The sequence below is a fragment of the Dipodomys merriami genome, unplaced genomic scaffold, assembly GCF_024711535.1.
Source record: "Dipodomys merriami isolate MVZ:Mamm:240054 unplaced genomic scaffold, mDipMer1.0.p SCAF_7, whole genome shotgun sequence".
In the NCBI taxonomy this organism is placed as follows: domain Eukaryota; kingdom Metazoa; phylum Chordata; class Mammalia; order Rodentia; family Heteromyidae; genus Dipodomys; species Dipodomys merriami.
The window spans coordinates 39,149,197-39,219,784 of NW_027206290.1; the positions used below are offsets into that span (position 1 = coordinate 39,149,197).

General features: G+C 53.8%; 1 protein-coding gene across 2 annotated transcripts; it reads right to left on the reverse strand.

Moving 5' to 3' along the window:
* Positions 1–9,691: 9,691 nt before the first annotated feature.
* On the reverse strand, positions 9,692–46,021 carry Ngf (nerve growth factor). Of its 2 annotated transcripts, none has more exons than XM_070006420.1 (3): positions 46,000–46,021; positions 12,803–12,926; positions 9,692–10,558 (listed from the first exon to the last, which is right to left on the reverse strand). In XM_070006420.1, the coding sequence occupies exon 3, from the start codon at positions 10,544–10,546 to the stop codon at positions 9,821–9,823; it is 726 nt and encodes a 241-aa protein (XP_069862521.1). In that variant the 5' UTR covers positions 10,547–10,558; positions 12,803–12,926; positions 46,000–46,021; the 3' UTR covers positions 9,692–9,820. The 2 variants fall into 2 exon arrangements, with proteins under 2 accessions (XP_069862521.1, XP_069862520.1); XM_070006419.1 differs by lacking the exon at positions 46,000–46,021 and adding an exon at positions 45,440–45,555.
* Positions 46,022–70,588: the final 24,567 nt, after the last annotated feature.

Below are 70,588 nucleotides of genomic sequence, written 5' to 3' on the forward strand. Positions count from 1 at the left end.
ATGGGGGCTCTGGGAAGGGGCAGCGCCACTGTCTGCCTCTCCCTGGGGACCCACCCGTGCCCTCTGACCCCTCAGGGACAGTTTAACACCACTTGTGTATCCCTGGAGGAAGGAGCAGGACCCAGATCTCCAGGAATCTTCCAGATTAGTGACCTGAGGATAGCCTTAAGGCAGCTCGCAGGCTGTCCCTAGCAGGACAAGGGTCCGCCACGCTCGACCTCAGCTCCAGCGGGCCATGACTGTGTGGTAGATGGCTTAGACTAAGGCTGCTTCACAGGAAACCCAGGTACAGAGGATCTGTCAGCTGCCAGGTCTGCTCCCCACGTCCCCAAGTTTGCCACAGGCAATGTGATGTCCTCGCAGGCCTCTGAGCCTGGCAGGGTGGTGAGGAAGAGGAGCTGCGGCTCAGGTGGTAGAGCGCCAAGCCTGAGAGAAAAATCCAAGCAAGAGCCTGAGATCCTGAGCTTAAGCCCCAGGACTGGCACACAAGGTGAGATCAGGGCAGAATTGGTAGGAATTTCCTGGCTGTTGAAGGTGTCCATCTCCTCGGAGCTTGAGGAGTCGAGAGATCTGTGCTTCTCATCTTGCCTCCGTCACTTGAAAGCAGAGCTGCCCCTACTTGTCCTCAACTCCCTCTGCTGCTCCAGGACATCTGCTCTGCTCAGCGGCACCTGGCTGCCGTGGCGTCCCTGTGCCCGTGGAGGAGACAGGCTGAACAACGTGATGCAGCTGAGAAGCCCCACCCGCTCACCTGCTGTGGGCTGAAAGAAATTTGCTAGGATTGCTTTATCAAGTGTTCCACATTGAACCTTCAAAGTGTTTTATTTTACTTAAAAAAAAAAAAAGAACTTCTAGTAAGTATGCAGTGATTTTAAAAAAGGAAAAAGGACCAAAAAAGGGAAAAAGCCCCAAACAATGACAGGAATTGGTCAGCTCTGCAGGCTATGTAATGCTGGCAGGGCGAGGGGGGGATGGCTTCCTTTTCTGGTGGTGACTAGCGCTCCATCTGCAGGGCTGTGGGCTGCGTCCAGCCCTGGGCACTCCGCAGGGAACCCACAGGCGGGGTGACCTCCAGGCCTCCACCACCTGCTGATGTTGGTGAACTGGCCATATGCAAGCACTGGGTTTTGTGAAAGACCCGATGTCCTCTGCCAGGTGACCCCTCCCCAGGGGCAAGGGCCGGGATCTCCCCTCCCCCCCAGGGGCCAGGGTCTTTCACCACCCCCTTTCCCCTCCACTGTCTCCCTTTATAGGCCAGGTGCTCAGCCATGCTTTCCGTGGCTCTGCTCCCAGCAAGGCTTCCTAAGAAACAGAAGCAGGTTTGGGGTAAGGGAGCCCAGATCTGAGACCTTTTGGGGCTTAGTATTTTTGCTCATAAAATAAATTGGATTCAGGAGTTTTTCAGAAATGGTAAAGGAGTTAACACACACACACACACACAGACACACACATACACTCTACACACACACACACACACTGATTGCAGACAAACCTACTCCTGGAATATTGGAGTGGTAAGAAGTTTCTTGCTAAACTGTCATTACAGGGGCAACATGGGAGCTTTCCTAGAAGGCTGGCCACAGTTTACTAATCTATGGCACTTGTGGTGTTATGTATAGGGCTGGGCACTGGTGGCCCACACCTGAAACCCTAGCTACTCAGGAGGCTGAGATCTGAGGATCCAGGTTTGAAGCCAGCTGGTCAGGCAAATGCACAGACTCTGATCTCCAATTAACCAACAATCAAGAATGGAGGTGTGGATCTAGTGGCAGAACGCCAGCCTTGAGTGAAAAAGCTAAGCAAGAGTACAAGAGCTTGAGTTCAAGCCCCAATCCTGGTGTATGTGTCACACACTCCAAAACAACAGGAATTTATATGAGAAAGCCCAACCTTATGTACGTCTCAAGTTGACCAGCCGCCTCCCCACCTCCCCACCTCCCCATCCCCGTCCTCGAATACTGTGGCTGCCTTCGCCCTCGCCCTTCCCATCCCCCATGTGCCTGTGCTGAGCAGGGCTGGTCTCTCTCCACATTGCCCTCTCCACGTCAGGAAGAGCCCACAAGCCTCCAGGCCTGCCCTGGCTGGCTTTGAACCACAATCCTCAAACCTCAGCCTCCTGAGTAGCTAGGATGACAGGCATGAGCCCAGTGCCCGGCTACTCAGAACTTTTAAGCAGAGGTTCTTGGCCACTGCCTGCTCGGTGGAGCTGAGGGAGACTGAATACGAGCTGCGAGGGCACATAGCCCTGACGCCCTGGGTTTTCCTGCATGGGCTGAAGCAAGCCTGGTTGGCCAAACCGCACCCCAGCCCCCCAGCCCTGGTGCGGCCTGTCCCCAGGGCCAGGCTGGTGATGGGAAAGGCTTGGGAGGGGCAGCTAGCAAGGCCCCTGCTGACGTAGCTGTGGGTAGAGCCCCTGGGGACGGTGGCTGATTTCTGTAACCCTCGTCCTCAGGCCCTGCAGCCCTGGGTGGCCCGGGAGGAGCCCCGGGGCCTGGGAGTTGGGGTGAGATGGCTGCACACGCGCGTGCAGCAGAGGAAATGCTCACGCAAATCAAACGCCCTGAACCCGAACGGGATGAGTTTTCTTTGGCTGCTGTTTTGTTTCCTTACATTGAAAATGCAACCTCCAGCCTGCAGGAAATTGGATCTGGGCGACCCCAGCTGCGTGGGAAACTTGCTCACTGCCTCCGTCCTGTCCTCGCCTCAGCTCCCTGTTTGTGGGGTCCTGACGGTGTGGAGACGTGTCACACCCAACATATGGACAGTCCCCAGACAAGCCTAGGCCTTCTATGGCTAGAAATTCTGTTCCCTCCCTCCCTCCCTCCCTCCTTCCCCCCTTCCCTCCCTCCCTCCATCACTGCCTCCCTTTTTCTTTTTTTGGTGTTGATACTGGGCCTGAACTCAAGACCTCATGCTCTCACTTGGCTTCTTTATTCAAGGCTGGTGCTCTGCTACTTGAGCCACAGCTCCACTTCTGGCTTTTTAGTGGTTAATTGGACCCAAGAGTCTCACAGTCTTTCCTGTTCAGGCTGGCCTTGAACCACGATCCTCAGAGTTCAGCCTCTTGGGTAGCTAGGATTATAGGCATGAGCCACAGGTGCCTGGTACTATTAATATTCTTATTCTCAGGGTTCCTGTATATAAGAGAATGCTTTTTGGTTGAAAGAACAGGTGATGAGATGGATAGAAAATTGGAATAAAGGCCACTGCTTCTGGATTGTAAGTCCATAGCCCTGGGATGGAAGGATATGGCCTTTAGGTTCCATGGTGCTAGTTGATATTTCTTACCAATAAAGGAAAACACTGAACAAATGGCAATCTTTCTGAACATTATGACATTTAAGGAATAAGTTGAAAGACACTGGAGGTCCATGTCTTCTCACAAAGGACTTGGTTGTGTTTTCCAGCCACTTTAATTTTCTTTGGCACCTTTAGCTTCTCATTCTGTTCTTCCTTGTGCTTTTAAACATTTCCTCTTAAGGAAAGCAAAGAAATAGACTTTTAACTGCTGAAGAACTATCCTAAGCTTGTGATGGAACCACTCTTCTGTCAGGTCCTTTGTGTGAACACATGATGTTTTGGTTTCTTCAGGGAGGAAACTGAAGCTAGCTGCTTGTTGCTCACTCCTGTAATCTTAGCTACTCAGAAAGTTGAGATATAAGAATCCCAGTATGAATCCAGCCCAGGCAGGAATGTCTATGAGACTCTTATCTTCAATTAACCAGCAAAAAGCCAGAAGTGGAGGTGTGGCTCAAGTGGTAGAGTGTCAATCATAAGTAAAAAAAAAAAAAGCCAAATAAGACCATGAGGCCCTGAGTTCAAGCCTCAGTACTGGCACACACACCAAACAAAGGGACTTGACAAGGTAGCCTATGAAACACTTGCAGACAGAAGCACACATGCATGGAAAAGCTAGATCCCTCATATTTGACATTCCATTGCGAGGAACTCTGGCAGTGGACCAGAATTACCCTGGAGACAGGTCTCCTGACAAGCCAAGTGGGTCTCTCCCATGGTCTCATCTTCCTCCATGCTTCTTGCCTGGCTCTTCTCTGGCCCTGCCAGCCTCTTCCCAGCTTCCAGGGCCTCGGGCTCCCTCTGGTGCCAGGCCCTCTGCTCAAGGACTCTGTCTGTGGAGACTCTGTCCCTTCCTCATGCGGCTGCTCACCTGTGGCACTCGGGGACCCGGCACTCCTATCAGTAGCACGTTTGTGGCTACTGCCCCATTTGTTTGCAGATGACTGCTCTCCCTCATAAGTCTGGAAATCCCGTGTGTGATCATCGTCACCAGTGAATTTCTGGTGGTTCCTTGGATGAAGAAAGGAATGGATCGATGAATGTTGGAGAACCAGATCAAGACTGGAGAAGAAGGAAGGCGGTGCCACTCAAGGAAGTGGACATGGCTTACCAAGCCAGGCTCTGTCCTCCAGGGGAGCATGAGGGCGCGTCCTCTGGGTGCAAGGTGACAGGTGCTGGGCTTCCCAGCTCAGTGAGGCCACAATCGATGGTGCAACACTGAGCAAATGCTTTCCCATTTCTTTGTATGCTTTTCCTTTATTCCCTGCTTTGTTTTTCTTATCTTTATTTATTTTCCCCAGCTGAATGTGCCATCCGATGGGCCTGTAGTCTACAAAAGTGCCGGGTCCCAAGATACTCTGGAGCAAATGCTGAAAGTAGGTGTGAAGAGGGGGAGCGCCAGCCTGGCACGCTCTGCTGTCTTCATCTCTTTACTTGTGCGGTCCTGGTGGGAGGAGGCAGCCAGAAGACAGAGCTAACGCGTCTGTGGGCCAGGCCTGTGCTGGGCTCTGGAACATGATGATGAGTTAGACAACTCCTGGTCTCAAGCTAACATCTATGGTTAGGCTAGGCAATCACAGGCAATCACAGGCAAACATGCTGGGGGTGAGGGGTGGGGACCATCCTGCTTTGATAATAATGAGAAGAGAAAACAAACCAAAAAAATCCAGGGAGTTATAATTCACAGGAGATTCAAAATGCAAATCTAGTGTGTTGTGGCCCCTGAAAAAGTTCTTGCAATTTTAGGCTTCGCTAGCAGAAATATATATCAATATATTATATAATATATAGATAGATATATATTATTCTCTATGGATCAAAGGAGTTGACAGTCCCATTGTAATTGGACATGCCTAGACTATTGTGTATCCTCAGGACACCATACTGGAAGAGAAGATGGACTAATTAGAGTGTGTCCACAGTGGTTGATGGTGGCTGAAACCCTGCCACACACAATGATGCGAGGACTTGCGACATTTAGTCTGGGAAAGCAAAGACTTTGATGGGAGACATAATAGCTGTTTTTAGAGATCTGTCATATAACAAAGGGCCTGGGGCATGGCCCTGGGCTGGTCAGGGACTGGCCTGAGTGAACAGGGAGATCCTGCTAAAGATCCTTCATTGGGCACAAGGAGGAACGTTCTAGATCCAGCTATGGGGCAAAGGAATCAGAATTCTTTCTTCAGGACTCATGTGTGCATGTGTGCGTGTGTGCACGTGCATCTGTGTGTGTGTGTGTGTGTGTGTGTGTGTGTGTGTGTGTGTGTGTGTGTGTGTGTGTGATTGTCCTGGGGCTTGAGCACAGTCCCTTCTGCTCTTACTTGGCTTTTTTGTCCAAGGCTGGTGCTCTCCCATTTGAGCCATATCTCCACTTTCAGGGTTTTTTGCTGGTTAATTGAAGATGAGAGTCTCACAAACTTTCCTTCTCTGGGTTGGCCACGAACCTGGATCCTCAGATCTCAGCCTCAGTTAGGATGACAGGCGGGAGCCACCGGTGCCCGTAGCACTGCTCTTCTGTATCTCCTTTTGTGCTGCTCCCTCTCAGGGCTGGTGCTGATTTGCGGGTTCCTTTTCCGTCCTCACACCTCTCTCGTCCTGCTTGGGGTTCTGCAGAGTGAAGCCCCACAGCAGTGGTGTGGGAGAACAGACCGTCTTGGCCGCCATCACCGTGCGCAGCCCTGTGGAGAGCAGACACTGAATCTTGGTGCACCAGACGAAGGGACAAAAAAACATGGGTAACGTGCTTGAGGTCACCTAGATGTGAAGCTGGCAGTCAGGATTTCACCCAGAATTTCTGCTTTTAAATACCCTCTCCTCCTCATCTCTCTGGCACGCTTGCCTCTCCTCCACTAAAATAAGCACTCATAGACAAAACAAAGCGCCAGATTGGGCAGATATAAGCAAATGGAGTAGGGTTTGGGGACCCCTCCCCCCACCCCGGGAGTTTGGGGCAGAAACGAGCGTGTGGCTTGTTGAATATGTTAAGGACAACTGTGCTCAACGGTTCCCCTGGGAGCCTGCACCTCTTGTCACCTAAACTGTGCAGTGTCTTCATAAAAAGACATGGCAGGGTCCACGGGTGATGGGACGAACCTTCCTTCACCCACTAGAGCACCCGCAGCCGCTTCTCCTCCTGACGCCCTCCCGTCATTCTAGTGGCATCTGGCCATTCCAATTTAATCACGCCCTTACTGCCTTCCATAGCACAAAGCCTTTCACAATGAAGGAAACAACTGAAAAGCATTTTCCTCTTAATAGGTCCTGTGATTCACCAAACCACAGCCCAATAAAGCCACAATTAAAGTCAATGTGGAATAAATCTCTCAATGAATAGAGCTTTGCTTTCTCTTACCACAAGCCGGCCCAGCCCTTGGATGTATGTTGGGCCCTCTTGTCCGCAGACCTCTGCGCTCTTGTCGGCTTCCCCAGCCTCGATTGCACATCCACCACTGCCCAGTGGGAGGTCTTGGCTAAGTCTTGGCTAACCCGGAGAAGAGGGAACATGCGCTGGAATGTCAGGAAAGAGAAGCCCCGCCCTCCCAGAGGAAGTCCTGGCCCTGCCTGTCAGGAGCTCTGGAGGGAACTAGCAAGCTTGACTTGACTCAGAGGGACTTTTACCTACATTTTTGTCTTCTGGCTCTTGTTCTGTGTAGCTTCACATCGTAAACTTTAACATAATCACAACAACGAAACTTCAGTCTCTGAAACAACACACTTTCCAAAAGAATTTATACTTACCACCTGAAGCTGCATAGCTGTGGTCCTAGGTAAACGGAGGTAGAAAGCACTCAGCACGCCTGTGGCGCAAACACAGGACTGCTGTGCACAGATGGCATTTGCTTTGATTTTTATTGCTCTGAGCAACTCTATTCCCAGAACCCAGTGGCCGTCTGGCCCCATAAATGTGAGGTGGTTTAAGTGTGTCACCATCTTTCCCCCAGCTATCTCCTATTAGGCCAATCATACACCCGTTTGTATTGTGTGTATGATCTTTTGCCCCAGATAGTGACATTACTATGTAATAGACTAAAGGGGAGATTATAATTTCAGTAATAATAATCCTGCACCTGGAAAAGAGTGAACTACAGAGAGGAAGAATAGCAGTAGTGTTTATAAATGACATTTTTCAGATATGACAGACAGTAAGTGGAATGTCTGGTGTCGTTTGTGGATCAGAGCCTCCACTCAGGACCATGAGGGGTCTCATGTGGCATTCCAAATGCTCCCAGCATCCTACACTATCTGTATGTCTGTCTGTTAATCTACCTATCTACCTACTTACTTACCTTTCTACCTCCCTACCTACCTACCTACCTATGGCCAGCACTTGGGCTTGAACCCAGGGCTTGGGCTCTGACCCTTGGCTTTTTCAGTCAAGGCTGGTATTCTACCACTGGAGCCACAGCTCCACTTGCATTGGAAGTAAAAGTCTCACAGACATGTCTCCCTGTGATCCTCAGACCTCAGCTTCCTGAGCAGCTGAGATTACAGGGTGAGCCACCAGTGCCTGGCCCAATGACACATCTCTTGAGGATCCAGGCAGTACCCCCAGAGAGCCCTTCAGTATCACCCGGCCAGCACCTTTGCCCAAAGGCGCTGGTTCACCAGTGTCCGGGCCCCTGAGCACCAGAGCCACGGGGCTCACTTGAAAGGTGGGAGTGGGCGTGAGCCCCTCGGCAGGCCTGCGTGGCAGGGCTGGCTCACTGCGGGAGCGCAGGCTAAGGTGCAGCTGGAGGAATGCGAAGCTGGGAGCCGGCTCGAGATCGCTATTACAATCAGAGGACGCACCGGGCCGGAGTTCCGGAGCCCTTTGAAGGGCTGCCAGCACAGACACATGGTTGCAATTACCGCCTGCAGTCTCAGGGCTGTGCACTTTCATTATGTCAAAGTGAAAGGCCTGGTGGGGGGCGGGGGGCGGGGGACGCCAGGCCCCAGACGCGGTTTAGCCATGCCACCAAGGGCAAGCCAAAGTGCCGAGTGACCCCAGCACCGGCTGCTCGGGGGCCCGGACGACAGGCACCCACGCTCAGAGGCACCTCCCTTCTGGTTGGGGGGCCGGGGACCTAGGGCATGGGAAAAGGGGTGCCTCTCCCACTGGCCCCCAGGCTGTGCTCCCAGGACAGGGGGCTCAAGATGCCTCTGAGATGCCCCATGAGTCCCACAGCTCGGGAAGTATCTCCAGGGTGCTAGAAAGCTTCCCGAACCTCTCCTTCTCCAGGCCTGTGGGCACCCAGCACACAGCAGGGCTCGCAGCCCTGAGAGGAGCCGCACATGGGAAGGGCCTGGGGCCCTGAGGCCGGCCTTTGAGTCAAGCAGAGCCCACAGACACGAGCGCTAGAGGCCCCCTTGCCCAGGCCTTTATCTAAGATCTCAGCACAGAATGTTCCAGATGGTGCTTCTTGAACACAAACCTGATTCCAGTTGCTTTGATAGAAAAGCCAGGGCACATTCGATCATGCTTTTACCCTACTTGCACAGTGCTCATGCCAAAGCTCCCTGCTGTTCTACTTTGCCTGCTTTGGATTGGGTTGTGGGTGGAGTGGAACAGAAAGAGGGCAGAGGGAAGACATGAGGCCGCTCCAGTGGCAGTGTGTGTGTGTGTGTGTGTATGCGCACACGCGCGTGTGTGCGTGCGCTCAGGTACTGGGGCTTGAACTCAGGCCTCCCACTCTTACTTGGCTTTTTCCATTAAAGACTGGTGCTCTACCACATAAGCCACAGTGCTACTTTTGCTGACTAACTGGGGATAAGAGTCTCACGGCCCTGGCTGGCTTTGAACTGTAATCCTATAATCCGGTTACTCTTTGCTGGAGGTCAGAGGCCCATGGTTTGAGGCTGGTGCAGGTAAAGGCTTGACATCCTTATGAAAAATAAAGTCAAACAAAAAGGGCCCTGGGTTCAAACGCCACTGCTGGTGGACAGTGGGTGTGTGGCAGTTGTGGGGGCCTCATGTTTTCTTGGGGTAACGTAGTCTTTCTACATGAATCCCTGGGCACGGGGGGAGGGTGGTAAGTGGAGCGGTGGAGTGCCACGGCAATCTCCACACAGAACGAGATCTCCCCTGGCAGCCTGGGAAGTTCCCAAGGCAGACCTAGCCCTTCCGGTCCTCCCGGGGCAGCCTCTTCCACCATACACAGAAGCCCTTGGCCAGCTGGGGCCTCCCTGTGCCCAGCACCGACCTGTCTTCTGGTGATGGCACAGCAGCCTCTGCCTTCTCTCCCTGCGAGAGGCTGATGGGGCTGGGAGAGCCAGGCTGCCGCACAGGAAAGCCGGTGGCCAGGTGAATGGGCTCTGGCAGAGGCCGGTGTCCAAGAGGGCTCGGTCAGGGCTGGGACAGGTCTCCCTGCGGCCCGTCCCCAGGGGAAAGACCATGCACATGCCAGCACACGGGCGGGATGCTTCCAAAATTTAATAAATAATGATTTCTTTTAAAACTGTATAAACTATAAATTACCATGCAGTCCTTATAATTTAAAATAATTTACAGGCTGAGGTAGGGGCCGGGGGGTTGGGGTGGGGGCGATCAGCCCCGGCGGGCGGCCTTGCGGCTGAGGACGCACACGCAGGCCGTGTCGATGCGGATGAAGCGCCAGGCCGCCTGCTTGGCGTCGGTGGTGAGCGCCTTGACGAAGGTGTGCGTGGTGGTGCAGTATGAGTTCCAGTGCTTGGCGTCGATCCCGCGGCAGCCGCCCTCCGCGGGGCTTGGCTCTCTGCATTTGGTCTCAAAAAAGTACTGTTTGAAGACGCTGTTGTTGATGTTCACCTCGCTCAGCACCGCCACCTCTTTGCCCTTGATGTCTGTGGCCGTGGTCTTGTCCCCAACCCACACACTAACGCTGTCGCAGACCGAGAACTCCCCCATGTGGAAGACGGGGTGGCTGGGTGAGCGCCTGCTCCTCTGAGTCCTGTTGAAGGCCGAGCCCTCTGGGAGCGGCAGGTCTGGGTCCCGGGGGTCCCCAGACACGGGCGGGGGCTGGGTGCTGAACAGCACCCGGGGCGACCTCAGTCGCCTTTTCTTAAACAACCTGGGGTCCACAGAGATGTTGCGCGTCTCCCCTGACACCCGGGCAGCTATCGGGGTGGCCGGGGCGCCGTGGGCTCTGCGGAGGGCCGTGTCCAAGGAGTGCTGGAGTCTGGTCCAGTGCGCGCGGGGAACGGCGTCTCCTGCTGGCGCATTGCTGGCTGGGGATGGCTCTGCCCGGACGCCGATCAGACACGCAGTGAGCAGAGCGTAGAACAACATGGGCATTACGCTCCGCGCCTAGAACAAAAAGACACTGGCAATGTTGCAGGAGCGGCACTCGGGGCCGGGTGCGGAGGCTCACGCCTGTCATCCTAGCCAATCAGGAAGCTGAGATCTGAGGATCACGGTTCAAAGCTGGCCTAGGCAGAAAAGTCTGTGAGACTCTTATCTCCCATAAACCACCAAAAAGTTGGAGGTGTGTGGCTCAAGTGATAGGGTACCAGCCAGGAATGAACAAGAACAAGACCAGTGAGAGTGAACTCAAGCCCTAGGACCAGTACACACACACACAAACACACACACACACACACACACACACACACACACACACACACACACACACACACACACACACACACACACACACACACACACACACACACACACACACACACACACACACACACACACACACACACACACACACACACTGGTCTTTCAACTCTGAACAAGGCCGGAAGAGGCTGGTAACATGTCCATCTTCTTTCCTGCTCCTTCCATGTCCTGCAATGACGTTTGCCCTGGCTCTGGCGTGAGTGAACTTTGTTTGGATATCATGTTCAAATCCTGCTGGCAGAAGTAAGCCACTTAATCCTGCCGAGTCTTAGTTTCCTCCCCAACAAAGGCTGGAGGATAAACACTGCTGCTGGGGTGGGTGTGTTCCTGAGGTCTGCGTGTGTCTGTCAGCTCAGCACCCCTGGCGAGGTCTCTGCCTTCCTCTGTTCTGGTGGAGGGGGAGACGAGTGCTCTGCGGCCCTGCCCTCTGCCAGGACGGCTCGGAGCTCGTCTTCCTCCCTTTCACACATGCCTCTCGCGCCCAGGCTCAGCCCAAGTCCCATGGGCTGCACTCCAACAGGTCTGCCTCCTTGCTGATGCGTGTCCACCAGACTCACCCAACTGCCTATCTGGTTGGCACTGACCTGGTTCTCTCTGCTTCTTTCTGGTACTGGGGCTTGAACTCAGGGCCTTGCATGCTCACTTTGTGTTTTCACTCAAGCCTGGTGCTCTACCACTTGAGTCACAGCTCCACTTCTGGCTTTTTACTGGTTAATTGTGGGTAAGAGTCTCATGGACTTTGCTGCCTGGGCTGGCTTTGAACTGTGATCCTCTGATATCAGCCTCCTGAGATGCTAGGAATAAGGTGTGGGCCACTGGTGCCCAGCTGGCCACTTATTTTGAGGACACGCTTTGGAACCTCTCCTCACAAAGGACAATGCAGTGTGCATCACCGATGAGAGCTCTGAGAACACCATGGCTGCGGGGAGCAGCGGCCAGAACTCACACAGCGGCCTTGCTCTGTTTCAGGTGTGAGTGACTTCTATTTGTCTTGTTCCCCAAGGATGCAGGCTCACCACCTAAGGCAGAGACGCCCACGGGATGCCTTCAAATGGCGCCTTGTTGGGCAGCCCTGCCTCACCCTACCCCAGGCCAGCGGAACATTCTGTGGCTTTCCAGGGCTCACTCCCCTCGTGGCTCCACCGCAGGCGGTAATGGAGTCATGGGCCTTGTGCGTGGCTCAGAGGGCTGGCATGGCCCGTGGCGGCCGTGGCCTGCTGCCCCACCCCCGGCCTCTCGGGGGACGGGTGTGACACAGGGGACAAGCAAGCTCAGCCCGCCAGCGAAGCAGGGCTTCTACTCGGTTGCACACACCTTCCCGTGCCACGTTGGGTGTGTGCTTGTTTTCCTATCTGGCCTCCCAGGTTCCTGGGTGGTACAGACTGGCGGGCACTGGCGTCTAGTTATCGCAACAAGCCAGGGCTGGGCTGCATCATTCCTATTTTGCGGCTGGAGAGACGAGCTAAGCGGGCTCCACCATGCCAGGAGCGGTGACCCCGTAGCGGAGGTCTGTAGCGGAGGCTCAGCTGTCCGTCAGAGGCCTGTGTGCGGCTCATGTCCAGCTGTCCTGACCACTCGGCCCCAGGAGCCATAGGGCTGGAAACCTTGTTTTTATTTTTCTGTCATACTAGGGTTTGAACTCGAGGTCTTGTGCTGCCAGGAGACACTTCAAGCCTGAGCCATGTCTCCAGTCCTTTTTGCTTTAGTTATCTTTCAGGCAGGGTCTTCTTTTCCTTGCCTTGGCTGGTTTGGACTGTATTCTTCCTATTTTATTGTAGCTGGGACCACAGCTGTGTACCATGGTGCCCAGCCATGGGTTCAGAAGGGGGTCTCACTAAAAGTTTTGCTCCTCACTTCTGCCTCCCCCATAGATGTCCCACCTCGCCCAGCCTAGCAACCCTGGCGAGCCGTCCCCTCCACACTCACCTCAGAGTGTCCAGGACTGAAAGCTGTGCCCTTGGCAATGCTGTTACTGGGACCGGATGCTGATCTGTGCTTGGGTCCAGCATGCCATCCGGCCGCTGGGTCTGCGCCACCACAGGCCGGAACACTGTGGAGAAGGAGGGCGGGCATTAGACTCGGCTCCTCCACCTTGGGGCCCAGGGGGAGGGGCACCCTTGCCCCATGCGGCGGGAGGGGGAGGCCCACGGGATGCGTCCGGGACATGAGCAGCATCCGGCCCAGTGGGAGCTGGAGTGTAGTTACTGGGATGGCTAGGGCCTGGTCTTGCATGGCGTGGCGGAGCCGTCCGTGCTGCAGAGGAGAGGCCTGCTTAGCACACCTCCAATCCAACGTGAGGAACTGAACCGGGGCACTTCCCATCTCCAGCATCAGGAAAGAAAATAACCCTGGGGGTCAAAGTGTAGGTGAGCACCGGAGGCAACTGACCAGAGACCAGCGACCAGCCCTTCAGAACCAACCAGACATCTGCAACCCGGGTTGCTCAAAGCCAGACTTTAAGAACTAGAAGCCATAGAGACTACACACTGAGAAACATTCTATTTGATTTTAACTTTCCCTTTCTAGAAGCTTCCATGCTCTCTTACTTCTGTGAACCTGGCATATGAAAGTTCTTTACTCATTCATCCAACAGAATTTCCTGAGCACCTACTACATGCCAGGGAAATTCTTGGTGCCAGTGACCCAGCAGCAAATAAGACAGACAAGGTGTCTGTTCTCAGTGAGCCTTGTAGTTTTGTGTACAGATCTTTAGATTCCAGCTGTGATGGACGGAAGGCAGCAGGGTGTGACAGGCAGTACAGGTGTCCCCGAAGACTCCAGGCTGATACCTGAAGGATGGGGAGGAAGACTGGAGCAGTGCAGGTAGACCTCTGGGAAGAAGCCTGTGCAACAGCTGTCTACAGCCTCCACCTCCCGGCATTCTCTTTGAGTCAATGGTCATTTGGTTAGTTCTGGCTGGTAGCCAGGAAGTTTAGATGGATGGCCATTTAATTATTAAACACCCAACTGAGAAGCTGTTGAAAGGATCTGTCTGTGCTTCTGCTGGCCGTCTGTGACGAGCACTGGACAGCAGTAATGGACGACTTTGCCAGCCAGCAGCCCCCAACCCAAGCCCTGCAGGCCCCTGCTGTGTGGAGAGCTCGGCCTCTCGGACCCGATTTTTACTGTGTGTGTGTTTCTGTGAATGGAGCTCAGGCCTCAGGCTTGAGAGACCCACAGCCCAGACCACCCGAGCCGCGTCTACAGGCCTCTTGCTTTGTGTTTGCTTTTCAGACAGGGTATTGTGTGTTCGCTGGCTTTGGCCTGTGATGCTCCTACTTTTGCCTCCTGAGCAGCTGAGATGCCCCATCATGCTTAGCCTCCTGTCTCCCCCGTCCCTAACCCACCCACCCCTGTCGCACGGGGCCCCACTCCCGAGAGGCTGGCTCACAGTGTGGAGCCCATGTAATACCCCCTAGATTTCTGTGCAAGACCAGGGCCGAGGGCAGCAGTCCTTGGGATACACAGGAAGTAAGAGAAATGTTCAAGAAATTAATACACTTTGGAAAATATAAAATACACAAGCATCAAGATTCATGAGAATAGTCTGCAGATTCTGTCCTCCCCGCAGCCTTTCCCTGTCTAGCTACAATCAACATCTATGAACTGGAAACTTGGCTTCGTATTCTTTGCATAGCACTTAAATGTAGTTTGATATTGGAGCTATGGTTGGCTTACTTTTAACAAGGCTATTTGCTAACATAGTGAGTTCCAAAGATTTGGAGATGCACGACGTCAAAAACATTCTGGACTGCACACCGCAAGAGCCGCAGCACAGCCGTGGCTCAGAGATGCCAGGGCTGCTATGGCTTCCTTTCTCCTCATTTCCACCTGCTGGGGAAACTCAGCCACTAAGAATGCACTGCCAGGAGCTGTGGCTCATGCCTGTAATCCCAGCTACTTGGAAGGCTGAGAACTGAGGATCCTGGTTCAAAGCCAGCCTTAACAAGGTAGATAAATCTAGGAGACTCTTATCTCCAATTAACCAGCAAAATGCTAGAAACAGAGGTATGGCTCAAATAGTAGACTGTCAATCTTGAGTAAAAATGTTCAAGACCCAGCACTGCCACCAAAAATACCACCACTACCACCACCAACAAAAAGCCCAACAGGTTGCTGAGGGGGTGGTGAATTCTGGTGCTGTGGCTGTGATGTTCTTGTCTGCAGCTGTCCTCCCTGATTCTGTGCCACTGCTTCTCACTGGGAGTCTACAATACAGAGGAAAAGAGGCCATGAAGTCCTTCATGTTGCAAATCTGTTTTTCTAAGTTTTAGCTTCATCAGAAGCTTTATTAAGTATGACCCCAAGGTTTGGTCATACTCCCTCTTCTTTTTTGGAAAATAAAATTCAGTTTGGGCCACTTGGAGATGATTTGATGCGTTTTAGCTGTTTTGTGGTTTGGCATATCTGATAGGAAAACAGTGCCACGTGACCCCAGCACTTAGAAGGATACTGGCGTTCAGAGAAGCCCGTTCTGCCTCGAGGGATGCTTCAGCACTGCTTCTAAAGTCTTGTCAAGTTCCTTAAAGCAAGTGGCATGGTAGCTCTCCAGGAGACGCTGGGGTGAATTACAAAACCCTTCTCAGGAACCCAGTGCCAGCAGCTACTCCAGAGGCTGAGATTTGAGGTTCGTGGTTTAAAACCAGTCCAAGCAGAAAAGTCCATTAGACTCTTAACCACCAAAAAGCTGGAAGTGGAGCTGAGGCTCAAGTGGTAGAGTGCTCATCTTGAGGGAAAAAGCTAAGGGACAACACTGAGTCACTGAGCTCAAGCCCCAGGATTGGCACCAAAGAAAAACCCAGAGCAAAACCTTTCTCATCATTTCCCCCAGAGTCAGGCAGTTCTAGGAAGAAGCCACTGTGGTCAGCTGACCTTGAACCTGAGAAAGGAAGACCAGGCGCTGAGTGTGGTCTTTCTTCTTGGGTGTGGCCTGCCACAGTGTGGCTGGTGTTTACCTGACTGGAGTCATGGAAGAGCTCTGTTGTGGCCTATGCCACGGAGACTTTCAAAATATGAGTAACTGCAAGGACCTTAGTGTGGGGGCAGGGAAGACATAGAAGCACAAAGCAGCCCCCGCCACGTGGTTGAGGGCAGAATAGCTTGAGGGAAAATGTACTACTAAATACCAGTCCTTGGAGCCTGTAGCTTAGGAGTCCTAATGATATATCTATAATCTACATCAGATGCCAAAAACAATCTTGAGACCTTAAGAAAATACCTTCTCAGTTCCAACTGAGTGATGCACAAGAAAAACCACAAGAAACACACGCACAAGCAAAATAAGCTCAGAGCAGACACAGTACAGAGCACAAAGCAGTGTCCCTGTCTGGAGTCAGGGTTTACATCCCATAATGACCACGGCAGGCCTTAGGCCACCACCTGGGGCTGGAAGCATGAACAAGAGAGCCCAGGGCTAGGGCCTGTCAGCTCAGATCCCAGAGCTTCATTCTATTTGCTTTACAGGATTAAATCTCCTCCGCTGCTCTGGAGCTCTCCTTCCCCACGCAGTGTGTGGCATGTTCTCCAAGCACTCGGTCAAGAAACGTTACAACACTTAAGTCTATAATGTAATTCAGATGGAAGTTCAGAAACTCAGACAAGCTAAATATCTGTAGCCCTGGGGGGATAAAAACCCAGAAAACACACACACACACACACACACACACACACACACACACACACACACGCATACACACGCATGCACATGCACACAATCTAGCTGAAGAAATACACAATCTAGGGCTTTACAAAGCTGGGAGTCCTTTCAATTAGGGCAGAAAAAGAGTGTACCTGGGGACATGAGTGTAAATAAAATGTCAGCCTTACTCTGCGCAGTGTCCATAACACTAGGCCGTTCCTGTTTGAGCTGCTGGACTCAGGATCACTGCAGAAGCCACTGAGCACAGGCTGCACCCAGAACACATGGTTACAAGCACAACTGCAATTGGTACCACACGTGCAACTAGTACCACACATGTCCAGCCAGTACCCCGCACACGTGCAGCTGGCACCACAGTCCAACCACCACACACATGACCAGTACTCCCCACAAGGGTAACCAGCACCATACACATCTGCCCAGCACCACACAGTACAGCTGGCACCACGCATGTGCAACCAACCGGTACCCCACATGTGCAACCAGCACTACACATATGCACGTGGCACCACACATGTCCAGCCAGCACCCCACCCATGCAACCTGTACCATACAACTGGTGCCCAATACCTTACAGCAGATGCACTGATACCTCCCCACTCAGTGTGCTTCTGGAGTGACAGATGCCACGGAATCTGGAGCTCCCTGGCTCTTCTGTGCTGACTCTTCCTAGCTTGTCTGCTAACCTCACACCCACAAATCTGACTCAAGGCATGACTATGAGAGAACCGGGCCTGCTCTGCCCGGGCATGCAGCTCACAGGCAGATCCCAGCTAAACCCGAGGCCAGGGGCAGGAGATTCACCCCCACGTGGATCTGTGAGGGGCTTGGTGTTGTCTGGGGCTTCCTGTGTGTGCCCGTGCCACCCCAGGCTCAAGTGGGGACTGGTGAGCAGGACGGCCTGCCACGGTGCAGAGAGCTCTGGCGGCTCTGACAAACACTGTTAGGTTCATGTTAAGGCGTTTCATCCACCTCTCGCATTTATCTCAGGAGGGGAGGTCAGGGGAGATGGAAACCTGTGGTCCCTGGATTCTCCTACTGCTCTATTCTAGAATGGTCCTGATCACCTAGACTTTCTCTTTTTAGGGTTTATGTGGTCATGAGGTGAACGAGAGGTATGCAGGGGGGAGGGGGAGTCGACGCTGAGCTAACAGGATCCAGAGAGACCAGAGAGCATGGTGGGCAACTGGGAATTGCAGAGCTGAAGGCAATTTTCCACACTAGGGAAGGGGGAGGCAGAGAAGCCAGCCACTCACCTGGCTGCCTCTCAAGAGGTCCCGAGTGCCCGACTCAAGTTCAAAGCCACAGGAAGGAATTCATTTGAGCGTCTGTGGCACTGTGCTGTTCCACACACGTGCAGACACGTGGCCACGGGTGGTTCCGCGGCACCTGCCTTTCCCCACGGCCAGCCAGGGAGGCCGGGGGCTGGGGGCCTCTCGGCTCCACCGCCACCACCTGTGGGACGGAGCATGCGCCGAACCTCCCTGTGCCCCGCAGGTGCTTCCCTGGTCAGGACGGTGGCTGGCCCGCGGGAGGAGAGGGATACCCAGGTAAGCACGCATCCACGCGGCGATACCGGTGTATTAACTAGTCTTTCTTACTAATTAAAAAAAAAAAAAAAAAAAAAAGAGACCTGACCTAAGTCAGGACTAACCCGGCCTCACGCCTGGCGGGAAGGAGGCTTGGCTCTGGGTTCCAGCAGTGAAGGGCGTGTGTGACTGCACGCATGCGCGGCCGGGGGGGGGGAGGGAGGGAGGCAGGCCCAGGCTACACGCATGCGTGGCGGGGGGGGGGGAAGGCACGGGCTGCACGCATGCGCGGCATGGGGAGGCCTAGGCACGCGCTGCGCGCATGCTCGAGGGCGCCTAGCCCCCGCCACGTGCTGTACAGCCGTGTGCTGTGCGCTGCGGCCATTGGCACCGCAGAGCGGAGCACTGCTTTTCAAATTCCGAATCCTCACGGCGGTTCCTCACGGCGGCTGCACGGTGCAGCCTTACCGTGCGTCCTCACGTCACGTCCTCACGTTGTCCTCATGACGTCCCCATGGCAGTTCCTCACAGTGGGTCCATGGTGTGTCCTCACGTAGTGTCCTCAAGGCAGCTCCGTGGTGCGTCCTCACGTCACGTCCTCACGTTGTATCCTCACGGTGTCTTCACGACGTCCTCATCGTGCGTCCTCACGTCACGTCCTCACATTGTCTCCTCACCGTGCGTCCTCACATCACGTCCTCATGGCCTCTCCATGGTGTGTCCTCACGTTACGTCCTCACATTGTATCCTCACCGTGCGTCCTCACGTCACGTCCTCACGTAGCGTCCTCACGGCAGCTCCATGGTGCGTCCTCACGTCACGTCCTCAGCGGCCCAGGCTTCCAGCTCTTAGCTGTGAGCGCTTCATTGAACAGAAGTAAGTCATCAACCAGGCACCCGCAACCCATGCCTGCCATCCTCCCTACTGAGGAGGCTGAAATCGGAGGATCACTTTTCAAAGCCAGCCTGTCACCAATGAACCACACACACACACCCTGAAGTAGAAGTATAGCTCAGACAGCAGAGTACCAGCCTTGAGCAAAATAACCTAAGGGACAAGCTCAGACCCTGAATTCAAGCCCCAGTATTAAAATTAAAAATAAAAAAGAGAGATTCAGTCACTGTCTTCTTGTAGAATCTCAAGAGCAGTGAGCATGAAGGTGACAGGAAGCTCTCCACCAGCAGAGCCTGTCACCTAGCAGCATACAGCGACCTTCTGTCAGTTCATCAGAAAGGCACGCCTTTCTGCGCAGCTTGGCCCTGTCCCAGCAGCACCGTAGGGGACTGGCTCGTGCTGGCCCCGGTGCTGGATCTGCTGACTCCCAAGCAGGGCCCAGCCTGGGATAGACTCAGGTCAGGAACACAGGGGTGGATGCCTGCCATTCCCCATCAGCCCAGAACTTGGCGAGGGCTGTGCTAACGGGTGAGGCTTGCTCTGATGGAATCGGACCAGGCCAGGCCCTGCCAGCACCAGGAGGATAATGGCTAGCTGGTGTCTGTGCGATCCTGATGAAGTCTTATCCAACATAGAGGGAACAGAGCAAGTGAGAAGAATTTTCAATGAGATCCAGTGGAGAGAGAAGAGGGGGAGAAGTGGGGTGAGGTAGGGGGTGGAACAAAGGCAGAAAGAGAGGCAACAGGGCTGGGAGATGGCAGAGCAGTAGGTCAAGCCAAGGAGGGGAGAGAGGAGATGCCAGGATAAAAGCAAGAGCATCCAGGGGGAGAAAAGCCTGAGCAGAATCAGAGAAAGTGACATGGAGCAGGCCCAGAGTGGGAAAAGACAACGCAGCCTCAGAGCTGGAGAGAGGAAGAAATCACTGTGCTAATCAACCCTGGCAGTCCTCAGCCTGTGCTGGCGAGATGGCATCTCCAGATCTGCCTAGAGACAAAGCCCACGGGGATAGCCACTTACACTGAATGACAACCCAGACCTCATTGAACTGGCTTCCGGTGACTGTACAAGACAGTCCTGGTGATGTATCAATCGTCTGTTCGCTCTGATTCTGTTGGGTGGATTCCAGAGCTGAGCCCAAACCCAATGACAACATGGTTTTGGCAAAATGCTACCATGATTTCATCACAGAGGCCGGGAGCATCTGTAATACAAAAGTCCTTCATTACTGAATCGCTGGCTGGATGCGCCAGCATGGTCCTTAAAGTAAATAAGGTTGCATGACCTCACCCCGGGCAGCCAGAGGAAACGCTTTGGAAAGTCAGCATGAGTAGACAGGATGAAAGAGACGACACCAGGGGAATTCGTTTCCCATTGATGCTTGGGTCCAGCTGGAGTTGGTTACAGTGAAAACTTTGTTTAATCAAATCCACTGTCACTAATAAAACCCCCAAACCAAATCCAAACAGAGAGAAACGACAGCGTCCTTTAGAGTTCACATTGGGTTTACATCACTGCTCTAACCAGGTGTCATCCATAAATCTGGGTTGCAGGCCGTCGGAGCTGGAGCTGCAGACAGGCTGGCCCAGGGGTGTGCCCCACTCATCCCTGGCCTTTCCCTGGGCTGGAGCCAGGGGAAGCCTCCCAGAGAAGGGGAAGAGCCATTCTCCCTCACTCAGAAGACATGACTAGATGAGATGAATGGGCCGGAGCAAAGACACTGCAAAGGGAAGGGCCAGCAGGTGCTCTACCACTTGAGCCACACCTCCACTTCAGAGTTTTTTCTGGTTAGCTGGAGATAAGAGTCTCTCAGATTTGTCTGCCCTAGCTGGCTTTGAACCATGATCCTCAGGTTTCAGCCTCCTGAATATCTAGGATTACAGGTGTGAGCCACCAGTGCCTCGCTTCTCCCTTCCCATTATTCATGCTAGTTCTTTCTTTCCTTTTCATCCTTCTTGTCTTCTTTTTCTCCCTGTTTTTATCTTTTGTTATTGCTTATAGTTGAACCTATAGAAGTTTAATATTCTTATAACCAGGGCCATTGCCATTCTTCATCCTGATTGGACACTGTTACTAGTGGAGGCCTGCTAGGGGAGACAATGCCGTTGGTGGGAGCTGGGGGTGGGGGAGGCTGGAATGGGAGGATGTGGTACGTTCTGCTGGGGGTATGGGACCAATCAGGCCCCCTGGAGACATCCAACCTTTGCATTCTAACAAGACCTTTCTGTTTTGCTAACTAGAACCGCCTCTGACCACCTTAGGTCAAGATGGCACCCAGTGTAATTGCTCATTAAGGAAGCCAAGTCTTGATAATATAATTAAGACTGAACTTACATACATGAATATATTAAATACAGATGCAGGAAGGAAATAAGTGTTTGTAGTAGTTAAACGATTACAAATGCCTTTTTCTTTCTACTTGTTTGTATTTTATAATCGTTTTGTTGTAATAACATAGAAATAGCCTTTATGGTTAAAAATACGTTCTAAAATAATTTGACAATATTATGTTTAAAGCTGTAGAAATACCCATAGTTTTTAGTTATTAATCTACTTTTTGAGGTTCTTTTGCTGCGTGCTGGTACTAGGGCTTCAATTCAGGGCCTCATGCTCTTAACTTGGCTTTTTTCCACTGAAGGCTGGTGCTCTACCACTTGAGCCACCCCTTCACTTCTAGCATTTGCTGATTAATAGGAGATAGGAATCTCATGGACTTTTCTGCCCAGGCTGGCTTTTAACCACAATCCTCATATCTCATCCTGAGTAGCTGGGATTACAGACATGAGATACTAGTGCCTTACTAGATTTTGAGCTTTTTGTCTCAAGAAAATGACCCTGAGAGTGAAACCAAACAAAAACTTAGCTGGACCTTTTTTGCCCATTCGATGATTTACAATCGCAAAACCAGAAGCCAAGTATTCCTTAATCAAGGCAGTTAGTTCCTTCGTGGAAAACTGTTTTCAAGGGCTGAACACTCAGCAAACATGAGAAGAGGAAGACAATGCAACCCAGGGAGGGACTCAGGCTGAGAGGGCGCGTGAAGTCCCCACAGTGGAGCCACAGCCCCCGGCAGGACCCCGGCCTGGGAGTGAACACATAAATGGAACCACTTGTCCTGAGTGTTAGAACCTTGGGTGATCCCAAACCTCCCCAGCTTTTCTAAATGGCTTGTAATGTTCTTATAATGCCTTTATAATGAAAATACGGTTCATAAGCCTTTCCATCTGTCCTCTGTCGACCCTCCATGCTTAGCCTGCAATGAATACATTTCCCGCTCACAGTAGTAACCCTCGGTGCCTAGCCAGGGCTGTGCACCCTGCAGAGGCCTCGGCAGTGCCAGGGCATATGGACCCGGTCTTTTAACAGCTCAGGAGGCAGGTGGACCACACTGTAAAACTAGACAGGGCCCCCCTATCCCTGCTGGCCAAAGTCCAGTCCTACCAGGCTGGACACTGAAGGAGAAGCTGTGAATGGCCTGACTCATGGTGGGGGCGGGGGGCAGGGCTTTCCCTGCTGTGGTGTGGGCACAGTTCAGTGGGCGGTGGATTCAGCCCCCGTCTTATCCACCGCTGACTGTTGCTGTCCTGTTTGCCAAAGCACCTGAAGGGTTTGGAGAGAAGGTTGGCTCCTCAAGGTATGTGCTGGAGAAGGAGAACATACGGGAAGGGAACCCCCACCATATAGATGTGGGGAGAGGTGCAGTGGAAAGGAGGGGCAGGAACAGCAGGAGGAAGAAAGGGAGCAGGAGTGTTGGTTTCCAGGATGCGCCTCACTACTGCTTGTGACAGTCACCTGTGGGTGATGTTCCTGGGGGGAGACGGGTCGCTTGACCCTTGCCACACAGATTGGAAAGAGGGAATGTTTATCTACATTCAGAGCAAGAAGCGTTGCTTTCTATTGTCTGATCCCTTGAGTGACCACTCACTCTGACAGATGGTGTAGAATGAACTTCAGCTACCAAGAGGTTTTTGATCATTAGTGGTTCTCAACTGGGCTCCACTGGTTTCCCCTCTGTGATGGCCCCCTGCCCTGGGGACACTGCAGGTCTCAAGACACTGACTGTCATCTTCTGGGGATGGGATGTTTGCAGTAGCCTTAGTCCCTACCCACCCAGTGCCAACAGCATCCCTCCTCCCCACACCAAGAATCATCTGCCCCCCACATCAGCAGCACAGGGCTTAAGGAACCTTGCCGTATCATAAAACAACCCACTGAGTACACTTCCCACCCATTTACATCCTAGTAAGCCTGCTCAGCATACAGTACTCCAATAAGTGTGCGTACAATCTGGAAAGCAATGCCAAGCTCACGTCTGAAATTTATGAAGGGAGTTTACAGTGTGATTGCCAGCAAGAAATTAACAGCTCCCCAAGTGTTAGCAATTGTGGCTAGCCCTAAGCTGCACTCAATCCTGCGGTGAATCGCTGAGCGTTCATTTGATTCCCAGGATGCCGTATGTAAAACTGGCTGGTCTACGACAACAAGGTCAACTCACTAAGTTTTCCACTCTGACACTTCAGCTGTGTCCATCAGCAGAAAGTGAGTTGCTTTGGCTTGTGGCTTGTCATCTGGAGGGGTGGCACACACTGGTTTTGCTACTTCTGTGGCATCAGGATGGCACCCCCACAGCTAGGAACAGATGAGTTATTCAACATTTCTGTGGTTCACCCTAATCCTATAGACACTGGACTGTCTGGGTGCTTGAAAATGACTCTTCGAACTGCAAAATGCAGAAGGGAAGCAAGGAATCATCTGGCTTAGTCTCTAATAAAGCAACCAGCATCCATAAGAAGACCTACTATGCGTCTACCCCATGCTAGGTAGTAGGGAATGCTGACACTTGTGTGGGCCTTTCCCTCAGGGATACAGATGGCAAATAAATGCCACACCTCGAGTGTGGAAACAAGTTTGGGTGAAGCAAAGGTTATGGGTTAGACAGGAAGTGCTCCCAGAAGCTTGCATGTTGTCGAGTTGATCCCCAGTAGGAATGCCAGTCTTTGAGAGGTGGTTGGCCATCTTCATCTACAGACTGATTCACAATCTGACAGCATGATTGAGATGGGGGAGAAACCTAACTAGAAGGAGTGAGACCATCAGAGCAGGTCCTGTATCAGGTCCCCTCTCTGGGCTGTAAGTGAGCAGAGTCCTTTGTCTACCCCATGCTCCTGCTCTCTCGATGTCTGCTCCTGCTTCAGGTCCAAAGCAGTGGATCAACCCATCGTGACCTGCCTGTGTCCTTCTGTTCTGTCACAGCAGTGAAAAAGGTAGCAAACACAGTGTCCGGGGCTGAATGTATTTGGAAACTACTGAATTCAAGAGCTTTTGTTAACTCAGGGCTTTCTGTGTGCTGGCCAGGAGGTGTGCAGACTCTGAGGTCAAAGTGATTTCATTATGGAAACGTTTGTTTCCATGATGAAATGGAAGGATGGTGACAGTTGAATAGCTTAAGATAGCTTAAACCACCCAAGGAAAATGGCCTCTCGAATTGACCCCTGCTTGGGAAAGCAGGGTAAGAGAGCCCATAGAATTGTGATTTGGAGATTTTTCTAGACAGTCCTCTGTGCAGAAAAGACCCAGATACTTCGTATGTCTCACTTCAGTGGCCTTTAAAAATTTTTGTTGTTCCAGTTTGGGGGTTTAACTCAAGGCCAAAGCATTATCCTTGAGCTTTTCCACTCAAGGCTGGCACCCTACCACTGGAGCCAGCTCCATGGACTCTTTGTTGGTTACTTGGAAATCAGTCTCATGGACTTCCCTGCCCAGGCTGGCTTCAAACCTGGTTCCTCAGATCTCAACCTCCTTGGTAGCTAGGATTACAGGTGTGAGCCACTGATGCCCGGCTTTTCAGTTGCAGTGGTGAGAGGTCTCTCTGCAGGTCTGGTTTAGAGAATACTGCTTTGCTCCACTGCAATGCATTTAACCTTCAATGCACATTTATAAGAAATCTGGACAAGTCTTTTCTTAATATGCCCAATGAACTTATATTTTTATTTTTCAAGTGCCTTTTCCCCTGAACTGTTCAATGGGGCTTGATGAGTCCTCAGCCCAGCACCCTGCATGATTTCAGACAGCTGGTAGCCTTTTTTTCCTCTGTAAATCTGAACTTGAATTGGTTTGGGTAGGTTTCCTGGCATAATCCAATGATAAGGATAGGCAACCCAAGAAAAAAAGGGAAAATGCCCTTCATGTTAGGTTTCTTTACCTTAAACATAAAATCTTCGAGGATAGTTACTTTTCTTTTTCTAATTGGCTTTTGAAACAAGTCCTTGGGGAATCAAGGATTATTATTAAAATGCAGAACAAAGGTAGGCGCTGGCGGCTCATGACTCTAATCCTAGTCTCTCGGGAGGCTGAGATCTGAGGATCCTAGTTTAAAACCAGTCTAGGCAGAAAAGTGGGTGAGATTTTAATTTCCACTTAACCAGCCAAAAGCTGGAAGTAGAAGTGTGGCTCAGGTAGTAGAGCTCCAGCCTTCAAAACAACAGCCAAAGGAGAGCATGACTAGCACAAGCCAGCCTACAGGCCAGCCCTTGTGACCTGAGTGGCTCAGGCCCAATCAGTCTCCCAGTAAAGTTGCTTCTGGTGCTTTCCTGGAACTTGGCACACTCACGCCTGGCAAAAGGTCATGGCAAACAGTCCTGAGAGTGGGCGTACCCTGTCATTTCTGTTTTCTCCATTGCTCAAAGCTCTACTTGTGTTGTTGCTTCTCCCAAGAGTCTCTGCTGAGGTTCTCACAAAATGTTAGCACTGTCTCTGAAAAATCAACAGATCCTTGGGTACAATGCTTCTTGCCTTGTGGACTGATGCCCAAAATGTATGACTGTTGGATTCAGAAAACATGCAGCGGTACCTGTTCCTTGCACATTCCTAGTGCTCAGAGCCATGGGAATCCAGAGGTGGACAAACAACTCCAGTGTGAGACAAAAGTACATTGCTAACCCAGCACCATGGCTCACGCCTGTAATCCTAGCTACTCAGGAGGTGGGGAGCTGAGGATCATGGTTCAAAGCCAGCCTGGGTAAGAAAGTCCATGGGACTCTTATCTCTTATTTACCACCAAAAAGCCAGAAGTGGAGATATGGTACAAGTGGAAGAGCATCAGCTGTGAGTGGAAAAGCTAAGGGATGGCACCTAGGCCCTGAGTTCAAGCCCTAGGACTGGTGTGCATGTACACGCACACATGCACGTGCAAATATGCGCATAAAGAGAGCCACATAGCACTCTGGCTAAGCACACACAAAGGTATCAATAGTGGAAACTACCTGTTAAGAAGCTCCTGTAAAATGTAAGCGAGAGCTGATGATGGCCTGGCCTGTGGTACACAATGTGGGACAATGTGGGAGAGGTGGGGGCCCCACAACTGGCATCTATTAAAGAAGTTACTCAGGACTGCGTGCTGTGCGATGAAGGTAAGGGAGACTCCAGAGATTTTGGCACTTAGCTAGATGCAGGGGCATCATACCAAGCTGAAGGTCACTTTGTGGGGGGGGGGGGAGAGGGAGAAGGGGAGGATGGGTAGAACCATGAGTCCGGGTTTGAGTGTGTCATCTGAGGTCATCCATCTCATGCTCTGGACATTAAGCACAGAGTAAACTGGGATTAAGGAGGTGATTGTCTTTGGGAAGTATTTGGATCCCAGAGAACTGGCTCACTAAATTTCCGATCTTTATTCTTTCGTGGATGAATTTAAACACGTCTCCCCTCTGAAGAGTCAGGCTGAAGAGGCCCTGCTGTGTCTTCCCTGGTCAGAATCTAGAAGCTTCCTTGATGGTAGGGACAAATGGCTTCCCATTCTCCACCTCCACACATCTGAGGGTGGAGCAGCCCTCGGAACCAGCGCCTGCCCCACCACAGGCCTGAGCTGCAGTGGGAGAGATGGAATCGATGAGTGGGGCTTGCGCACACAGGCAAGTAGAGAAATGCAGACCTCTCCCCAGATGAAAACCATCAGCCAGGGAGAGAGATGGAGGTGTGGCACTGATCAAGGTGTGCTGTACTCAGCCTGGCGCACTGGATTGAAACCGCTTTGTACAACTACTTAACGATAATTTTAAAAATTCAAGAAAGAGAACTGGCAGTGAAGTCAGGGTCCTGGAGCTCATCTTGTCTTTGCTGCCCACCCCTCACTGGGCTGGCCAGCTGTCCAGCATCCTGTACTCATGCCCCGTCCAGCCACGAGTTTCTGCCATCCCAGAGGATACATTAACCACAGTGAGGACATAGAAGAGCTGGTGGAGGTGGAGGATTCTCAAATTTTCTTTGCATTCACATCTACCCCTGGTAAGTTTGGAAAATAAGAACTAGTGTCTAGCTAGGGTAATGGCTCCAGTGGCAGAGCCTTTGCCCAGCTGAGGCTCTGAGTTCAAACCCAGTACCAAAAAATTAGTATCTACTCATTTGTCTTTCTTATTCTGACATCTTTATATTATCTTGAAATATATATATATATATACATATATATAAATACATAGAGAGAGAGATGGTAGATTAGATGATAGATATAGAGAGAACTCTGATAGCTAAAATTTATCCAGAATCGTATGTTATTGTGGTAAGTACTTTAAATGAATAATCTCAGTTCATGCTCTTAATAGCTCTGAGTAGGGTTGATTCTTTTTTTACATAGCCAAGGAAAGTGAAGATTACTTATCTTCTGTCTTATATAAATCTCAAAAGTTAACCAACCAACAAACTTACCCTAACTTCATGTTTTGGCCAGATTACATAATTTTAATTCAGAAGATCTAAAAGAAAATGCCATTTAGATTACATTTTTAAAACTTGGACCCACTGAAACAGTTACCTATGTTAGCACTTAAGGATTTAAAGTGTTTTTCTTGAAGTATATTGCATACTTAAAAATTATGGATTTGTTTATGACAAGTCAAATACTATTTGAAGACTGAATACAATCTCGTTGAACTACTTACTATACTCAACTACTCATATGTTTAGTTACTCATGCACTCAGAGGTAATCAGTGTTAATGTTCAGGATGATTCCTTGAGGATAATTCCTAGAGAATTAGTTACTATGCAAATTTTACCCATGGGGGCTGCATTCCAAGACCCCCCAGGGGATGCCTGCAGCCATAGGTAAATTCTGAATCCTCTGTGCCTATTTTTTCCTATTCCAATGATAATACCAATGACAAACTTACAAATGAGGCACAGTAAGATCTCAGCAAAAGTGACTAATGACAGAGAAGCTAGTACAATCCTCTCTGATAAAAGTTTTGAGTGTGCACTCACTCTTTCCTGGGGATGATGTGAGTGGGTACAAAGCCTGTGTTCTGACAGGAAGGGCAGCGCCTGGATGTGCAGTGTGGTCAGCACTCAGCTTCCTTGTTATGTTGATTAAACACACGCACTAACTTGGTGGTCAGTCTGATAATGCAACTCAGCTGCTAAATGACTAAAATGGGGGGTGGGTAACATTCACAGAATGGATTCGTTAAAGAAAGAGATGAGAAACACGTGGGAAATATACGTAGCGTGGATACACCGAGCAAAGGGACTGTTCGTGGCCTGGTTGGAGGGACAGAAAGGAGTCAGATTTATCAAGCTATGCAGAATAGCATGCAAATCACAGCTGGGTTGTTAATCTCTCTGGAATTTTCCACTTACGATGATCCGATCTGGTTCAACTCAGGGAACTGAGAGTGTGGATAAGGGGACAGCACTGTGCTTTTTCAGCTCTCTGTTGGAGTGGACCAGGGCCGGGCCCCTGAGAGCACAGGGGCCAGGCAAGGGAAGGAAGGCTCTTCTCTGGCCCAGTTGGTAAAAACGCAGTCTGCAGGCACAGAGGATTTGTGAGGAATTGTGGCTCTTGTAATTTTCCTGTGAGAGGGTGCTTGCGTGGAGCTGCCATCTGCTTTGAGGGCAGATCTGAGCACCGTGCATCTGACTTCAATAAGCTGGAAGAGCCACTCTACCCCACAGCAAACCAGTGGGCCGGCATGGGCTCTGTTCCTGGCTCCAGAAGCCCGCAGAGGTCAGCCAGTGAGGCCTGTGGTCCAGCTTCGCAACACAGGACAATAGTTGCTGTTGGATCCTCTCCAGGGCCCCAGAGGTCAGGTTTTGACCCAAGCCTTTTGGAGTGTAGAATCCAGGCTGCTATTGTTCTTTATCATTTGCCATGTTGTCTCCATTAGAAAGAAGAAAAAAATCCATGAGGTCTGGATTCAGAATTCGCAAGTCTGGAATTCCTCCCACGCATGGAGAACAAACCCCAGTGAAGGAAACAAAGGCACTGTGTTCAGCACCCACATGGTGGGGGTAATTTGCTCCTTGTTGGGATCTCTCCACCTGGGACAGCGCAGCAGGTTACAGCCAGGGGACAGAGGTCCCTGGGACCAAGTGACAGCCAGGTAAACACCAGTGGATCTCTGCCCAACTGGCATTGCATCCTTGCCTGGCAGAAGCCCCGTGTTTGTGGTAATGTTTGGATAATTATCAGCCATAAGACAGTTTATTGAACAATGTTTATAGACAATGGATGGAGTGACATAAACAAGCTAATTAGTTCAATGTTAATAAAGAAAACATCCCTTCATCTCCAGACCACAAACACGTTGCTGGAGTAGCCAGCGGCTCGGCGCTGGCCCTAGTCACGTTAAGTACAAATTATGGGCCCTCTCATCTCCTTTCCCCAGGGCTGACCCTGCCGTGACCCCGCCTGAGTGCCCAGTCCCTTTCCGGGGACTCCTGCCCTCTCTGGGCCCCCCCCTTTCCTTGGCCCACTGGGACCCTCAGGTTGGGGCTGAGTCTGCAGCTAGCTGCATGTGAGACCCTTTCCCTGGGCAGATGCGTGTGTGCCCGGCCATGATCGGTGCCCACAGCCCATCTCGCCCCCTTTGCTAGTGGCCCTCCCCAGGGCACAGCCTGCAGCCCTGTGATCCATCTCAGGCTGTCTGCTGCCCCATGACCTGCAGGCTGGCTCACCAACACCTTCCCATCACTGCGTTTGGCCAAAGGTGTGCGGGGCTCGGGAGAGGATCCGAAAGGGCAATGCCATCGGCCACCGGTGCGGCAGGGGTGTCCCAGGGGGTGGCCTTCCTGTCTACCCGCCACAGCCCGCATGGCTCGCTCCCCAGTGCTGGGCACTCTGACCCTAGGCTTGCTCCTCCCTGCTCTGAGGCCAGCACAGACCCTGGAAGCAGGGGCCTCGGCTGCCTGTGGTACCCAGAGCACCCTGGCAGCCTCAGCCTGGCCCTGAATTCCTGGGGGGTCAGAGTTTGACTGGAGATCCACCCCCGGGGTCCCATGGGGTTGATAAACATCGTTGCATGGAGGCGGCGGGGAGGCACACGAACAGGGCCTTTCTGCGAGGCTTGGGGTCAGCATGGGGGTGGAGGGGAAGGGCAGGATCCCAGAAGGTGGCCCAGGGTCCGAGATGCACTGACCGCGGGCCTGGTGGGCACGGCGCTGGCCGTGTCTGCATGGGGAGGCCAGGGTTTGGCTTCAAGGCTAGTGTCTGCCCTGGCCACGAACAGGAGGCAGGTGGAAGATAAAAAGTCTGCTGAGTGTTGGGGACAACCTCTTGAGGGGGGAGGCAGGGGAGCCCTAATTGACAGCACCTGCCGCTTTCTGCAGTGTAAACACACCCACGGGGCCCTTCGAGTTACCATGTGACCCCGCAGAGCCCAGGCGGAGGTGCTGGCTGGTGCCAGCCGGCGCCAGCTCACCAAAGTACAACTTTCTCTTGGATGAGAGAGGACAACGGATGTCCCTTTATTTCCCCCCCCCCCCTGACGCCTACCTTTCAGATTTGCAGATGACTCAGGCCTTCCCCAGGAAAGCCTGCTGCCCATCCCAGGCTGCCTGACCCACAGCGCACGGCTCCCATCCCCGCATTCCTGGAGGGAGCACCAGTGATGGGCTGGGGTGCCCACCGCCACTCACCACCTCCCATCCGACTGGTCGGTCTCCAAGTCACACTGGGGGAAGGCAGGGAAACAGCCTAAGTTTTGCCTACTGATATCCTGAGTGCCCAGCACAGCTCCTGGCACAGAGATTGGGTTGCGGAGGGGGGGGAGTGGGGGGGAAATGGGCCTTGAAAAATAGTTGTCGAAGGAATGAAAGGGAAATACCTAGGGCTCTGAATGGGTGTTTGAGCTGAAAATTACTGCAGATTGTGTGTGCGTGCGTGCATGTGCATACATGTGTGTGTAGGCACAGGCCGGGGAGGTGGAGGTACAAACATGATCGGCAACAAGAGCTTATAATGAGATGCCTTTGTTTCCTTTTCTGTGTCCACAGCTGGCAGGTCTCAGTGGATCTCACTGCCAGCCCTCCAGTCTTGGGTTTCCCTTGGTGCTTCTCTTACCCAAGGCTGAAGTTTTTCTTGGAATTAAAGCTGAAATAAGAAGTGTCAATCAGACACCAGGTCCCTTCGTTCCTTGTCAGAATTTTCAGTGAATCATTAGCTTTAAGATAGACAATTCTAGCTGGGTGCCGGCAGATCATACCTGTCATCCCAGCTACTCAGGAAGCTGAGCTCTGAGAATCATGGTTCAAAGTCAGCCTGGCAGAAAAGTCTGTGAGACTCTTACCTCCAATTTCCCAGGAAAAAGCCAGAAGGGGAACTGTGGCTCAAGTGGTAGAGTGCCAAGTCTTGAGTGCAAATGACAAGTAAGAGCCAGAGGCCCAGTACTGGCACACACAACATACACAACGTAAATGAATCCTCATTACCAGGTTTGGTGGGACCAAGAGTTTCCTCCATCTTTCTCTTTGCCCTTGTGCCCTACGTGTTTTGGAAGCTTTGATCAGCAATGAGGCACTCTGATTTATTTCTGTGCCCAAAGAATCCAGAAGATTCCTTGCCTCCGGCATTCCATTTTTGTCCCAGTCCAACGGTTTCTGGAAGAGCCAGTGGCGAGAGCTAATGAGAGTTGGCCCCATGCCCTTTACTGGCGGCCAAACGAACCCCCTCGGGGGCACGGCGCCCTGTGCTTGCACACCAGGAGTGCGGATGAGAGCCAGGCTCTATCAGCTCCAGCCAGGGCCGGGAGGGAGAGTGCCTGGTCGCCGTCCCTGGCTGTAACAACATCATCTTTGTTATATGGCAGCACCTTCCAAGGGATATGAGGGTGGGTCCTTAGAAGCAGTGTGCTGCCCACCCTGAGTGGGGCCACTGGTTCTCCACCTGAGTTCTGGAATGGTTTCTCAGGAGCCCAGGCGGGACCTGGCTATGCAGCGATGCTATTTCATAAGCGTCACAATAGTCAGTGACCACACGACCCTTAGGGTCACCTCCACACATCCAGGTGGCCTGAGGCTTACCTGAGAGCCGCAGAGTGACGCCCCGGCCTGGGCCTTCTGCAGTCCTTTGTGCCCTCCTCCTGTTTGACTTTATTATTTTAGTTTATTTTTGTGCTGTTATAAGGGTTTGGACTCAGAGCCTGGACCCTGTCCCTTAGCTGTCTTGCTCAGTGCTGCTGATCTACCACTTCAGCCACACCCCACTTCTAGCTTCCTTACTGGTCAATTAGAATTAAAAGTCTCATGGACTTTCTTGCCTGGGCTGGCTTTGAACTGTGATCCTCAGATCTCAGTCTCCTGTGAGTAGGATTACCGGGGTGAGCCACCGGCACCCCGGCTTCTTCTTGTCTTAAACACCACAGTTTTGCCTTCCCTGTACAAAGACCTCAGGTTCTAAAGTATTTCCATGAGTCATGGATGTCTAAATTTTATTTCCAGGCTTTTACCAGCCTGACGAAAAGGAGCTGCATTTGTTGACTATCATGTATAAGTCAAGTGTGGGGCCACATGCTGTCTTCTCTCCTTGGTCAGGATTACTGGAAGGATTATTGTTCTAGTTCCACAGTTAGGGAAACGAAGGCACAGAGAGCTTTCGTATAATTCATTCATTGTCACTTGGGAAAGAAGGTCCAGGGCCATCTGCATGCCTCAGCACCAGCCAGTGTCTTGTGGAGGGACTTCAATGGGTGACAAGGGGCAGACAGGTTTATGAATGAAACCAGAGTGCGCAGCTCCGGAGAGATGGGGATCGGGGGGTGGCCCAGGGTGTTGTAACTCTGAGGTGATGTGACAGACAGACCCAGCCTTGGGAGGTGCCCTGCACCCCGCGGCTCTGAGACCATGTCTGCGGGATAAATCCATATTTCTGTGCACTGAGTCAGAGCTAGATTAGACAGAAGGGTAATCCAGCACATGAGAATGTAATGTCACTCAGACCTTCTGAGTTCCTGTCATCATAATTCTGGTATGTTGAAGTAAGTTGTCTACATCCGAGATTTGTTACTCTAAGCCGACATTAACAGGCCCAATAAAATGAGGTGTTGGCCGGCTAATTCTTGTAGCCACTTCCTTGGAAGGCTCTGGGCAGCAAAACAAACCAGGTGTCCTCGAGGTCACCTGTGGGCACATGTCCCCTTCACATCAGCTCTGAGAAGACAGGGCCCTGGGCTTTCCCCAGGTGGGGGTCAGCCCATGATCTACCGATGGCAGGAACTAGTCCCCTGGGACCCTGAGTCTTAGAAGTGGATTCCTGACAACTCCTCTGAGCTGGTGCGGGACCGGGGCTGGCCAGGAGGCAGGACACATCCCCTGCCCATCACATACAGTTCCTATGGGTATTGCTGGGATGAGTGTTTAGCAGAGGGGAGGAGGGTAGAGAATCTGTAATTAAGACGGCTCTGACCCCGTGTTTTTCACAGAATTACCTCAGTACCAACTCTATCTAGGCCAGAGTGTCTGCCTGGCTGCACAGAAGTCAGATTTTACACCTCATTTACCTTCCCAGCACCCCAAGTCCAATTCCCCGCCCCTTCACTCGGCTCCTAGCAAACTAATCCACTCTGCTTATTAGACTTCTCCCCAGAAAGGTTGTGTCCTCTTCCCAAGGCTCTCTGTCTGTCTACCAGTTTTTTTTTTTTTTCTGCTTATGTGGTGCTGAGGAATTGAACCCGGGGCCTCATGCATACAAGGCAAGCACTCTATCACTGAGCCACCTTCCCAGCCCTGTCTACCAGGTCTTTATTGGTGCCGGCCACCCTCAGCTGGGGCTTTCCCTTCTGGTCCCAACTAGGCTGACTCCTCTTTCTTTTAGTTACTTGGGCCCCTGAGCCTCCGGCCCAGTTCTCAGTTTTTACAAGTCCACAGCTGGCTCCCCAGATATAAAGACACCCAGCACACAGCTGGTTCCAAAGTGCTGCTCCATGTGAGACTGGTGTACCTGGAGGAGCAGGTGATTCTAGACACTTGCTTCACAACCCATGCACTGGCTGCCCCAGACAGCCGGCCCCCAGGTACAGACCTGCCAGTCACCTCCTTCCCTGCCCTCCATGCACAGCCAAGTCTGTGCCATACGTATCAGCCACTTGTCGACTTACTCATCCCACAAATGCTTGGTGAGCATCTACCACACTATGAAACTACTCAGTGAACACAGCATCTTTGCTGCCTTCATCCTAATGTTCTCGTGGAAGGCACAAGAAAACAGAGTAGTGCCATTGAATTAATAAAGAAGGCTGAGGTCATGAGAGTAGAAGGTGTGGACACAGATATCTTAAATTAAGTCAGTCAAGAGGAACATCTGGCCAGCACTGTGCCTATAATTCTTGCTACTCAGGAGGTTGAGCTCTAAGGAGCACAGGCACCATCTGTGAGACTCTCACCTCCAATTAACCAGCAAAAAGGCCCAAAGTGGACCTGTGGCTCGAGTGGTAGAGTGCCAGCCTTGAGAAAAAATGCCAAGTGAGAGCACAAGACCTCGAGTTCAAGCCCCAGTACTGGCATGCACACACACACACACACACACACACACACACACACACACACGTGCACGCGCACACACATCTGTTTAGGCCTGACTGGTGAGCAAGAGTGAATGCGTGCAGATCTGTATGTTCAAGGGCCCCAGTGAGCCTGCAGCCAATGTGTTGAGCTGGCTAGAAGGTCAGTGTATGGAAGGCACAGCAAGGTCGCCCTGGTTCCCACAGGGCACACAGATGCTAGAGAGACTCCGTGGGGAAGTGCCTCTTCTTGACGCTGTGTATATTTGGAGCCAGGTAATTCTTTACTGTGCCTTTTTCTTTGTGGTGTCCCCTGCACCATAGGACATTTAGCTGCCTCTCTCCAGTCCTGCCCCCAGACATCCCCCAGTCCCTGGAGGAAAGCCCACCCTATGAAGAACCCCTGAACTAAGGCACTGGAGGGCAGAATGGAAAAGTCGATGGAGGCTGCAGGCGGGGAAATAGGAAGGGCCATTGGGGGCTGCGTCCTGAAGCTGTGTGGGAGGACCGTGGAGGCCAGCAGGGCTGGGAGCACTCTGAGGTGTGGTCACCTCCCACTTAAAGGATGGAGAGTGACCCCACAAGCCCCATTACCTGGCTATGAATGGCAGAACTGCAGAATGCATCCTAGGTTATTGTGTGGGATGATTGCATCATCTTCTAAGATGAGGAAGACTCAAATGGTCAAGAAACACCAAAGTTGAGATGCTCACTAGATCTCGGAGTGGACACTCCAGGAGCGAGGCCCAGGGGAGAGAATGGAGTCTTATTGAATGCCTGGGCAGAATTAGATCATCCAGGAAGAGAATGATTTGGAACACAAAGGGTCCCTCGTGGGACATATCTAGAGGTCCAAGGAGACAGAGAAGCCAGCAGAGGAGGAGCGCCACCAGGAAGAAGGGGTGCGGGGAGTTCTGGCCATGCCAGCACCCTGTCCTCAGCACGCGCCCCTCTGCCCTCCCACCAGCTCCCAGAGGGCTCCCCTGTGCCTCTGAGTTCAGTGTCGGTGACAACACAAGACGGAGCTGTGACAGCCACTGGTGCGGCACAGGCAAGTGTCCACACCACCTGTGTGACAACCCCACCACCTACACAGGGGCACCTTGTGTAATCTTGGTGCTGAGACGAATCATTTGTCCCATTTTATAGCCAATGACACCATCCGCCAGAGACGGGCAGCCAGCCGCCTCCCTCACCAGTCCCCGGACTTGCGGGTTTCATGTGCCCCCGGTTGCAGCCGGGAGAGTCAGATCCCTCCGCTGGCCTTCTCCGCCTCCCGGGCCTCCCTCCCTGCCCAGGCTTTCGGGAGCCCCTCCTCCCACCCCAGGTGCAACAAGTGTGGATGTAACAAGTGTGGATGTAACACTCTCCTCTCCTGGCCGGTGTGTGGTCCTAAATGACATTCTTCAGGGAACGACATTTAAAATGTGCATGGGGATGCCCGTGAGCTATGGCTATGGGTCCGTTTTCTCTCCCGTCGCCCTGGCCTATGGCCTGCGCCCAGGGAGATGGCCTGAGACGATGGTCGCCCAGTCCTGGGTCTGGACCCAAATCCATCTTAGGAGGAGATGTCGCACATAATCCTCTGAGTCTTAGTGGTGAGAATGGAGCTCAGAGGGAGGTGTTGACTAGAAGAGACTTGTGGAGAGCCTGAGGAGGGGAAGGGGGTGAGAACAGGGGAGAGGGGGTGGTGGCGGCAGGGATAGAGGTGGGTGGGAAGAGGGGGAGGGGAGAGAGGGTGGTGGTGGCAGGAGGGAGGAAAGTGGAGAGCAGCCCGCAAAGCTCCCGCATGGACCCTGAGCCAGGCAGGCTGCTGTGGCCTAGAGTGAGTTCCTGGGTGAAAGCCGCTCCATCAGCTGTCCCCTTCAGGACCGGGGACTGAGGCAGGGACAGGCCTCCAGCGGGGCTTGGCGTGCAGGGACCAGGCCTGGTGCAGGCTCCAGCAACTGCCCCGAGGGCCTTCCAGCTGTTTCTGTCAGCAGAGCTCTCCACCCCGGGGCAGCCCCACACCCTCTCAGGAGAAAACACTCAGCCCTGGGCTCTAGCAGGAACTTGTTCAGCGCCTTGCTGTTATCAATCATTCCAGATCCATCCTCCTTATCAAACTCTGAGAAAGAAGGATATGTTTGAGGCATAGAATGCCCTCCCAAATCACTATGCCCACCCAGGACAAAGCGGTCACCCCAGAGACGGGTGGCTGAGGCCAAAAGGTGTTGACAGATGCAGGGCAGGGAAGGACGTAGCACCAGTGCCAGCACCCACTGGCCAGCAGCAGGATTGGCTGGGGGGGGGGCGGGGGGAAGGCTCAGAGATGAAACCGATGGCCACAGGGGGGCAATGATGGAGGAGGGGAGGGGGAGAGAAGATGAGAAGGAGGGGACAAGGAAGGAGAGGGAATGGGAGGAAGGAAGAAAGGAAGAAGAGGAAGAGTGCAGGAAGAGGAGGGAGGAAGGGGAAGGGGAGGCACAGTCCACCACCAGCACCCCCTTGCTGGGGCGTCCTTACAGTCTGGCGGGTACCGGTGGCCTCCTGTGACAGGATGAGGGGGTCTCTGAGGTGCACCCCCTCATGGAGGAGGGTGGTGGGGCTTGGGGGACCAAAGTTACCAGGCCAGTGGAGCTGGCACTGGGCAGAGCTAAGGGCTTTCCCAGGCCACCTGCCTTCTGCACCGGCCTTCACATCCGACTGCCTCATGGGGAATGATACACTTCTATGATGAGTAAGGTGTGCACATGTGTGTGCATGTGTGAAAATGTACAACAGAGTTGCATGGACAGCATCTTACTCCATGCCCTGTGCATTGAATTTTAAAAGCTTTACTCCATTTCCTCCCTCTCTCCCTCCCTTCTTCCCTCCCCTACTCCTTCCCTCTCTTCTTCCCCCTTTCCTTCATTCATTTCCTCTTTTGTTCCCTCCTTCCTTCCATCCCTTCTTTTTCTTCCTTCCCTGTCTTCTTTTCCTCTTCCCTTCACCCCACCCCTCCCCAGCCCGCTGAGCAGCTCAGTCTGTCTGTGCTCCCTGCTGAGCTGGTGGCTAGGCTGTGGTTCTGAGGCTGAGGTCGGCTTCGTTCCACTCCCATCGCCCCTCTGCGGAGGGGATCTCGTCCATCAAATATTTCAGAAATTACAAATATCTGACAAAGCCGTTTGCTTGGAAGGGAGTCGGCCCAGGAACCCATCCAGAGAACACAATCACAGATCCCAGGCACTGACTGGAATATTTTAGGCAGCTGATGTGCACTTCTGCAAAAGAAACTATTTTTCTCTGCTTCCAGAACCAAAGGAACTCATCTGCTCTGACAGGCAGCAAGCTGGAGAAGGAAAACGCAGGGGATTGTGGGACCCTGTCCATCCAAACAGGGGGATTGTGGGAGTCCGCCCACGTCCATCACCTTGGGGGGGGGCGGGGGAAAGCTTGCTGTCTTCCCTGACTTTCGAGGAGGGCAGTGGGGTCTTGAAGGAGACTGCCTGGGTGTCTCTACTCTGGCTTCAGATGTGGGGGTGATTGTTATGTGACAACTAGGGACTGTGGTGGGATGGGTGGAATTAGATTAACTCACTGAAAGTGAAGTCCAGATCAGGTGCTCAGCGCGGTGACTTCACTGCTCGAGATGCGCGGCCTAATCGAGAAAACATGTTCCTGTGATGTCCTCACACAAACATGCAGATTTACTAATTCTGTCTCTTTTTTTAATTCCTAGGAATTCCTTGAATATTTGCTGTACAAGTCTACACAGCCCCTTGGAGCCCTTCTTCCTGAGGAGGGCTGTGTTTCTCTGTTGCAGCCTGGGTCAGGGTGTTTTAAGGGTGGGATTCTGGGAGGAGACGGGAGGCAAGCAGCCACAGGTCCGAGAGAGGCCAGAAGACGCAGCCTGTGCATCTGCGCTTTTCCTGGGGCAGCATGCACGGAAAAGGGTGGTGGGCAGCCTGGGGCGGCACCCCTGATGCTCTCTGCCCCCCCCCCCAGGCTGACAGCACGGTACCCGTCTGGCCAGGGCAGAGGGGGACTTCCCAGGTTGCTGCCTTAAGACTAGAGTTTGGGCTTTCCAGTATTTTCTCCTACACAGTCACCCTCTGCAGGCAGCATTCTGATGATTAAGAAATGGAGGCCTCAGTAATCTAGTCATGAGGGTCCCTTGTGAGCTGTTCCGTGCCAAGACTCTTCTAATGACCTCCAGCCTGAGGCCCCTGTCCAGCCTGTGCCCTCCCCATCCCCCCCATCCTTCCTGGGGTCTCTCCTGGCCCTGCAGAACGTTCCCTTGGTGGAAGGCTTCAGGCCATGCAATTGAAATCTCTTCAGCTCTTTCCCATTTTCATGTGTCTTGCAATCACTCCAAGGGTGCTAATTTAGATCAAAAGATCAAAACAGAACCTGCACGTGAGTTTTGTTTGATCCGTGGGGACGTGTTGACAGCGAAGAGATTATACCTTCAGACGTGAAGCTTTGATTTACCCCAAATGCTTGGCCAGATTGGCTCCACAGCCTACAGAGCAGCAGACAGCCTAAGTCTGCTCCCACGTGTCCGGCTCGCTGTGGTCCCCGGCAAGCATCTCACCCCCATGAGCCCTGGAGACAAGCTTGGGCTCGGGCAAACTCCTGGGGCTAGGATCATAATTCACACTCCCTCCGAGATCCCACAGTGCTGAGGGCCTGGGAGAAGCAAACGATGCTCGCAGCGTGCCCTGGGCTGAACCCAGCAGGCGACGGCAGGTGACAAATGGTTTGATATCTGTGCCTGCATTGGGGGTGCATGTGGGCAATCCTCCTCTTCCTCCCTTTGTAAACCTGATATTCACAGCCCCAAAGACACAGGGGGCTATTAGTCAGGGAAGGGACCAAAGGACCATGGAAGTTGCCAGGAAATACAGGCCCTTCTCAACAAATGCCTCATTTAGAGGGTTACGTAACATTTCTGACAGCAAAGTCTAAGGAGACATTTGCCTCCCAAAGAAAATTACAGGCCAGTGTCAACGAGGCTCCCATGGCAAAGACAACTCCAGAGAACAAGTGTTGGTTGCAGTTCCATTAAAGTGAGAATGTTCACTACAGGAGATCAAAATATAGAGAGTTGCTGGACACTGGTGGCTCACGCCTGTAACCCTAGCTACTCAGGAGGCTGAGGTGATTGAGGTTCAAAGCCAGCTAGGCAAGAAAGTCTATGAGACTCTTTATCTCCAATTAACCAGCAAAAAGCCACAAGTGGCACTGTGGCTCAAGTGGTAAAGTGCTATTCTTGAGAGCAAAAGCTAAGGCACAGTGCCCAGGCCCTGAGTTCAAGCCCCAGTACCAGTGCACACACATGTGCACAAGTAGTCAATTTCCTAGAGAAGCCTTCAGTGTCACCAAAAAGGTTCCTCGTCCTCTGTGGAGACAGAGGGGAGCAGGGATGGTGTTCCTCACGTCAGCCCTTAGGGCACCAGGGAAGGATGTTCAAGTTGCCTGGGGCCTGTTTTGTGTGAAGTACAGAGGTGCGGCTTCTACCACTCCCACAGACGCAAGGATGCTGCCAGACCCCTACCACATACCTCCCTTAGAATAGCAGTTAGAACCCCCCCACCATACACCACCCTTAGAGTAGCAGCTAGGCACCCCCAGCCACATACGCCCTTAGGGCAGCAGCTAGACCTCAGCCACATACCACCCTTAGAGCAGCAGCCTGACAGCCCCCCCAGCCACACACTTCCCTTAGAGCAGCAGCTAGACCCACACACTACCCTTAGAGCTGTCCTGCAGGAAAGGACCCAGCCCAGGAGACACTCTCCTCCAGTAGCTGGCCTTTCTCCCTGTGCCTGCCTAACTGAGCATCTTTTACTCACTTAGAAACCAGTATGCTCCCCCAACCCCGTGCCAGTACAGAGGCTTGACTCAGGAGCTGGAACCTGAGCCACAGCTCCACTTCCACGTTTTTATGGGTTTATTGGAGATGGAATTCATGTTCAGGTTGGCTTTGAACCGCAATCCCGAGATCTCAGCCTCCTGAGTAGCTAGGATTGCAGGTGTGAGCCACCGGCGCCCAATGAGCTCTCTCTTTCTTTAAAACCACTTCTCTCATGTTGTGTTTTAATTGTGAGTTGGTGCAGGGCCCTGGTGTGATGGGAGCCGTCCCCCCCCCCGCCCCCCTGCCTCCCTCCCCACAGGATGAGTAAGGGCCGAGGCGTCCTACCTCTGAGCCAGGTCCGCTCAGATCCCCGCATGACAGCTCACACGCCCAGCCAGTGAGCAATGCCAGGCACCTCGTGAGTAACAGAGCTGCCAGCCATGGGGAGGGGGAGGGGGGGCCGAAGCCGGGCGCCCTCCCCTCCCCCGTCCCAGCTCCCTGGCTTGCGGAGGGGAGAGACCCACCCTCAAGACTCGCCACAGAAGGAAGGCCCAAAGGAACAGGAAAGATTAGCCTGAAGGCTACCTGCCTTTTCTCTCCCATTTGATAAGCTAGGGTGTCCAAGATCAGGGGCACCTGGCAAAGAAAGAGATGCCCCTGGGGAAACAGGCTCATGAGTACAGCCAGGATGTGTTCCTGTGTTTCCCACAGGGGCCTATAAATACCCATGGCCACTGGAAGGAGGTTCCGGTGTTTTCTAAGCGCCCATCCTAGACAGCTCTTGTGTGCAAGACTTGGCCGTCCATTGGCGTCAAGGTCACAGCCGGATTGGCGGCTTGCAGGTCCTCATCTGAAAGCAGCAGGGGCGGATAGTGCCCAGACCTCACGGTGAAGCTTCAGGCCACACTTGGCTGACAGAGGAGCAGCCCCGTCCAGACGTGCTACGTGGGGAAGAGGAGGGCCGGACCGTTGAGCAATTCAGAAAACACTGCTCCTCACTCTGGCTGGCAGAATTGTCTTCACATCAACCTCAGTTAGGCATCTCCTAGATCCATGGACTGAGTGACTATTTATTTCCTTAGTGCTAGTTCTGGGTCTCATAGTCAGGGCCTCAGGCTCTCGCCTAGCTGTTTTTGCTCAAGGCTGGCCTGCTTGACCCCGGTTCTACTCCTGTGTTTGGTCATTAATTAGACATAACAATCTCATGGACTTTCCTGACCGGGCTGGCTTTGAACTATGATCCCCAGATCTCAGTCTCCTGAGTAGCTAGGATGACAGGTGTGAGCCATAGTGCCAGGCTGTTTTAGGATATATCCTTAGCCATCAGCTCCAAACTCTGACAACCCAGACCCCAGGTTCATTTTTTTTCTTCTACTTCTAATGGCTATGTTCCAATCTATCATCCACATCTCTTTGAACTATACCTGTAAAAACGGTTCTATTTTTGCCCCTAGTGAGACCCTGGGCCAAGGTGAGCATGGGGTGAGCTGCCCTACTTGAGAACAGACCCCGCGTGGCCAGCGCCTCCGCCATGCAGCCTCTGTCTGCATCGGACTCTCATTTCTTCTCGCAGCATGGGTACGATTGTATTAATTTGATAGCGCTGTGTGTTCCGGCTGGCTGGGGGCCTGCTTCCGGGCAGGGGGCGCACAGTGCTGAAGCGTGACCTGCACAGATAGGGAGGACAGGGTTTCTGCTCTGTGGGGACCTGGCGGGCCTCTGTCTGTATTTGCAATAGCTGAGGAGGAAGCGGTTGCATTCGCGACCTCTGGCTTCCTTTTCCAGAGGGTCATTGAGAGTCCAGTTTCACTCCTATAATCCCAACTACACAGGAGGCTGAGATCTGAGGATCCCAGTGTGAGGCCAGACCAGGTACATGAGACTCTTACTCCAATTGCCAGCACAGAGTTTTCTTCTGCAATACGCTAGCACTGCAGTCCTGCAATACGCTGGTGCCACAGGTTTCCTGGGAGAGTCAGTGACCTCCTCCACATCACAAAACTACTTTCCCTTCTCTCTCACAACTGAGGGGACACCACAGGAAGGGTTCCCAAAATATAAGAGGAAAAATCATCTCAACCTTTCATCTGATTTCTTCTGTGTCACTGTATAAGACCAAAGATCAACAGAAGTTTCTTCAAAATGTATCATGAGCTGGGTGCCCATGCTCATGCCTATCATCTGGCTACTCAGAAGGCTGAGATCAGATGATCATGGTTCAAAGCCCGCCCAATGACCCAGCACAAAGCCAGAGAAGGAGATGTGTCTCAAGAAGTACAGCAGTAGCCTTAGCAAAAAACTAAGTGAGAGTACACAGTCCTGAGTTCAAGTAGTGCTAGTGCACGCGCGCACATGCACGCGTGCGCGCACACACACACACACACACACACACACACACACACACACACAGGTTGTAGGTGATGTAACCCATGCAATAGCAATGAATCTGCCACGAACCACAGGCTGTGTCTGGGCCATACTTTTCTGGTTTTGGCTAAACTTTGGAGATTTATTGTCCTTGGCTCCACTGGGGACTTTCCACACTGGCAGACCTGACCTGAAGGCCAGTGACCCAGAGCCTCTGCTTCTGCATTTGTGCAAATGCCTCAGGTCGTGCTGGCCACGGCCTTTTGGAGTCAGCATGCTGATGGTGCCCTCTTCAGGAACTGGGTGAGGAGAGGGTCTTCTGTGCTCAGTTACCACCTCACCATGTTCTGTGACGCTGTGACGCCGGCACCCCTCGGAGTGGATGTCTCAGGACTGGCAGCCTGGTGTCTGGGGGCATGAGGAGCCAGTCAGAAACACCATGGGGTTGTTTGCACATGGCTGTCCAGAGACTTCTTATGGATCCTTCCCAACCACCAGGAGCATCTGATGCTGGCGGAGACCACAGTGGCCTGCTCTGGACCAGAAGTCCCAGCCCATTCTTACCAGAAGGAGGTAAATGGCCAGACACCAGGCCTCAGTCTGGCACAGATGTGTGCTCTGGAGTCTAGTCCTGTTGCACACCCAGAACGCAGAGCAGCAGTCATAGTGGTGGTTTCTCTGCAGTACTGATGCGGGGTGCCATCTCTGGTTTCTCTGTGGTACTGATGCAGGGTGCCATCTCTGGTTTCTCTGTGGTACTGATGCAGGGTGCTATCTGTGGTTTCTCTGAGGTACTAATGCAGGGTGTCATCTCTAGTTTTTCTGCAGTACTGATGCAGGGTGCTATCTGTGGTTTCTCTGAGGTACTGATGCAGGGTTCTATCTCTGTGGTTTCTCTGAAGTGCTGACGCAGGGTGATTGATATCTCTTGCTTTCTCTGCAGTACTGATGCAGAGTGATGTCTCTGGTTTCTCTGCAGTACTGATGCAGGGTGCTATCTCTGTGGTTTCTTTGTGGTACTGATGCAGGGTGCTATCTCTGTGGTTTCTCTATAGTACTGATGCAAGTGCAGTACTGATGCAGGGTTCTCCTCAAGTGAGCTCACTCATGCTTAGCACTCATTTCAAAGCAAAGCTGGGCTATTTTCTCATCAGGTAATCTCAGCAAGAATGAGAAAGTTCCCTGGGGCTCTGGCCCTGCCCTGCCTGGCCCTGCCCAGCCCTGCCGATGTGGCAGCAGCAGCCCCCTGCCTGGCCAAGACGTTGATTCAGGGTGTGCAGCCGTGCCCCCTCGAGCCCTCGGTGAGAGGAGGAGGTATGGACCCCATTCCTTGTTGAGGGCTGAGAGTGAGGTCTTTGTGGGGAGCCCGGTGGCTCACGCCTGCCCTCCTGGCCACTCGGGAGATCTGAGGGCTGAGATTCACGGCCGGCTGGGGCAGGGACGCCCAGGAGACTTTCACCTCCCAGGAGCCACGGAGAAGCCTGCGGAGGAGCTGTGGCTCCAGCCGGTCGCGTGCCAGCCGAGTGAAGACGCTCAGGGACAGAGCCCCGGCCTAGAGCTGCACACGCACACGCACACGAGTGCACACACACACGTGTCTCTCGCTCTTCTGCAAGTCAGCACCAGCCTCAGCCCGGCCGCTGGTCCCCGGCACGGCGACGCAGGTCGGGCCGCTGCTCTCCGGACCTCCCCGGGCTCCGGCGGCTCGGGCGGAGCCGGGAGCGGCGCGCGCTCTTCCCGCGGGGGTGCGGTGCGCTGCGGCGTCCGGTCCCCCGCGGGTCGCCCTCCGACGGCCGCCGCCGCCAGCCGGGCCACCGGAAAGTTCCCGGCAGAACCCTTCCCGCGCCCGGGGATCACGGGGCCGGGCTGCGCCCCGCGTGCGACACCCCAAGCCCCGCTCCCGTCCCAGTCCGCCTGGCCCGCATCCCCGGCCGCGGCTCCCCGCGGACGCTCCGCCGACCCCACGACCCCTCGGGGCTCCGGGCGCCCGGACGCGCGTGGACCCGGGCCGCCGCCCGTCCCTGTCCCGGCGCACGGCGGCCTCTCCGCCCTCGCGGGGCGCCGCCGCCCGGCCCCGCGCCGCCACCGGCGGCCGCGTCCTGAGTCCTGCGCCCCGTGCCCCGCGCGCTGCCCCGCGCCCCGCTGCCCGCGTCCGGCGCGCTGCCCCGCGCCTCGCTGCCCGCGCCCACTACACGTGCCCCGCGCCCGCTGCCCGCGCCCCCCTTCACGTGCCTCCTGCCCGCGCGCTGCCCGGCCGGCCCGGCCCGCGCCCCGTGCCCCGTGCCCCCTGCCCGCGTCCCGTGCCCCCTGCCCGCGTCCCGTGCCCCCTGCCCGCGCGCTGCCCCGCTGGCCCGGCCCGCGCCCCGGGCCCCCTGCCCGCACCCTGTGCCCCCTGCCAGCGCACTGTCCCGCCGGCCCGGCCCGCGGTCGAGCCCCCAGAGGACTTCCCGGGACCGGACGCCCGCGGCCCCAGGTCCCGCACCCCACGAGACGGGACCCCTCCCGGCGGCGCCCCGAGGCTCGGCTCGGCCCGACTCACCGAGGCGGTGTGGCGCGGGACGGCGCGGCCGGGTCTGGCGGTGCGGGCGGGCGGGCGCTGCGCTGCGCTCCCCGCGGCTCCCGGCGCTCTCCAGGCTGGAGCTGGAGCCACGGCCCGGCGTCTTCTGGGCTTGGCCCCGCCCTCGCTCCCCGCGCTCCTTAGTCACCCGCCAGGCCCCGCCCAGACCACGCCCAGGCCCCGCCCAGACAACAGGCCCCGCCCAGGCACCAGGCCACGCCCCCTGCCTCCCCCCTCCAGCACCTGCAGGCTGCCGGCTCCAGGGCCTCCATGGCCTCCCTAGCCCCGAGTCAGCGCCTGGAGGCCCTGGGGTCCCCCCATGCCACCCCAGGCTGCAGGCGAACCCGCATCCTCCTCCCCCCCCCCTCCAGCCCCATACCTCCCTGCACACCTCCCAGCCATGGGCCCCGGCCCTGGGACCGACACCCCTGGTGGACAGCGGCCCGAGCCTGCCCACCGCAACTCCAGGAGGCCTGGGTTTAGGCAGGGCCCTGTCCAGTGCCGAAGAGGACGGCGAGAACCGTCCCAGAGCTCATACCTACCATCCTGGCTGCTCAGGAGGCCGAGACCTGAGGATCAGCGTTCGAAGCCAGCTGGGGCAGCAAAGCCCGTGAGACTCTTTTCTCCAGAAAACCAGCACAAAGGATGGAAGTAGAACTGTGGCTCAAGTGGTGAAGCTCCAACCTTCAGAGAAGAAGCTAAGGGCGAGGGCCTAGGCCCTAAGTTCAAGCCCCAGTGTGGGCACAATAACAAAACAGAACATACATGAAGTACAAACGCCCCAAAGTTGGTTTATCACGAGCCCCCGTGTGCGGGGACCAGGGTACAGCTCAGCACCCGCTGCTGGACAGCCCGTGTTCCAGTCATGGCCTGGTTCTCTTCGGGGCCTGGCCCTGTTCATCCCAGGCTCCCAGGGTCCTGGCATAGGGACCAGGCACATAGTAGGTGCTCAGCAAGGGCGAGAGGCTCCTGACAGTGTCACAGCTGTTTGTGGCTGTCAGATCCCCAGTGTCCCTGGACTGCTTCCGGCAGGTTCCAAATCAGGCCACCATAGCCCACAGCCAGTTGCCTTTCCCATTTCCACGAGGAACTCAGCATACCCACCCCCAGGCTCCCTGGGCGAAGGAGCTGGAGGAGGAGAGCTAACCAGCTGGACCGGCCAGGGCAGTGACCCAAGGCCAGGGTGCGGATGAGCAGAAGAGGACATGGTCTGTACTTGGTTTTCTCAGAAGAGCTTTTCCTCCCTACCATGGAAATAACCAGCAGGGACTGCGTTTGGTAACTGCGGTTACTGTGGAGGAGGGAGAGCCCACAGCCCTTGCCTGCCTGGCTCCACATCAGCTACTCAGTCCAGCACCTCTGCCTCTCCTGCTCCACATCAGCTACTCAGTCCAGCACCCTGCCTCTCCTGCCCCACGCTGCCTCTCTTGGGGTCCCCCCCACCCTGGATGCCGGCCACAGACACCGCTTTCACCGCCCCTCCACACGCTGTCTGTCCAGCATGGGAGCCCCATGCTCCCATGCCCTGGGGGCTCTCAGATCCAGGCCAGGCCCGCCCCGCCCCACCCCGCATCTGGCTCTTCACTCCATCCTGGCTGCAGGTCTCACCCTAGGGTCCAGCAAGCCCTGCCCTGGCAGGGACCACACAGTTCTGTGCTCCAGTAGGGTTACCACCAGCTCAGAGCTGGCACGCTCTACCAACACTTTGACCTTGGAGGAAAAGGTGCATCCTCCTGGAGCTATAATCACGCTAATTGCCTATAATTATATTGATTGAATACATGAGATAAATAATTTATAGTTGAAACAGGGCTATGCAGCGTGGTGCAGGCCGGCACCAGCTCCTGCTCCCATCTCTCAAGTGCTGGGATTCCGGGCATGTGCCAACGTTCCCAGCTAGATAAACAAGTCCTGAACACCTGCTCTGTGCCAGCCTCATTCTAGGGGCTGGGAACTGAGCCGGCGAAGAAAACAACCTCTCGACAAATGGAAGTGACGTTCTAGCTTCACAAAAGTGCATTACTGAATATAGGTTGCAGACCAGGTCTGCAGAAAGGGAATGGAGGGCTATTGTGGTGGCTTCTGCCTGAAGTCACAGCTACTCAGGAGCCAGCGTTCTAGATGATGGAGGTTCTAGGTCGGCCCAGGCGAAGTTTTAGCAAGACCCTCATCCCAACTGACGAGCTGGGTGTGTGGTGTGTGGCAAGCCTCTGATCCCAGCACGAGGGAGGCCAAGGAAGAAGGTGGTGCTTTGAGGCTGGCCTCAGGGCAATGAGACCCAACCTGAAAAGAGAACTAAATAAGTAAAGCAAAAAAGGGCTGGAAATGTAGCTCAAGTGGTAGATTACCTGCTCAGAAAGCACAAGGTCCTGAGCTCTCTCTCTCTCTCTTTCTCTCTCTCTCTCTCTCTCTTTCACACACACACACACACACACACACACACACACACACACACACACACCACAAGCATGTGCGGACGCGCAGAAAGGAAAGAAATAAAAGGAAAAAATGGACACAGGAGGTGAGCACAGCAATTAGTGGTGGAGGTGATGTGGTGATGGTGATGGTGGTGGTGGTGATGATGGTAGTGATGGTGGTGATAGTGGTGGTGGTGATGATGGTGGTGTTGGTGGTGATGGTGATGATGGTGGTGGTGGTGGTGATGATGGTGATGGTGGCAGAGGTGATGGTGGTAGTAATGGTGATGGTGGTGGTGATGGTGGTGGTGGTGATGATGGTGATGGTGGTGATGGAGGTGATGGTGGTGATGGTGGTGATGGTGGTGGAGGTGGTGGTGGTAACAATGCTGGTGATGATGGGGTACTGTGTCAGTAGTGGTCTAGCAGGCTCGAGCCAGCCCCTGGGATCTGATCCTGTCCTTGCTGTCCTCACCCCTGCCAGCCTTCCCCTTCTCAGTCTGACCTGCCTGTCCCTGCAAAGGCCCCAGGGATGCTGGGTCACCAGGGGCCACTCAGACGGTGCTGTTGTCCCCACGCCCCCTCATCCCCTCCCCCGGGGCCACTCAGATGGTGCTGCTGTCCCCGCACCCCCCCCATGCCATCCGCCCCGGGCAGCTCTGAGCATGCATTCTGTGCTCCTCTTCATGTGTGGGCTGGTAGTGGGGTTTGGACTCGGGGCTGGTGCACTTGTTGGACTTTTCTGCTCAAGGCTGGTGCTCTACCACTTGAACCACAGCTCCACTCCTGGCTTTTCTGGTGGTTCACTGGAGAGAAGAATCTCACGGCCTTTCCAGCCTGAGCCAGCTTTGGACCGCGATCCTCATATCTCAGCCTTCCGAGCTGCTGTGATTACAGGTGTGAGCTACAGTGAGGGCTTGGGAACACTCGCTTTTGTTAGTGAAGCGTGGTCTGGAGCCTCACTGAGAGACAGAGGCCGGCAAGGGTGTCTGCAAGGCAGAGGGAACAGCTTGAACCAAGGGCGTGCCAGTGAGGTGGCCCAGAACCAGGGCGTGGGTGACAGGTGATGGAGCAGGCGTGGCCCGGCCAGGTGTGTGTGTGTATGTGTGTGGGGTAGACCGTGCAGGAGGCCACCGGCATGAGAGAACCCCAGGGCCAGCCATGCCAGCCTGGCAAGCCACAAGGCTGTGGCTGGGCTGCAAACCCGGGCACGGCCAGGACAGAGGCAGGGTGGGTGAGCTCAGGGGTGACAGCCACCTGGGGCTCTACTTGGTTGGGTATGGGGTTCTGGGGGGCGGGCCTGGGTGGTGACGACAGAGCGGACAGAGGGACGTCAAAGCCAGTGCTTCGCACACTGTCCCTCTGGGCCCTGTGATGTCCACTAAGGCCATCCTGCCCCTCCTCCTCCAAGCCAGTGAGTTGTGGATAGAGGGGAGGACCCTGCCCAGTCTCCTCTCAGCATGACGGGAGGGCTTTCTCTTGTTCTTCTAAGAACTTTCTCAAGTCACACCATGAGCCTCTCTACCCTAGGCTTGTGTGAAGACTCTACGATCTGCCAGATATAGTAGTGGCTCACGCCTGTTATCCCAGCTCCTCCGAAGACAGAGATCTGAGGATCAAGGTGCAAAGCCAGCCTGGGCAGGAAGATCAATGAGACTCTTATCTCCAATGAACCAGCAAAAAGCCAGTGGCTCCAGTGCTAGAATGCACACACACACAGGTACACACACACACACACCCTCCCACGATCAAGTCTCCAAATCTAGCTCTTGATGCTAGATTTAAGGACTTCAGGAAAAGTTGTTGTTTTTTTTCCCCCCAGTATGCTTGTTTGCCTTTTCTCAAAATGCCTGGTTCTCAGAAGGCGGTCTTGGGGACTCTTGCTGTGGGGAGATGAATGCTGGCTCTTCTTCTTTGCATTCCAGCTGAACAATCCCCAAAGAATGCTCTGGAACATGAGTGTCTCTGGCAACCAGGGCGGGAGGTGGCACACTCATGGGAAGCCGCACACCCCTCACACCACCAAAGCCTGGGAGCCTCTCCTCCCCCTCCCCCGCTTCAGGGAGAGCCCCAGGTCCCCAATAAACACAGGTGCTAGGGAAGAATACCCGAGAGCTCATGGGTTTGGAACAGTCAGCTTGAAACCAGCCAACCATCTCACCCACATCTCACCCACGCCCCCAACACAGAGCCTCATGGCCGCAACACGAACGCCTCCCATCCCTCCCATCCCTCGGGGGTGCTGGCTAGGTTTAACTTTGTTCTCTTTCCCTTCCTTCACACTTACCTTTCTCCAGGAGAAGCTAACAAACAAGCTGCAGGCTTTCAGGGAGGAAGCTCCTGGGTCTTGTGACAGCTCCTTGGCTTATCGGAGCTCAGTGCTGCTCAATTGGAAGCGGTGGCCGCGTATCACACAGAGCTCAGTCTCCCAGGTGCCCTGGGCTGACCCCTCCTGCTCCATGCTCTCCCATCCTGCCCTGACCAGCCGGTTGGGGACAGGATGCCGGCAGATGGAGGGGAGGATGGAATGGCTGTCACAAGGTTCAGGAAAAAGCGCCGGATGCCTGCGCTGCCTGCTCCTCTTTCCCCGGCCTCTGCTGCGGCATGTCCTCAGGCCGTCTTCTCTCCCTCCGTCTGCAAGCTTGAAGGGCTTTTTTTGTTTTTGTTTTTCAGGATGGAGATCATTTTGGAGCCTTCTAATTTTACAAGTTCCTCTGCACAGAGATGACTTTGATTTTCAGCAGGAGTTTGCTGCTCCCATCAGCACTGCATTATACACATTTCTGACAGATTAATCACAGCTATTGTCTGCTGTTTATTCTATACACTGCATAATTGTACTTGCAAAATGGTATTTTAATTAAGAAGGAAATGCATCAGGGGAAGGCGTCTTTCTGACAGTCTTCACCAGGCCCAGCAAGCAGGTGTACATCAGGCCCAGGCCATCACGGACCGCCACTGAGGCCCAGGCCATGCAGACTGCCAGCGAGGAGCTGGGGCCCCACGGCCCAGAGGGGCCGGCCCCGGCTCCCAGCAGGATCCAAGGACTAGTGAAGGTGAGCTGCTTCCTCTTCTTCTTCCTCCTTCTCCTCTTCCTCCTCCTCCTCCTCTTCCTCTTCTTCTTCTTGTTTTTTCCTCCTCCTCCTCTTCTTCTTTTTTTCTCCTCTTCTTCCTCCTCCTTTCCTCCTCCTTCCCCTCCTCTTCCTCCTCCTCCTCTCCCTCCTCTTCTTCCTCCTCTTCCTTCCTTTCCTGTCCTTTTCCCTTCATCTCCTTTTCTCTTTTTCTTTCTTGGATGGTGCTGAGATTTGAACTCAGGGCCTTGTGTTTGAGGCACTCTAACATCTGAGCCACACCCTAGCCCCGTTTTGTGTTTACTTTTAGAAGGCAGGGTGTTCCTCTGACCTTGCCCAGGCTGGCCTCAGACTATAAATCTCCTACTTCTACCTTCCACGTAGCTGGGATTGCAGACATGTACCGCCCTGCCTAGCTAGCATGTTTCTTGTTTGCCTTTTAAACAAATAGAACGTCTCTGTGCCGTGGGACATCAAGAACGTGGCTGCAGTCTGCTGTCAGATGTGGGGAACATCTGGCTCTTGGGCCTCTGACGCCTCGAAGCCAAGTGGTCTGGCCCTGCCCAGGCAGCCACAGGGCGGGCTCCAGTTCCATGAACCCAGGGGTGGACAGACAGATTGATCTCCATGTACCACATGCAAACGCTCCCTGCAGGGGAGTCTCATTCTCCACGCTGCCAGAGGGACGCCCCCGCCAGCCTCAGCCCTGACACCCTCTGTGGCTGTGGGCAAGTTGCACAACCTTTGTGGGGTTCATTCTATAGGGGGCTATGCCCTCTAGGGTACCCATGAAAGTGCTGGAAAGTTCTGCCGAGGCCCTGCGGGGGGGGGGGGGGAAGGGTATCTAGCCCACAGCAATTGCTCCGTGAAGGTCATTCTTTGACTCCTGCTTCAATCAAGTTGAGAGGACACAAGGTGGGGGGGGGTTCCCCGATTTCACAGCATCTACCTGAGCTTGGGAACCACAGAGTCCAGAAGGAAACACGTGTCTGCCACGTCCCCGACAAGAGCCAGAGCACAGCGCTGGAGCAGCAAATTCTTTTTGTTGTTTTGTTGCTTTTTTTCCCAGAGGAAAAATATTTAGTGAGGGGAAGAAAAAAAAAGCTTGCACGAGAAGCTGGAGCTGTGTAGTCACTGTGAGCGATGGGGTCTCTCTGGATAGAGAGACCCCATGGAGCGGGTGGGCAGGCGGGTGGAGTGGGTGGGTACCCTGGGCTTGCGTGGCCCCCTGCAGGGAACGTCAGTCAGATAGGACAGGACGGGCAGCCTCACCGTGTGAGGAGGCCTTGAGCCTGTGCACCCTGAAGCCCCCACTCTGCTCTTGCAGATGGGAGATGATGGGCTCCTATCCTGCTGTGAGAACCCACAGCCACAGGCCCCTGGCAAAACCGTACAGATATAGATGGAAAAAAGAAACAATGAAGAATTCTTGGCTCATGCCTGTCATCCTAGCTACTCGGGAGGCTGAGATCTGAGGATCAAGGTTGGAAGCCAGCCTGGGCAGGAAAGTCCGTGAGACTTGAATCTTCAATGAACCACCAAAAAACCTAAGTGGTGCTGTGGCTCAAGTGGTAGAGCGCCAACCTTGAATGGAAAAGCTAAGGGAGAGCAAGAGGCCCTGAGTTGTCCAAGCCCCAATCAGCACTGGGGCACGTGCATGCACACATGTACATACACACACACAGGACCCCCCAACCCCCTGCACATACTTGGAATCCTACATTAGGTCTGATTCCAATCGAGTTCTAGGGCTAACCACCATTCCTCCCTTGTGTCAGGATTTTGTCATTTCAAACACTCAGTCCTGAGCTCCAGCCTCCACAGTCTCCATGTCTCCGCTAGCAGGACTGAGCGCAGCACTTTGAAGAATCGGTCTTCAAAAGCAGTCATGAAATGGAATTCACGAAGATCACAGCAAGAAACGGGCCATTGTTTGGCTCTGTTGTGGAGGGAGACTCTCGCAGTTGTAGGGTAACAGCTGGGATGCGTTAGGGCAGAAGGAAGGTATGAATGCGGGAAGGCGGCACACGGGGCAGGGCTATTCATGAGATGTAGAAAGCAGCAAATAGTGAGACCTCGTGTCCAGGAGAGAGAGGCGCCCTCCATCCCAATACTCCCCGTGCGGCTCCACCGCCTCTCCCCACCCAGCTCCTGCTTGGGACGGATACGGGGTCATGGGTCACAGGTCACAGACCAGGCCTGCCGTTTCACCGGGTCAGCACGCGGGGTTCGCTGCTGGCCAGTGGAGGACAGGGAGGAGTGCACTCTTTATGGGGCCATTTCTTGTGCCATGAAAGCCAGGCCATTGGCAACACCCGGTCTTTGTGAGCATTTTTATGGACTTTGCAAAACTCTTCGGCAGTTTTATATCGTGCGGATTATTTGCTTAAACTTCAGAAGGAAAAGTTAACAGGATTGCAGTTTATCCTATGCATTTCTGGCTGACCCATCGCCAGCCCTCCTGCCAGCTGTGATCTGCCTGGTGGTGACAGCCCACGGGATGGTTCTCGTCTTTGCTTGGCTCCTCCACCTCCCGGGAGGAGGGAGTCGCGGCAAGCCCTGGCCGCCTCGGCCGCTCTGCAACGTCTCCCTCCACAACCACCTAAAAAGGTGTTCTGACCCCCCAGGAACCCAGAGCGGGCCTAGGAAGAAAGTCACTAAAAATGGGCATTGCCCAAGGTTTGCAGACGGCCGGAGTCGATGGTTTCAAATAGCTGTTTTAAAAGGCGTGGCGCATCATAAAAATCCAGTAAAAATGATAGTCCGGCACTTTGTAAATTTCAACATGACACAGAAATGCACAATCCAAATCATTCCAGGGGGCCAGCTAGGAGACAGTGCGCCAGGACACCGGGAGACATGCTGACACAACCAGCTGTGTGTGTGTGTGTGTGTGTGTGTGTGTGTGTGTGTGTGTGTGTGTGTGTGTGTGTGTGTGTGTGTGTGTGCCAGTAGAGGGGCTTGAATTCAGGGCCTGGGCACTGTCCCTTAGATTTCCACTTAAGACTAGAGCTCTGCTACTCAGGCCACAGATCTATGTTAGGGTCTTGGCTGGTGAAATGGAAATGAGTCCCTCAGACTTTTCTGCTGCGATTGGCTTGGAGCCATGATCCTTGGATCTCAGCCTCCTGAGTAGGCAGGATCAGTTTCCCCGCCTCAGTGCTGCTTCTACATATCCAGTAGTCTGGGGACAGGGCCACTCTCAGGCAGCTCTGACGCTGCTTCCCAGGAGTCCAGGCTGGCTGCTGGGTCCCAGCCAGGCTCAGCGCCCTTCAGTCCTCGAGGAAGATTGGAAGCCCTGGTGTCTCCCACAACTTCAGATCGATTCCCAACAACAATCCTGAGAGTCATTCCCTCCCTTCCAGCCCCTCACCTCACCGGCTTTATCTGGACCCCTTTCTCTCTCCCCACACTTCAGCTCCTAGGCCCTTCAGGCAGCCCCTGCCCCACAGGGCCTTTGCACCGCTCTCCAGTGCAAGCCTACCTCACTCTCTAACTTCCTCAAGTCTTTGCTTGAGTGCCTCCCTGGCCCCCAGGATATTTCTAACCAGTGTATTGTGATTAAAAAATGGGAACTACCTTCTCCCTAAATCCCCAGCCCCTACTGGGTTTAGATGCTCTAACTCAGTGTAATCGATTCATTTTGTGGTAGAGTATGATTGTCTGTATAACTTTGGTTCAAACCTTCCACTCCTCTACTGTTGAGTTAATAGCCTTGGGCAAAATGCTTGCCTTCTCTGTGCCTCAGTTTCCTGATCTGCAAGGTGGGGCTGGCCACCGTGGCTGCCCAAGCCTGGAGGTGCACCGAGAGCGGGACGCCCTCCTCGGGCTGTGACGCTTGCCATCTGACTCATCATCCCGGGACTCTCCCCTCCCTCACCCTGACCCGCAGAGTCGCGGTGAGCACACGGCGAGCACAGACACCGATGACAGCTGGGCTGCCTGGGGACGGCGTGATGCCCCAGGCAGGGGCAAGCCGGTGGGCACCACGCTCTGCCTGCCTCTACCTTGCCTGCAAGGTGTCGAGGCCTCAGCCGTGGTAGCTCTGCGGAGCCCAAGCTACACATGCGCAGAGATGGCTCATGGACACCGATTCCTGGAAGGTGGCAGGGCCTGGACCTGAGCGTGAACAGGACACCACGGTGCAGGAGACACCCGCCCCCAAACACTCAGTTACCACCTTGAACCCTGTGCTCTGCTGGGGCGGGCACTCGGGGCCTCTAGCTTGCTCGGGTGGCACTCTACCCCTTGAGCCATGTGTCCAGCCTGCCTTTGTGACAATTAATTGGAGATGGAATATAGTGGCTTTTCTGCCTAGGCTGGATTTAAACCTCTAACTTGCAGGTGTCAGCTTCCTGGATATCTGGAATTATAGGCGTGCGCTGTCACACTAGGCTGAGTCAAAGGTTTTAGAGGCCTACCACTGTAGAGGCTGCACTATGCTGCCCGGGACTGTGTGTTGGAGAGAATTTCGATTCTCCGAAGGAGAGGGGGCTGAGGGGCGATGGCACCAGCCTTCTGGAGAGTCTGGCGGCAGCCGGCCTCAGTGGAGCCATCCACCTCCCAATTTGTCCCTTCCAGGGTGCCTGGGGCTCTGTGTGGGGTGGACACGCGAGGGCCGGAGTGCAAGGCTGAAGTGTGGGGACCCACGCACGGGGCCAGGTGTGTGAGATGACTCGAGAGGTGTATGCTCTCAAATATGGTGAGCCGGGGCCTGGGCGGGCCTGCTCCGGGGACACGGGAGCCATCCACACAGCGCCTACTCAGCTCTGCTGGCCGGCATGGGCCCGGCGCACGTGGGAACACTTTCCTGTCCCCCATGATCACCCCCATGATCACCGCATGGCATGAGAGGACCGGCAGTGGAAAAGGAGGAAAAATCAAATGGCGTTGCTTCTTTCCCTGCCGTGCATGGCGGGGTGGGTGGTGCGGGGCGGGTGGTGCGTGGCTGGGGGTGGGTGTGTTACAGGTGGGGAGGTGCGTGGTGGGGGTATGTGGCGGGGCACCGCCCCTGCCTATCCTCCAGCCCACCGCCGGCCAGCCACCTGCAAGCCAGGAGGCTGTGAGTGCTGAGCTTGTCCACCATGCGCTTGTCCTGCTCTTCCTCGGCACCCTGCTTCTCTAAACCTTGTTTGACCTGGAAAGTGTGTGTGTGTGTGTGTGTGTGTGTGTGTGTAAGAAACAGACAGACAAGGAGACACAGACACAGACACAGAGAGGTAGAGGGGAGACTTCTTCATCTGTACAGAGCGATGATCAAGAGCCTAGGACCAGGAGCTCTGGTCTCGAGGGAGGCTTGGGCGAAGGACGCTGGTGACGTCAGAGGCTCGCCTGGCCGGCCCTGCTCTCCTGACACACTCCGCAGGCACAGGTAAGGCTTGAGCCATGGGCGTGCGAAGACCACCAAGCAAAGGAAGAGACAGCCTGCAGAACAGGAGGAGATCCATGCCAGCTGTGCCCCCCACAGAGGGTTAATACCAGGAATGCATGAAGAACTTGCAAGAATGCCGGTCGTGGTGGCTCACCCCTAGGTACTCAGGAGGATCTGAGGATCCTGGTTCAAAGCCAGCCCCGGCAGGAAAGGCCATGAGACTCTTATCTCCAATGAACCAGCAAAATGCCAGAAATAAGCATGTGTCTCAAGTGGCAGAGTGCCAGCTTTGAGCAAAACACCTAGGGAACAGTGCCAAGGCCTTGATTTCAAGCCCTAGTACTAACATTAAAAAAAAGGAAACTGCCTGCAGGCGGTGATCACCATACCAGTCACCACCGCAAAGATGGAAAGCAGCCCAGCTCAGGAAACATGGCGCATATGTCCAATGGAGTATTATTCAGCCCTGAAGAAAAATAAAATCCCTCCGGTTCCAGTCAAAAGGAATGGAACTAGCGAGCACCAGTATAGGTGAGACGCGGAAGCACAAGTTTGTGTGTTCTCTCTTTTATGTAGAAACAAGCAAGAAATGTTTGACCTGAAAGCAGCTTCGTGATTACTGGGGAGGAAGGGGAGGAGGCTCAGCGGGTGAAAGTGGAAGATGGGAACGGAGGGCGCACGAATCAGTACACACCCATGGGAATAGCCAGTGAAGCACAGCCACCTGCATCAGGTGCAGATAACGTGTTTGCATAAACTCCTTGAATGCTTGAATGAGGTCTCTCCGTATGCACCCCCCCCTCCCAGGACCTGCTCTGGCACCGCCGGGTCTAGGCCAGTAGTACTTTTTTCTCTGCTTTGCCAGTACTGGGTTTTGAACTCAGGGCCCAGCTCTCTTACTGAGCTTTTCCACTCAAAGCTGGTTCTTCACCACATGAGCCACAGCTCCTCTTCCTGATTTTTGTTGGTGAACTGGATTAGTCTAGCCTCACAGATCAGACTACCTAGGCTGGCTTTGAACTGTGATCCTCAGATCCCAGCCCCCCAAATAACTAGGATTCCAGGCGTGAGCTCCAGTGCTCTGCTTTAAGCCAGTGCTGTTTAGGAACCGGTGCCTTTACCTCTGAGAGCCAGATGGTACAACTCCACCCCAGACAAAGCTGGCCTGAGGAGGGCAGGTCAGGGAGGCCTTCCAGGGTTCAGACCTGGAGCCCCCGAAGAGTCCGGTGAGGAGAGGGACCCCTCCTCCAGGAGAGACCTGAGGGTCTGGGAGAAAGATGAAACACACCTTCCACGATCGCCTTCTACCTACTTTGCTAGAAAAGCAGACGTTACCGGGAGGCTGGGGACACACCCATGTGCTGGGGCCTTCCGAGTGTAACGTGTGCCGCCGTGGTATGGAGAGGCCTGGCCGTGCTCGGCTGGAGGATGGTGCTGGTGAGGACTCGAGGTGTCCCTTCCTCGCTGGGCCTGTGGCATAGCTCCAGCTCTGCCCTGCAGACCAGAGCTGGTCATAAGTGGGTCCAGTAACGTTCCTACCTGGTCTGGGCGTGCCTGGTGTGCCGCCTGGCCCCGTACCCCCAAGAGGGCTGGACCCTGCTGGCAAAGCCTGTCTCCTGCAGCGGGATTGCCACGCTAATTGGTAACAGCCAGATCAGAGCCCGAACTTTGATCTGACGGCAGAAGACGTTATTGAAAGGGAGTTCTGCGCATTTGTTCTGGGACTGCTGGCTCCGGGGGTCTTTCTGTTGTCAACTTGTGGAGGGTTGGGGGAGGGGCACTGGAGGTGGGGGTATTGGAGGTAGGGGGTATTAGAGGTGGGTAGGTGTTAGGGGTGGGGGTATTAGAGGTGGGGGTATTAGATATGGGTGGGGTATTGGAAGTGGGGGGTATTGGAGGTGGGGTATTGGAAGTGGGGGTATTTGAGGTGGGGGGTATTGGAGGTGAGGGGTACTGGAGGTGGGTAGAGGTGTTGGAGGTGGGGTGTTGGAGGTGAGGGTATTGGAGGTGTGGAGTGTTGGAGATTGGGGGTATAGGAGGTGGGTGGGGTATTGAAGGTGGGGGTATTGGAGGTGTGGGGTGTTGGAGGTGGGGGTATTGGAGGTGTGGAGTGTTGGAGGTTGGGGGTATAGGAGGTGGGTGGGGTATTGAAGGTGGGGGTATTGGAGGTGGGTGGGGTGTTGGAGGTGGGGGTATTGGAGGTGTGGAGTGTTGGAGGTTGGGGGTATAGGAGGTGGGTGGGGTATTGGAGGTGGGGGTATTGGAGGTGTGGGGTGTTGGAGGTAGGGGTATTGGAGGTGGGGGGTGTTGGAGATGGGGGTATTGGAGGTATGGAGTGTTGGAAGTTGGTGGTATTGGAGGTGTGGGGTGTTGGAGGTGGGGGTATTGAAGGTGTGGAGTGTTGGAGGTTGGGGGTATAGGAGGTGGGTGGGGTATTGGAGGTGGGGGTATTGGAGGTGTGGGGTGTTGGAGGTGGGGGTATTGGAGGTGGGTGGGGTATTGGAGGTGGGGGTATTGGAGGTGTGGGGTGTTGGAGGTGGGGGTATTGGAGGTGAATGGAGGTGTTGGAGGTGGAAGTATTGGAGATGGGTGGGGTGTTGGAGGTAGAGTGGTATTGGAGGTGGGTGGGGTGTTGGAGGTGGGGGTATTGGAGGTGGGTGGGCTTGGAGGTGGAGGTATTGGAGGCGGGTGGGGTGTTGGAGGTGGGGGTATTGGAGGTGAATGGAGGTGTTGGAGGTGGGGGTATTGGAGGTGTGGGGTGTTGGAGGTGGTGGTATTGGAGGTATGGAATGTTGGAAGTTGGTGGTATTGGAGGTGTGGGGTGTTGGAGGTGGGGGTATTGGAGGTGGGGGGTGTTGGAGATGGGGGTATTGGAGGTATGGAGTGTTGGAAGTTGGTGGTATTGGAGGTGTGGGGTGTTGGAGGTGGGGGTATTGGAGGTGTGGAGTGTTGGAGGTTGGGGGTATAGGAGGTGGGTGGGGTATTGGAGGTGGGGGTATTGGAGGTGTGGGGTGTTGGAGGTGGGGGTATTGGAGATGGGTGGGGTGTTGAAGGTGGTGGTATTGGAGGTGGGTGGGCTTGGAGGTGGAGGTATTGGAGGTGGGTGGGGTGTTGGAGGTGGGGGTATTGGAGGTGGGTGGGGTGTTGGAGGTGGGGGTATTGGAGGTGGGGGTATTGGAGGTGGGTGGGGTGTTGGAGGTGGGGGTATTGGAGGTGGGTGGGGTGTTGGAGGTGGGTGGGGTATTGGAGGTGAATGGAGGTGTTGGAGGTGGGGGTATTGGAGGTGTGGGGTGTTGGAGGTGGTGGTATTGGAGGTATGGAGTGTTGGAAGTTGGTGGTATTGGAGGTGTGGGGTGTTGGAGGTGGGAGTATTGGAGGTGTGGGGTGTTGGAAGTGGTGGTATGGAGGGGGGTAGGGTGTTGGAAGTGGGGGTATTGGATGTGGGTGAGATGTTGGAGGTGGGGGTATTGGAGGTGGGTGGGGTATTGGAGGTGTGGGGTGTTGGAGGTGGGGGTATTGGAGGTGTGGGGTGTTGGAGGTGGTGGTATTGGAGGTATGGAGTGTTGGAAGTTGGTGGTATTGGAGGTGTGGGGTGTTGGAGGTGGGGGTATTGGAGGTGTGAGGTGTTGGAGGTGGTGGTATTGGAGGGGGGTAGGGTGTTGGAAGTGGGGGTATTGGATGTGGGTGAGTTGTTGGAGGTGAGGGTATTGGAGGTGGGTGGGGTATTGGAGGTGAGTGGAGGTGTTGGAGGTGGGGGTATTGGAGGTGAGTGGAGGTGTTGGAGGTGGGGGTATTGGAGGTGGTTGGGGTTTTGGAGGTGGGGGTATTGGAGGTAGGGGGGTATTGGCAGTGGGTGGGGTATTGGAGGTGTGGGGTGTTGGAGGTGGTGGTATTGGAGGGGGTGGGGTGTTGGAAGTGGGGGTATTAGATGTGGGTGAGATGTTGGAGGTGGGGGTATTGGAGGTGTGGGGTGTTGGAGGTGGCGGTATTGGAGGTAGGTGGTGGTTATGTGTGGAGTTCATTGTCAGGAATACACAGCCTGGGGAGATTTTTAAGGAGACTTCATCCCACAACAATGTAGTCATATGGTAAAGATTGAGAAGAAAATAAGCTACTTTTGTAGGTACAGTTGTGTAGGTGTGTGTGTGTGTGTGTGTGTGTGTGTGTGTGTGTGTGTGTGTGTATGTCTGTGTGAGAGAGAGAGAGCTACTTAGGTGGAGAGCAGCTCTTTGGGATGAACCAGTATCTCTGTGGAGTCAGATGTCCTGAATGTGAGTGTGAAGTGTGAATTTTCATCCTCGGCTCCTCCTTTTCACTTGCAACTTGGGATAACACACTTCCAGGGTGGATAACACATTCAGTGTGCAAACGTGTTTTTCTTGGTGCCAGTTCTGGGGCTCGAACTCATGGCCTTGCATTCTCACTTGGCTGTTTTGATATACTAGCATTCTACCACGTGAGCCACAGCTACACTTCTAGCTTTCCTCTGGTTAACTGGAGATAAGAGTCTCTCAGATTTGTCTATCAGGATGGTTTTGAACTGTGATCCTCCGAAATCATCCTCCTGAGTAGCTAGGATTACGCCTCTGGTCTCTTAATCCCATCATGAGTAGTCTCTCTCTCTCTCTCTCTCTCTCTCTCTCCCCCCCTCCCTCCTTCCCTCCCTCCCTCCCTCCCTCTCACACCAACTAAACAACTAAGCATTCAGATTTTAACAACACACTAGACTTGTACATTGAATTCTCTCAGTGCCCCACAGTGCACGTGTTTAAGCTGAGTTCTCTGTCACTTGTTGAGCCTTGGCGAAGAGAGATGGAGATCTTGGAGACAGAGGGTTTGTGTCCCACCATGAGAAGCTTCCGTTTGTTCCAAGAGTAAAGTTGATTTCCATCCTCTGCCCGCCCACACTCAGGTGTGCCCCACACTGGAACATTCCGAAGCAGCTTTGGGTCAGGCTCCCTTGCTGGACAGTAGCGCCCTCACTTACCGGAATGGAAAAACTATGAAAAGATTTAGATGAAGCTGTGTTTGTTTCTCTGAGTTTTTCTGGCTTCTGCAATAAATCTTAGACATGGAGTTTATTTTGGGTCCTACATCGGGTTGTAGAACCTGTCTGGTAAAGGTCAGCGTTACTTGGACTGTCTGGAGTGCAGGCCAGGCCAAAGCAGGCTGAGGATGCTGGTCTGTGCATTCTGACAGGCAGGGCGCCAGCCTACAGCATCTCCAAGCCAAAGCCAGGGCCACCACTGGTGGGGGGGGGAGGCGGGGAATGTCTGCCTCTCTCTAGCACTCCTCTGCTCCAGCAAAATGGGAAATGGGAGATCTCCAGCCTTGAGCTTGGTGTAAGCTGCAATAAAAATGTGGCAGGCAGTGAGGATAATGGGTTCTGAAGTCAGGTGGATCTGAGTGCCCAGCTCTCTCTGTGTGGAAACTTGGACAGGTTCCTTGACTTAGTCTGAGTTCTAGCATAATAATAACAACAAGAAGAAGAAGAAGAAGAATACTTCTTCATGGTAAATGGGGTTGGAAGGTTCCTGAAGCAGCGCCTGACCTGGGAAGAATTTCCTTTCTCTCTCTACCATAGAAGCCAAGGAATCAAACTCCAGTTCCATTCCTAATCTCTATGTTGTCCTTGTGAGGCAGACAGGGAAAAGAAGGTTTAGAAACAACACCACTCTTTAGAAAGCGAATTGGGAATTGAATTCAGTGAAAATTTGGAGCCAAATTCCATTTATTCATCCATCCATCCATCCTTCTGTTCATAAAGCTTTCATCCATTGTGCACACATCATCTGTCTATCCATCAATCATTCATCCATCTCCACCCATCCATCATCCAACCATCCATCATCCATCATCCATCATCCATTCACCCATCCATCCACCCATCCATCCACCCATCCATCCATCATCCATCATCCATCTATCCATCCATCCATCCATCCAACCATCCATCATTCATCCATCCACCCATTCACCCATCCAACCATCCATCATCCATCCATCCACCCACCCATCTAACCATCCATCATCCATCCATCCACCCACCCATCTAACCATCCATCATCCATCCATCTACCCACCCATCCATCATCCATCATCCATCCATCTATCCATCCATCCAACCAACCATCCATCCAACCATCCATCATTCATCCATCCATCCACCCATCCATCCAAGCATCCAGCCACTCATCCATTCATCATCCATCCATCATCCATCCATCATTCATCCATCTATCCACCCATCCATCATCCATCCATCATCCATCTATTCTTCCAACCATCCATTATCCATCCATCATTCATCCATCCATCCACCTATCCACCCAAACATCCATCTACCCACCCATCCATCCATCTGTCCTCCATCACCAATTATCCATCCCTGTGTCCCGTGAGTATCTTCACTCCAGGAAGCAATGTGCTGTGCTTCAGCTGCAGGATCAACAGATCAGTCCCCACCTTCATGGATGAGTGACCCCTGCAGTCCTTTAGGGTCATTCTGGGTCCCTTGATGAAGCAATAGGCAGAGCGGCCTATCAGGTGCAATGCTCTGTTCTCTGTGCGGAGGCATGGAGAACGCTGCTCAAACAATGACACTGCCCAGTGTTGGCTTCGGACTGGGGCACTGACTCCTACCGCCTGGGTGAAGGGAGCCAGAGACCTCTGCAGGGCTGCGCTTCACCTTTCACCTTCAAAAGAGGGCATTGGACCTGAGGCTAGATGGGTTCTTGGGTGGACTCTAGAGCCCGGAGGCTGTGGTGTCAGGGCCTGTCCCATGGCATCTACCCTGGCACTGCGGTGGTGGGTCCCCCGAGCGCCCTGCCGGCAGAGCAGTGCTTCCCTGGGGCGAGGGGAGCCATTCGGCCTCATGCTTGCCGTCTCTGACAGGGATTCCCACACTATCCTCAGACAGGACACCCCTCTTTCTAGCCAGTCTCTCCGAGGTGCCAAGCTAGCCTGTGAGCTCCCCAAGGGGGCCGCTGCTGCTCCCGCAGAGCCGCTGCCTGCTCAGATGGGAGCTCATGGACCCGACACGGGGGAGGCTGGGGCAGGCGGTTGCCGGCACGGGCACCGGGGCAAGGGCCAGCGTGGAGGCTGGCTGAGCCAGGGCTCCTTCCCAGTTGGTTGACGTCTCCCCCTCCTGGCCCTGCGGCTCCCGGTGCGCCCAGATGCCCTGCCTGGGCCCAGGCAGGCCTTTTTAATATACGGCTGGGAACAAGCGAAATGATCGTTCCCAGTGTTTTTCCCATCCCTTCCTCTACCGAAAGACCTCGGCGAGGGCCGGGCGGGGCTCATACCAGAGGCGAGCTTGCGGTGAGAATCTCACAGTCTATTTTCGTCCAGTACCATCTGGACACAAATCAAGAATCTCGTTTTCCCACTACTTTCTCTTTCTCTTCCCTCCCCCTTCTCCTTTTGTAGTTCAGCTGCCTCTAGCGCTCAGGGCCTGAATCTAGCGTGGACTGCACGACTGCATGGAAACACAAGGGATAGACAGAAAGAACGGAACATGGGGTTCCATCGATTAGTCCCGTCCACCCAGAGAAGCTTCCACATGCCCCAGAGGACAGGGAGAGGTGTGGGATGAGAAGCTGGTCTTTCCTGGGAGTGTCTGGGAGGTGGGGTACTGTGAACCCCAGGAGCAGTGACCCCAAAGGCCAGCCATGAGCTGGTCATTACCCACCATGCACCGGGCGCCAGTAGTCTGCCAGCCTGTATCACCCAAGTGACAAGGAGCTCAACACAGGCCAAACCCCCTCTCCCCCAACACACACACCCTTATGGCTGATGCCCTGTTCCACCACCCTGAGACTTTTGCTTTCTTTGTTGGTTGTGGGGCTTGAACTCAAGGCCCAGGTGCTGTCCCTGAGCTCTTTTGCTTAAGGCTAGCACTCGACCACTTGGAGCCAAAATCCCACTTGTTTTTGAAGGATTAATTGGAGCTAAGAGTCTCACAGGGACTTTTCTGCCTGGGCTGGTTTCAAACCTCAGTCCTCAGATCTCAGCCTCCTGAGAGGCTAGGATGACAGGTGTGAGCCACCAGTGCCCAGCTCCTTTGCCATATCTGTGGGTCCTGGTTTCCTATCTATCCATGGGATTTGGGGTTACAGGCAGGTTTACTTTCAGGTCAGCTCTGCTAGAGGATTTTGGTTGGAAAACAAAGGACAGAAAGTTCTAGGCTGGATCTTCAGCATAAAAATGAATCTACTTGCTCATGTATCTGGATGTTGAGGCCTTAGATTTATGTTCTATTGATTCAGCTAGCAGAAGCAGCCCAACATGAAAGCATTGTATATTTTTAGAAGAATGTTGTTTCTTTGGATCCAGGGCTGGTACAAGCCCTCCTTCCACTCTGTTCCTCACTGCTGGGTATCCAAGCCACCCTTGTGTACCTGCATCCTTTTTGGCAACTGGGCCCGTGGTGCGCTGGCCCTCTGGTGCTCTCTTGGGCTGGATGTCCTCTTCTGCCGGAGAGAAGGACGCGGGTGCTCCTCGTTGGACTGGGTCTCGGAAGAGGCGGACAGCCAGCTGGAAGCCGGGGACCGGGGGCTGCCAGCAAGACAGATGCATCGAGTCAGGTTTATAGGGGACATTTTCCCAGACTACTGGGTCCAAACTTCTGTCCATCCTGCTGTCTCCTTTCCAGTTACATGGATGAAAACCAGATCAGTCCAGCCTTGGACCAGAGCTGCACCGATAAGAACCCAAAGGAGAAATAAATGGAGCGTAATGATGCTACTCTTTTTTTTTTTTTTTTAAAGAAAACCAGGGATTGAAGGACATTGGCAGGGTGTGGTCTGTGAGTGAGAGTTGGGGTCACACACGAGGAGGGAGGGCTGGGGTCACACAGGGGGAGGGGGCCGGAGGATGCCTAGCTTCGGACGGTGTTACCAGAATACCTCGTGGCTTACTGGACCTCGGACCTTCTCGATATAGAAATGACCATAAAAAGAAAGCAGACAGATTCTCAGGAAAAGTGACCTCTCCTCTGAATTCCAAGCTTGGAAAAATACTTATTTAAGGGAAGGGAGGAAGAAGTCCACATGGCAAAATCAGACTCGTTTAGAAGATGTGGCCTAGGAGGGAAGTGGGAAATGGACCCCAAGCTCCTGGACATTGGGGAATGGGTGGGGGTGGGAGGCGCTGTTTCTTCTGAGCTCCCGTGGAAACGGGGCTGTGGCTCAAGTGGTAGAGCACCAGCCTTGAGTGAAAAAGCCAAGTGACACTTCAAGACCCTGAGGTCACCTCATCCAGCCTCCTTTCTGCAGGGATGGTTGGCTTCCAACTGGACCATCTGATTCTCAGCCTTTGAGTGGCTGGGGACTTAGGCATGAGCCACCAGCACCCAGCTTCATCCCCATTCTTCATAGAAATACGTTCAGAAATAGTATGTAGTCCCTGCCTAGCCTTCACCTAGCTCTCCCAATGTAGTGTAACTGCTTTAAAATTCTAGCTCTGGCTCTTCCAGAAAATCATTACCCTTCTCTAATTCTGTTTCCATGTAAGATGAACATGAAAAGAGAAATGGATATATGTAAGTGGATGCCTATAATCCTAGCTACTTGGGAGACAGAGATAGCCTGGAAAAATGTTAATGAAACCCTGCCTCAAAAATGAGCTGGCGTGGTGGTGCATGCCTGTAACTCCAATGACGTGGTAGACAGCTATACAGAGGATCATGGTTCAAGGCCAGGCAAAAATTGTTAGGATCCTATCTGAAAAACAAACAGAAGCAAAACGGGCTGGGGCTCTGGAGGTAGAGCACTTGCCTAGCAAGTGCGAGGAGACCTGAGTTCAAACCCCAGTATGGCCAAAATTCAATAATAAAAAGAACAACATGGTTTTGCTCTTATTTCGTGCTAGCCACAGCTCTCACTCACCATGTCCACTCACGAAATATTTTACCTGGCCCTTACTAAATGCACAATTTTACTGTCCGTATTTTAGGATGACTAGAAATCAGAGTCCAAATTCGAACCCACCTGTCCAACTCCAGGTCCATACCACCTTTTGGAAGGAAGTATGATGGAATTGGAGACTTTGCTATTTAGTGTAGGACTGAAGCCTGGCCGTGCTGAGTGAGTGGGTTCCATATGCTTCCTGTGGCTACTGGAAGTGGAGCTGAGAAGGGTCACCGCCATCTGACTGGGAAGTCCAAGAGGTCTGACTGAAAACAGATTTTGACTTCACCAGGGAGAACCTCTGTCTCGGGGCCACGAGTTACAGGTCTGCCTAATGTCTCTGAAAACAAAAGCTATGTTTCTGCCCACCGAGGTAAGAAACAAAACCAGACAGACCTCAGGCACTGGGCCTCTCTGTGTACCCAGAGGAAGGGCTCGTGAAGAAGAAAGTATTCTGTATGTGATACCGAAAAGGAGCGAATGAATGCAGCCGTGCTGGGAGGGACACCTCATTATCTCCCATTGAGAACAGACAGAAGAAACACCATCTTGAGAACGCTGAGGTTCAGTGTTTGAGGATCTATTCATTTTGCAAGTTCAGAAATTAGAGGAGACAGGTTTGTAACGAGCTCCCACGTGACTATATAAATGTCTTCATTTGTGTGTGCGCACGCGAGTGAGCTGCTCCTGAGGCTTGAACTTGGGACCTGGGTACTATTTCTTAGCTTTTTTGTTCCAGGCTAGCACGTTACCACTTGAACCAAGCTCCACTTCTAGCTTTTGCTGTTTCGTTGGAGAGAAGAGTCTCACAGACTTTGCTGCCCAGGCTGGCTGAGAACCTTGATCCTCAGAGCTCCTTCTCTGGAGTCACTGGGACCGCAGGAATGAGCCCAGAACCCAGCAAATGTCTTCATTCTTAATTGCAAATGTCTCAGACCAAGCAACTGATCCTACGCGATGAAGCTTGGTGGGGTGGCCTGGGTAGGTGGAGGTTGCAGGTGGGGAGGTTGAGTTCTTCTGAATGGAATCTGGAAAGATTCTAGAAGGAGCAGAGGCCCAGCCCTGCCCCAGGGCCCAGCTGTGGTGCTCTGCCTGTTCTATGCAGATGTCTCCCCAGGCTCTGGCCTTGCCTTGGGGTCTCCCTGGACAAGCGCTTTGTCAGACACCATGTGCATCCGAGCTGAGGTCCAGGGGGAGCCATTAGCACCTCATTTGTCACCCCTCACCTCTGCCCCCGGACACTGACTGGACCCTGGCCTGGGACCAAGGAATCAGGCTGCTGAAGCCACGGCGCTCCAGTCTGCAGATTCATAAAGAGAGCAAGTGCCTCAGTGGGCAGAAGGCGCGGGCAGCCCAGAGATGGTAACATGACGCGTGTCTAACCCACTGAAGGATTTAGGAGCCATAGTCAAACTTCTTTTTGTGTGTGTGAGGTGCTAATACTGGGTCTTGAATTCAGGACCTCAAGCTCCTGTGTGGCTTTTTTGCTCAAGGCTGTGTGCTCTACCACTTGAACCATAGCTCCATTTCTGCCTTTTTCTGGTTAATTGGAGAGAAGAGTCTCAGACCTTTCTGCCTGGGCTGGCTTTGAACTGTGATCCTCAGATCTCAGCCTCCTGAGGGGCTAGGATGACAGGCATGAGCCGCTGGCTCTCAGTCTATAATTTTCAGAGAAGCCTCCCAGGGAATTGCGGTGGGAGGCCGGTTTTCCTGCAGCTATGGATCTCTCCCATCCTCCCCTTGGCGCTGTTTGGGGCTTTGTGCTGGCAGGCAGATTCTAGCTATTGCTTGTTCTGCCTCTGTCCCCTGTCCCCTGTCCCCTGTCCTGCCACCCCGCCCACTGGTGTCCCGTGGTTTCCGTGCTCCAGCCCTCCAGCGGCTCACCAGCTCCTCCACTCTGCACCCAAGCAGCCCTGGACTTGCTTCCTGGGGATGGTCAGGCCACTTCTGCTACCTCCTCTCCACCTCTCAGGGGTCCAAACAGCTCGAGGAGAGTCCTGCTGAGGCCCTCCTGGCCCCGAGACCTGGGAAGAACTTCCCAAGGGCTCCATCTTAGTCCACGTAGGCCGTGCTTTGCTGAAGTAACAAGCAGCCCACCAGTTTCAACCCGGAAACGTTTGTCAAGTGAAGTCTGATATGGTTGGGCTGATCTGTAGCTACATGGGTCTCCTCAGGAGGCTTGGCCTCTGCCTTCAAATCTGCCTGGGGTTCCATGTCAGGAAATCAGAGACTGTTATTCCAAGATGGGAACATGGTCTTTTTCTGCCTTGGGACCAGGCTCAGCATGTGATACTTGTTGGCTGAATAAGTAAAGGAATAAACAGAATGCTAGAGAATCTGCTGGGACCCAAGGTAAAGCGAAGCTGGGGTGTGGCCCTGCCGACTGTAATCCCAGCTACTTAAGAGATGAGGACCGGAGGATCAGATCAGTTAGTGCAAGACCCTCGGATAAAAAAATAATAAAAACAATGGGCTGGGAAGGTGGCTCAGTGGTAGAGCGCTTGCCTTGCATGCCTGAGGCCCTGGGTTCGATTCCTCAGCACCACATAAGCAAAAAGAAAAAAGCCGGAAGTGGCGCTGTGACTCAAGTGGTAGAGCGCTAGCCTTGAGCTGAAGAGCTGAGGGACAGCGCCCAGGCCCAGAGTTCAGGCCCCACGACTGAACCCCCCCCAAAAAATAATAAAAACAAGACAAAACAGACCAAAACAAACAAACAAACAAAAACCAAAGCAACTCAGTAAAAGCGAAAAAACTAGAGGTAGGGTATGGCTTGAGTGGTAGAGCACCTGCCTGGCAAGCACAGGCCTCAAGCTTTGATGCCCTCCCTGCATGATGAGGGATGGAGAGAGATACAGATGGGGGGGGGGGGAGAGAGAGAGAGAGAGAGAGAGAGAGAGAGAGAGAGAGAGAGAGAGAGAGAGAGAGAGAGAGAGAGAGAGGAGGGTCTGAGAGGGTGCATGGTGCTCTGGATGTCACAGCTCCCTGCAGCTGACCCAGGACGCCAACTCTCTCCTGTGTGTCCACCAGAAGATGCCTAGCTTGGGGACGGAGAGCACCCCTAACCGCCCCCTCCCCCCTGCCAGGCTGTGCACCCACAGCCTGACCATGGAAACAGAGTGGGGGAGTGGGGGGAGGAACGGACATCTGCAAGAGACCCAACCGAGTGGGCAGCAAAGCCACACAGCGCCAGAGAGCAGTGCCCACCGCCCCCTCCAGAGTCGGTGTCCTTGTTCCCTCCATGGATTCCAGGACATGTCCCACAGTCCGGCTGCATTGGAGGCGGGGTGGGGAGGGATGGTGTCTATAATGGAGCCCCTGGGAGGGGTGTCTGGGTCAGAGCAGCTGACAGGATGGGGTCCTTTGCTCCTGTTTGGTGTGGATGGTGGGGCCTGGCTGGGGGAGTGGACATCTCCCTTTGGAGAGGACAGAAGAAGAAAATATAGAACCCGTCCACCAAGGCCTCCACCAGCTTCTGGTGAGGCCCGAGGGACACCACCGATGGAGTGGAGGGGGGGGACAGGTGGGGGTGGCTCCAAGGAAGGCAGAGCATCTGGTAACTAGAGGGGGGCAACCACAGAAGACCCTGGCTTTGGAAGTCCTGCCGAGGAGAGCTAAGGATCCTTCCAAAGCCTCGTGTCTCTACTCTGGTGGGAGACGGAGAGCCATACAGCCTAAAAACCGAGAGGGGCAGACTCCACCTGCGTGTGCCTGCTGTCTGTGCACATGATGACAACCCTGTCTACCGTGCTGTCTTAACACAGAGCGCCAGGCATGGACAGAGCATACCTGGCTGTGTTCTTGCCCATGGAGCCCATCAATACGATCAACAATGGTGCACTCACACATGTGCACACATGCACACACACACACAAACACACACTCCTATCCTATGCCATAGGTAAACAAGAGAGCAGTTGAATTTCAGCTCAGAACACTCTCAGAGCCTGTTGAGAAGGACAGGATGAGTTTTCAAACGTTTGGTCTTTGTGAAGAGGAGATGAAATACACCAGGCACTATTTAAACAGCACCCAGGCAAGGATTCGAGAAGACAAAAGGCAGGAAATTCAGGGCCGAGGCGGGTCCACCTGTGGTCCACCTGCCACCCGGGGGGAACGGGCGAGGGAAGCCCGGGACTGGATCGAGACGCGGTTTGAAAACATTTACTCCCACGAAAACCTAGCAGACGCCGTTCATCCTATTTATGGCAGAAGGGATTAAATACTGACTCATCAGAGTGTCTTAAAAACATTCTTACAAGTTCAGAAAATATTTGCAAATTCCCGCTTGACTTACTATATGAAAATGAAGCTGTGTGAGTCGGAGGCACATTTGGTAGAAATTTGATTGAATTTGGTAGATCTGG

Excerpts from the sequence above, each read along its gene's own strand:
- Ngf (XM_070006420.1), bottom strand. The coding sequence starts at position 10,546 with ATGCCCATGTTGTTCTACGCTCTGCTCACTGCGTGTCTGATCGGCGTC.